This window comes from Musca domestica, unplaced genomic scaffold (assembly GCF_030504385.1).
Source record: "Musca domestica strain aabys unplaced genomic scaffold, Musca_domestica.polishedcontigs.V.1.1 62, whole genome shotgun sequence".
NCBI lineage: Eukaryota > Metazoa > Arthropoda > Insecta > Diptera > Muscidae > Musca > Musca domestica.
In genome coordinates this window covers 309,054-381,142 of record NW_026712369.1, presented here as the reverse complement: position 1 = coordinate 381,142, position 72,089 = coordinate 309,054, and the positions used below count along the sequence as shown (strand labels likewise).

The 72,089-nt window shown below is 30.6% G+C and overlaps 4 protein-coding genes across 10 annotated transcripts in view; 3 read left to right on the top strand and 1 right to left on the bottom strand.

Moving 5' to 3' along the window:
• Window positions 1–21,686, top strand: part of LOC101890736 (ethanolaminephosphotransferase 1) — a 21,759-nt gene extending 73 nt beyond the window's left edge. Inside the window, exons 1-6 of one of the 7 annotated variants that reach the window (XM_011297787.3) lie at window positions 1–40; window positions 963–1,353; window positions 7,403–7,471; window positions 14,326–14,936; window positions 15,005–15,185; window positions 20,991–21,686. The exon at window positions 1–40 is cut by the window's left edge and continues 73 nt beyond it. In XM_011297787.3, the coding sequence (XP_011296089.1) occupies window positions 1,279–1,353; window positions 7,403–7,471; window positions 14,326–14,936; window positions 15,005–15,185; window positions 20,991–21,395 (1,341 nt within the window). In that variant the 5' untranslated portion in view covers window positions 1–40; window positions 963–1,278 and the 3' untranslated portion in view covers window positions 21,396–21,686. Of the gene's footprint in view, window positions 413–962; window positions 1,354–7,402; window positions 7,472–14,325; window positions 14,937–15,004; window positions 15,186–20,990 lie in introns of all 7 variants that reach the window. The other 6 variants (XM_011297786.3, XM_005192077.4, XM_059129541.1 and 3 more) reach the window with 6 other exon arrangements.
• Window positions 21,687–39,554: 17,868 nt separating this feature from the next.
• LOC101891382 (uncharacterized) lies at window positions 39,555–40,418 on the bottom strand. Its single transcript, XM_020039794.2, has 2 exons — window positions 39,894–40,418; window positions 39,555–39,832 (listed from the first exon to the last, which is right to left on the bottom strand). The coding sequence occupies exons 1-2, from the start codon at window positions 40,366–40,368 to the stop codon at window positions 39,555–39,557; spliced, it is 753 nt and encodes a 250-aa protein (XP_019895353.2). The 5' UTR covers window positions 40,369–40,418.
• Window positions 40,419–45,039: 4,621 nt separating this feature from the next.
• Window positions 45,040–52,942, top strand: LOC101892468 (odorant receptor 1a-like). The gene is made up of 5 exons (XM_011297533.3): window positions 45,040–45,445; window positions 45,581–45,761; window positions 51,959–52,418; window positions 52,481–52,636; window positions 52,703–52,942. Exons 1-5 carry the CDS (start codon window positions 45,103–45,105, stop codon window positions 52,754–52,756), a joined length of 1,194 nt encoding a protein of 397 aa, XP_011295835.1. The 5' UTR covers window positions 45,040–45,102; the 3' UTR covers window positions 52,757–52,942.
• Window positions 52,943–70,386: 17,444 nt separating this feature from the next.
• On the top strand, window positions 70,387–71,459 carry LOC101895119 (uncharacterized; the record flags this gene model as incomplete). Its single annotated transcript, XM_059129534.1, is given in 1 exon segment — window positions 70,387–71,459. A coding segment is annotated over 1 exon segment (823 nt), but the record flags the coding sequence as incomplete, so codon positions are not given.
• Window positions 71,460–72,089: the final 630 nt, after the last annotated feature.

Here is a 72,089-nt window from a genome sequence, read left to right as displayed (position 1 = left end):
AATTTCAATTTGATTCGTTTCGGCAAGCATACACAACAAAGTAGTGAAGTGAAAGAAAAATTTAGAAATTTATAAATAAAACAATAGAAAATATGCTTATATAAATTATGAACAACAAAGAATGCTAATTAATTTGAACAAACAATTTCGACAGCCGAAAAAAATCTCAGCAAAAATAAACGAAATATCCTTGCTTGTTTGTTGGCTGCTCCTTTTGTGTCTGTAAACGGTAAAAATCAATAGTGGTTTGCTATTTTTGACAGCAGAAGAAAAGCAGGCAGTGATTTTGTTTTTAGAAAATTAAACTATTTTAACTTCCGCATTAGGAAATATAAAAATAAATCGGAAAGAAAAAATTCAAATGTGCTGTGAGAAGTGAGCAAAAAAAAAAAGCGAAAAGCAAAAATATTGTGTGCGTGCGTGAGTCTGTGTTTGCCAACATTGAAAATCTCGTGACGTCTTTTATTCTTCTTGCTTTGTCCTTCCCACCTGCACCAGCTGGCTGGCTAGCTGTCTGTCTGCGTGCCTGCCTGCCCCGACTCGAGAGCTATTTAATCCCGGTCTTTCGGTTTTCCCTTTTGCGTGGGCGTTTTATTAATTTGTTTTTGCGTGCGTGTGTGTGCCCACATGTTCTTGTGATTGGCTGGCTGGACGCGTTTTTTTTTTTTGCACACGTTTTTCCTCCCCCTACGATTTCACATTGGAATCTTGTTATCATTTTATCCTCATCGTTCACATCATGACAATTTAATACTACGTTAAAAATTGCTTTAATTCTTTTTAACACAAATCCCCCTTTTTATTTACAACTAGTGTGTGTGGTTGTTTGTGTGTTCTTTTTAATTAAATTCAATTAAAGTTAAAAAACAAAAACAAAACACGAAAGAAAACCCAAACCCATCAACATTTACCAGCCCGCCATCGAAGCCAACAACAATTTTTTTTCCTCATTTCAAAAACAGGCAGCAACAAAACATAACACAAATACATTTGCACAAAGAAAACAAAAAGAAAAGAGAAATTATACCGGGTGTCCCTGTGTGTGTGTGTGTGTGCGGCTGCTGGGCCGGCTTGATATGCCGCCGTTGACCATTGGGATTTATTACAATTAATTCCCCCCTTTCTACAACTACGCTACCGCTAACTCTCTGTCACTGTCATCTCTCTCTGCATTTTTCTGACTCTCATCATCTCCTCTCCATTGGGGATTGATTGGATCTCTCTCTCTAGTTCTCGCACTCATTCACAACAACTCCCCCATTACCGGCGCCACTCACAATGACGTTGCTGCAACAGCTGTTGAATTATAAATACCTAAGTAAAGAACATCTCAATGGATTCGATAATTACAAGGTAATTTGAAATTTATATTAAATTTAGAGTTTTTAATTAATTATCTATAATTTAAGGGTTAAATGGGATGCTATGGTATATTTGAATAGAAGTGCAGAGGAAGTAATTGACAAAGTAGTGATTTCAGAGCATTGTTTTGCAGGGGAAAAATTGCAACATATTTGGGGTTATTGGAAGAGGATTAAAACAACTTCAAGGTTCCTAGTGGGGGAAAAGAAACCCATCATATGAATAATTAACTCCATATTTAAGCTGTTTATTAGTTATCATTGGCTACGTCACACCGAGACATTGTATTCATCCTCCAAAGCCAGCCAATCAATGGAATAAAAAATAATTATAGTTCAATGTTGTTGGACGATTGGTTTGGAAATGGCAGCAGTCTGAAGTTGGTGGCAGCTTTTTCATCTCACCCTGTATTCCATTAGAGAGATATAGGAAAACAAATTTCATTTATTGGCCAAAAATAATTTCTTTAAAAATTTCTAGTCCATTTTGCCTTTGAGTACAATGCTGTTGGTTACACATCTTTAGGCTCATCTTATTAGTGGTAGCCTACTTAAAATGTCTTCCCTCTTTACACTTTACAAAAAATCTACTTTCAACTCTTCCCAAATTTCTTATATTGAAGTTAGACAAAGAGGGGTTCATATAAATGTACAAATCTTAAAAAAAATTCCATGACCACTTATCACAAAAAGGTTTCTCCACAATGTAGAAAATTAATCATGTGTTTTTGCAAAAGAAACCCTCAAAGAAAAATAAACCGGAATGTGCCTATGTACTTTTTTTCTTTCTTTTCTCTTATGCTCCCCCCATTCCGACTAAGTAAACATTCGTGGTCTGAGATTTTTTGTTCTTTATTCAATTTCAATTGTTGGCTTATACCACGAAATTTAGGCCAAACAATGGTGGCGTACCAACTAAATTCGCACGTGTTCTCTACAGTTGAATGAACCTACCCACAGAAGCACCATCCGACCAAGTGTTTGGTGTTTGGTTTTTTCTGTCAACACAAGTGTTCGCTACTTATGACCGGTAATTAAAGGCAAACATAAAATATTTATTTGGAAATATTTTATTTTCTTTGGGTGGAAGGTTTATAATAAAAAAAATAATTGAAATTGAAATCTTAATTTTTGTACCCTTTATCAAAAACCTTCCTCTTCACATCACCTCAAAGTTTTCGTCTGAAATCCACAAATTATATATACGAAAGTTAACTTGAAAGAAAAAAAAAACTCCAATTCGTGAGTATTTTTATACCCTCCACCATACATAATATGGAGGGTATATTAATTTCATCAATCCGTTTATAACTCATCGAAATAATAATTTTAGACATAACAGATTATAAATATTCTTGATCAGCGTAAAATTATAAGACGTTTAAGCCCTGTCCATCCGTCTGTTGTATTCAAGCTAGAGTCAAAAGGAGTAGGGATAGGAAGCTTAAATTAAGCAAAGATAAGTCTTTTATGTGCAGTCAGGCCAAGTTCGAAGATGAACTATATTGGGCCACGATAAAGTAGGCAGGTCAAGTTCGAAGATGGGCTATATTGTTGGACCACGATATCGTATAGCCCCCATATAAAGGTACCCACAATATTCGGTATTTTGATGATTCTAGCCAAATTTTTCAATGAAATTAACTGAAATTCTACACAAGAAGTTCTTCGTGACTACTTTACCACCTGAAAGAAAATTGTCTATATAGGTCTACGATATCGTACAGCCCCCATACAATGATACCCCCGATATTCGGTAATTTTTAGCCAAATTTTTCAATGAAATTGTCTGAAAATCCACAAAAAGAGTTCCTTCTCAGTACTTTACCCCCTGGAAGAGCATTATCTACATAGGTTCACAATATTGTATATCCCCCATATAACTGTACCTCCGATATTCGGTATTTTGATGATCACATTTTTTAATGAAATTTTTCTGAAAATCCACAAAAGGAGTTCCTTCTGATTACTTTACCCCCTGGAAGAGTATTGTCTACATAGGTTCACGATATTCGATATTTTGATGATTTGGCTAGAGAGAGGGTATATAGAGGGTATACCAAAACGTGCCTCATCGAAATAAAGGGTTTAGACCCTAGGTCTCTTTGGTCAAATCCGTTTCAGGATATTTGGAGTCGATCTAGGGATCGTCGTCCGACCGTGCGTCTGTCTGGCTGGCTGGTGTGCACGATAACTCTCGAAGGGAGTATCCGATTTGTTCGAAACTTGGTATATCGTAATATTATGGCCAAACTTAGATCGAGTTCGGAGATGGGCAATATCGGACCACTGCTTCTGGTACCTCGCCCACAAAAGGACAAAATTTTCAAAAAATGTATTTTATTGCAAGAGAAAGGTTCAACCGATTTTGCTCCAACTTTGCAAATCCAAATATTTGCGTCAGTGCTATGTCAGGTGCGAAAATGGACAAAATCGGTCCACTCCATCAAGTACCTCCCCCACAAATGGTCAAAATTTGGAATAATTATAACTCTATTAAAATGTGATGTAAGACTCCGATTGTCTTCAAATCACACAGATCATAATTCTTTTATTAACCCAAGGTCTGGTGTTAAGATGGAGTATACCGGACCACCCCTTCTGGTACCTCGCCCACAAAAGGTCGAAATTTTCAAAAAAAAATATATTCTGCACAGAAGGAGAAATGATAATCCGATTTTGCTCCAACTTTGCAAATCCTAATATTTGCCTCAGTTCTCAGTCAGATGCAAAAATGGATAATATCGGTCCACTCCATCGAGTACCTCCCCCCACAAAGCGTCAACATTTTAAATAAATACAACTCTTATAAAATGTGATGTAAGTATCCGATTGTCTTCAAATTACACACATCACAATATTTTTATTAACCCAAGGTCTGGTGTTAAGATGGACTATATCGGTCCACTCCTTCTGGTACCTGCCCACAAAAGGTCGAAATTATCAAAAAAATACTTTCTGCACAGAAAGAGAAACGATAATCCGATTACGCTCCAACTTTGCAAATCCCAATATTTGCCTCAGTTTTCAGTCAGGTGCGAAAATGGACAATATCGGTCCACTCCATCGAGTACCTTCCACACAAAGGGTAAAAATTTTGAATAATTATAAGTCCAATAAAATGCGATATAAGTGTCCGATTATCTTTAAATTTCACACATCCCAATATTTTTATAAACTCAATTTCTGGTGTTAAGATGGAATATATCGGTTCACTCCTTCTGGTACCTCTCCCACAAAGGATCGGAATTTTTAAATATGCATGAAGCTCAAAACAGGCGAAATTAACATCCGATTCCATTCAGACTTGGCACATCTCAATATTTCTATGAACACATGATCTGTTGTAAATATGGTAGAGATCGAACCATTCCTTCTGGTACCTCCCCCACAAAGGGTCAACGTTTTGAATAACCAAAACGATTATAAAATCCGAAATAAGCATCCGACTCTCTTCATATTTCATAAATACCATTTTTTCTGCTAAGACAAGATGTGCTGTGAAGATGGACTATATCGGTTGACTCCTTCTGGTACCTCCCCCACAATGGGTCAAAATTTTGAATATCCATGAAGCTCATAAAACGCAAAATTAACATCCGATTCCATTCAGACTTGGCACATCTGAATATTTCTATGAACACATGATCTGTTATAAAGATGGTAGAGATCGGACCATTCCTTTTGGTACCTCCCCCACAAAGCGTCAAAGTTTTGAATAACCAAAACGATCATAAAATCTGATATAAGCATGCTGTTCTCTACAAATTAAACACATCAAAATATTTTTATTAACCCAAGGTCTGGTGAGAAGATGGAATATATCGGTTCAATCCTTCTGATACCTCCCCCACAAAGGTTCGGAATTTTGAATATGCATGAAGCCTAAAACAGACGAAATTAACATCCGATTCCATTCAGACTTGGCACATCTCAATATTTCTATGAACACATGATCTGTTATAAATATGGTAGAAATCGGACCATTCCTTCTGGTACCTCCCACACAAAGGGTCAACGTTTTGAATAACCAAAACGATCATAAAATCCGAAATAAACATCCGGTTCTCTTCATATTTCATACATCCCAATGTTTCTACTAAGACAAGATGTGCTGTGAAGATGGAATATATCGGTTCACTCCTTCTGGTACCTCCCCCACAAAGTGTCGGAATTTTGAATATGCATCAAGCTAAAAAAACGCAAAATTAACATCCGATTCCATTCAGACTTGGCATATCTCAATATTTTCATCAACACAAGATCTGTTATAAAAACGGTAAAGATCGGACCATTCTTTCTGGTACCTCCCCCACTAAGGGTCAAAGTTTTGAATAACCAAAATCGATCATAAAATCTGAAATAAGCTTCCGGTTCTCTTCAAATTGCCCACATCACAATATTTCTATTAACACAAGGTATGGTGTGAAGATGGAATGTATCGGTTGACTCCTTCTGGTACCTCCTCCACAATGGGTCAAAGTTGCGAATAACCAAAACGATCATAAAATCCAAAATAAACATCCGGTTCTCTTCATATTTCACACATCCCATTGTTTCTAATAACACAAGATCTGCTGTGAAGATGGGATACATTTGTTCACTCCTTCTTGTACCTCCCCCACAAAGGGGTCAGAATTTTGAAAAACCAAAATCCTCATAAAATGCGTAATAATAATTCGATCGTTCCTAAACTTCACACATTTCAATATTTCGACTAACACAAGTTCCAGTGTGAAATTGATTGATATCGGTCAACCCCTGCTGGTACCTCCCCAACAAAGGATTCAAGATTTTGAAAAACTAAACGTTTAAATAAAACAACTCTTCAAACTCTTCAAATTTCACACATACAAACATTTTTGCTCACACAATATCTGCTGTGAAGATGATATACATATATCAGCGAACCCCTTCCGGTACCTCACCCACAAAGGGTCACAATTTTCAATACATTTATCTGTCATAACTTGCGAAATAAGACGGTGATTCTTTACAATTTGCTATATCTAAATATTTTTCTCAACCAGAAACCTGAGATGGATATGGAATTGATTGGAATTTATATTTTCGCATAAAAGTGGATATGAATTTTCGATTATCTTGTCATTTTGCCCATACCAATATTTTTATCTGTGAAGTATGAAAATGGAATACTTCGGTCGACCAATGGTTGATTATTTAAATTAATTTTGACTTCTGTTATGATTATTCGAATTGTTGACCCTCTAATGGAGTAAGTTCCGAAGGAATGGACCAATATTGTCCATTTCGTATAGGGACTAAATTAATATAATATAAATATTCCGACGTGCCAGGTTTTTACTAAATTGTTAACTTATTTTATATAAATTGAAGGAAGTAATATCCTCCAAACCTGGTACGTCCCAATATTTATATCATATTTATTTAGGTCCCAAACGAAATGGACAATATTGGGCCATTCCATCGAAACCTACTCCACAGAGGGCCAACAATTTGAATTATCATACCAAAAGTCAAAATATATTTAAATAATTGAACATTGGCAGAGGGTATACATCTATCGGCAAAACCGACTGATACTTTTTAATTTGTTTTCAATAACCAAATAATTCCCCCCTTATCCAATAAATATTTTTACTTTTCTGTCATTTTCCCTCCTCCATATTCACTTCCATCCTTCTTTTACATACTCAAAAGGATTTGTGATAGCTTATCCGACGATGATAATCCCTCAAATCCAACACATGAGTCAATTTTCTACAATTTCATAGAATTTTCTCCACAAATCCATCCCTTCCTTAGCCAAACAGGCGATTAGTGGAAAAGTGTTCTACGTCAAATTCCATTGGGTCATAGTTAGTTGCTTTGCTTACGCTTATCGACACACATGTATTCGTGTGCTGGGTGAAATCAAAACTTTACCTCCATAGTTTGCCCTTTGACACCCCCCCCACCCCTCCCTATTCCCATTATTAAAAGTTTCTTATATAAACCTGTAATTTATATTCATTCTTTACTAATGATTTCTTTGTATCTCTTTTTTTATTTCTTTACAGTATAGCGCACGCGATACCTCACCGCTGAGCGTTTATGTTATGCATCCCTTTTGGAATTGGATTGTCAAGGTAAATGCAACCACAAAAAAAACAAGCTACCTATCTGGCTGATGGGAAATAAACAAAAACCCCCCAGCTGGGGGACTGGCACAAAATAAAATAGAAAAAAAAAAAAACTATAAAACAATATGAACCTTAACAAGTCACACAAAATTATACATACGAATATGCTCTACACATTCACACGACATTTCGTTGGCATTGTTACAAAAAACAGCGAGGAGAGAAGGTTTGAAACGATGATTTCGGACTCCAAGTAAAAAAGCCTACAAGCCTGAATCCTGAATTTGTTATACCCTGAAACATATGGCTACAGATTATCATAATGCAGAGAGCCGCGTCCTTATTGCCAACCGGAGCTCTTTAGAGCAATTCCCAATCTACATTGTATACGCAGCTAAATTCCCAACCACTGACTTTTTCAGTCCAATTTCAGACAAGAGACATACAAGATTTTATATTCCTGGGCATACCAGTTATCGGAATATCTTTGTCTTGTGGAGGAGAAAGAATTAATTTTTCAAAGGCCTTTTTAGCGAGTCCATTGATTTCGGACTCTACACGCGACACGCCTGAATATTATATTGATTTTTATACCCTCAATCATATGAATACAGATTTTGATTGTCCAAATTTGCCATAGTGCAGATAAATACTTACTGACAACCGTAAAGTAGGACAACTCTTAAGAGTACTTCTCAATCTACATTGAAGGTAGATTAGCCACTGGATATTTTTGCCCAATTTCAGGCAGCCAGGAGTGCTGAAGGATGGCATTATTCACATTTCATCATTTCTGGACATTCACGTTCACATTCAATTTGTTATAACCTCAGCCATATTGCTACAGATTGCGTTTGTACAAATGAACCACAGTGTAGAGAACCACATCCTTACTGACAACCGGAGCTTTCAAAAGTATTCCCAAATTTACATTGTATATGCTGCCAAATTTCCAGCCACTGAATAATTTAGCTCTATTTTTCAAAGGATGAACCCCAGTCCCTTGATTCGAATCGGTTCATGAATCGGTTCACTCCTTCTGGTACCTCCCCGACAAAGTAACATTTTGAATATCCAAAAAGCTCATAAAGCGCAAAACTAACACCCGATACCAATTTAGACTTGGCACATCTCAATATTTCCATCAACACAAGGTCTGTTATAAAGACGGTGGAGGTCGGACCATTCCTTCTGGTACCACGCCCACCAAGGGCCAAAGTTTTGAAAAACCAAAACGATTATAAAATCCAAAAGAAGCACCGTGTTCTCTTCATATTTCTCGCATCACATTATAGCTACTAACACAAGATCTGATGTGAAGATGGGATATATAGGTGCACTCCTTTTGGTACCTCACCCACAAAGGGTCAAAATTTTGGATATCTATGAAGCTCATGAAACGCGAAACTAACATACTTTTCCATTCAATCTTCCTACATCTCAATATGTCTGTCAACACAAGATCTGTTATAAAGATGGCAGACATCGGACCATTCCTTTTGGTACCTCCCCCATAAAGGGTCAACATTTTTAATAACCAAAACGAGCATAAAATCCGACAAAAGCACCTGGTTCTCTTCACATTTCACACATCCCATCAACACAGAAACTGGAGTAAATATAGAATGTATCGTGCAGTCCTTCAGGTACCTCCCCCACAAAGTGTTCGAAATTTTGAATATCCATGAAGCTCATAATACGCCAAATTAACCTACAATTCCATTCAGACTTGGCACATCTCAATATTTTTGTCAACACAAGATCAGTTATAAAGATGGTAGAGATCGGACCATTTCTTCTGGTACCTGAAAGCGAAATAAGCATCCAAGTCTCTTCTAATTCCACACATGCAAACATATTTGCTAACGCAAGACCTGTGGTGAAGATGATATATATCTGCGAACCCAACCAGAAACTTGAGATGAATATGGAATTTATGATTTCGCATGAAATTGGATAAAAAATGTTCGATTTTCTTGTAATTTTGTCCACACCAATACTTTTATCTGTATTAGATGAAGTGTGAAAATGGAAGTCTTCGATCGACTATATCTGGTACCTCACACGCATACTTTAACATTTTCTAAAAATTATCACATATCTCATGTAAAGTAAACGAAGCAGTCGATATCACATTTATTTATGTCCGAAACGAAATCGACAATATTGGTCCATTCCTTCGGAACCTACTCCATAGAGGGTCAACAATTTGAATAATCATAATAGATATCAAAATATATTTAAATAATCGAACATTGGCTGAGTTTATGCATCTGTCGGCAAACCCGAAGTAGTCTACTTACTCCGTAGCAATATTTACATCATATTTATTTAGTTCCGATACAAAATATACAATATTGGCCAACTCCTACGGAAGCTACTCCATAGAGGATCAACTGTTTTTGGATAATCATAACATAAGTCAAAATATATTAAATAATCGAACATTGGCTGAGAGCATACCTCTGTCGGTGTAAAACCGACTGATACTTTTTAATTGGTCAGCGTAAAATTCACAGCCGATTTAGCGATGTCCGTCTGTATGTTTGTTGTAATCACGCTATCTTTCGAACGAAATATCGACATTTTCGAGAATTTAAAATAAGTCCATTTATCAAAAAAGGCTCCTCGAGGTCTCTGTCCCTCCTTCAAAATGAAATTCTTCTTTTCCTTTCATAAAAATACTTTGCTGACAAATAGACCACGCCGCTATCAACTTTCCGCCGGAGGTATTGTAAAAATAACATTTTGAAATTTACTCATTGATGGTGATGATTAATAAATCGTCTATTCACAGAGACGACACACCATGCGACAGCAACAACGACACAATATTTATTACGTATTTATAACGTGACACATGCGGGGCATTAGCATGTCGGTGGGGAAAACAGCAACGTGTGTGAAAACATCACAATCTATATTTATGATAGCATTTATTTGCGATAACATGCACGCACGCAAAAGGGGATTCCGTAGAACATTTTTTTTTTATAGATTTATAACAAACGATAATTGTTAAAAACACATTTTGAAATTTTAATTGAAATATTTTTTAGGTGGTTTTTAAATATTTTCATTGACCCTACACCATGTATAGGCATTATAGGGGAGTTTTCTATAAAGAGTACGTTTGGAAAATTTTATTTTGGAACGTGAAGGCAGGTGAATATTTAAATGGTTGTAATAATTCGGTCGAAATCGAAAAATTCTTGGAGAAATTAGGGTGGAAAAAAAAAGGACAAAGTTTATCAAAAAAAAAAAAAAAAAAAAAAAAAAAAAAAGTCAGGAGAAGCTGCTAAAATTATTAAAACATTTAAAAAAGTATCAGTCAGTTTAACCGAAAGATGTATACACTCAGCCAATGTTCGATTATTTAAATATATTTTGACTTCTGTTCTGATTTTTCAAATTGTTGACCCTCTATGGTGTAGGCTCCGAAGGAATGGACTAATATTGCCCATTTCGTATCGGACATAAATTAATATGATATAAATATATCGACTTGCCAGGTTTGGACTATATCGACTACTTCCTTCACTTTATATGAGATATGTGATAATTTTTTTTTGAAAATATTAAAATGTGCGTGAGGTAGCAGATATATTCGACCAAAGTATTTCTTTTTCACACTGCATCTAATACAGATAAAATTATTGGCGTGGACAAAATTACAAAAAAATCGAACATTCCTATCCAATTTTATGCGAAATCAATAACTCAATATTCATCTCAGGTTTCTGGTTGAGAGAAATATTTAGTTGTAAAGAATCGCTGACTTATGACAGATAAAAGTATTGAAAATTGTGACCCTTTGTGGGTGTAGGTACCAGAAGGGCTTCGCAGATATATATATATCATCTTCACAACAAATCTCGTGTCAAATTTGAAGAGAGTTGGATGATTATTTCGTTTTCTTTGAGCGTTTGTTTCTTTAAAATCTTGAACCCTATGTTGGGGAGGTACCAGCAGGAGTTGACCGATATCAATCAATTTCACGCTGGAACTAGAAATATTGAAATGTGTAAAGTTTAGAAACGATCGAATTATTATTTCGCATTTTATGAGCGTTTTGGTTTTTCAAAATTTTGATCCCTTTGTGGGGGAGGTACCAGAAGGAGTGGATCGATATTGCCCATCTTCACAGCAGATCTTGAGTTCATAGAAATAATGGGATGTGTGAAATTTTAAGGGAAACGGATGCTTATTTCGGATTTTATAAACATTTTTGTTATTCGAAACGTGAAATATGAAGAGAACCGGATGTTTATTTTGGTTTTTATGATCGTTTTGGTTATTCATAACTTTGACCCATTGTGGGGTGGGTACCAGAAGGAGTGGTCCGATCTCCACCATCTTTATAACAGATCTTGTGTTGATGGAAATATAGAGATGTGCCAAGTTTAAATGAAGTCGGATGTCAATTTTGCGTTTTACGAGCTTTACGGATATTCAAAATGTTGACCCTTTGTGGGGGAGGTACCAGAAGGAATGGTTTGATCTCTAGCATCTTTATAACAGATCTTGTGTTGATGGAAATATTGAGATGTACCAAGTCTGACTGGAATCCAATTTTCATTTCGCGTTTTATGAGCTTATGAATATTCAAAATGTTGACCCTTTGTGGAGGAAGTGCCTGAAGGAGATGCTTATTTCGGGTTTTATGGTCCTTTTGGTTATTCAAAATTTTGACCCTTTGTGGGGGAGGTACCAGAAGAAATGGTCCAATCTCTATCATCTTTATAACAGATCTTGCGTTGATGGAAATATTGAGATGTGCCAAGTCTGAATGGAGTCGGATGTTAATTTCTGGTTTTATAAGCTTCATAGATACTCAAAATTTTGACCCTTTGTGGGGGAGGTACCAGAAGGAGTGGACGGATATATCCTATCTTCACAGCAAATCTTGTGTTAATAGAATATGCGACCTGTATTTTTTTTTTACAAAAAATACATGGAAAGACGATCGGAACAGACAGACGGACATATATAAATCGACTTAGAATGTGATTCTATGCGGATCATGAAAAGGATCCACGGGTCTATCTCGTTTTCCTCTGCAAGTAACAAAAAATGCACAAAGACATAAAACCCTAATCACGGTGTGGTTTGGGGTTTAACAAGTAAGAGGCAGCTAAGTTCCGCCAGGCCAAACCTTTTATGCCCCCACCATTCGAAAGGGGCTTAAAAATTGAAAAAAAAAACATTTAAAAATACCGCTCAAATGAAAATCTTTATATGGGAGCTATACGAAGACGTAATTTTTTGTCATAGGCTGTTGTAACGATTCCGAACTTCAAATACGAAATTCGAAACAATTTCGGTGAATAATGTCGCTAAAATCATCGAATTTCAAATAAAGGGAAGTACCGTAGTATGGGGGTTATTCTAAGAAGTGGACCTGTATAGGCAATTTTTCGTCATAGGTTGTAGTACCCATTACGAACTTCAGATGCGAAATTTGACGAAATTCCGCCGAATAATGTCGCAAAAATCCTGGAAATACTGAATATTTCGGGGTAGTGTTATATGGGTGCTATACTAAAACGTAGACCTATATAGTCAATTCTCTTCCAGGGGGGTAAAGTACTCACAGAGAACTTCTTGTGCGGATTTTCAGACAGTGCCATTGAAAAATGTGGTTAAAATCATCAAAATACCGAATATCGGGAGATACAGTTATATAGGAGATATACGATATCGTGGACTTATATCGACAATTTTTTTCAGGGGGTAAAGTAATAACGAAGAACTCCTTGTGTAGAATTTCAGATAATTCCATTAACAAATGCGGCTAAACTCATTAAAATACCGAATATCGGGAGATACAATTATATTGGAGATATACGATATCGTGGACCTATATAGACAATTATTTTTCAGGAGGTAAAGTAGTCACGAAGAACTCCTTGTGTAAAATTTCAGACAATGCCATTGAAAAATGTGGTTAAAATCATCAAAATACCGAATATCGGGAGATACAGTTATATTGGAGATATACGATATCGTGGACCTATATCGCCAATTATTTTTCAGGGGGTAAAGTAGTCACGAAGAACTCTTTGTGTAAAATTTCAGACAATTCCATTAACAAATGTAGCTAAAATCATCAAAATGCCTAATATCGGGGGGTACCGTTATATGAGGGCCATACCCATCTTCGAACTTCACCTACCGGCAGACAAAAGACAGATTTTAGCTTCCTATCTTTATTGATTTTCACTCTAGCATGATTAAAACAGACGGATAGATGGACGGACGGACGGACAGGGCTAAATCGTCTTACAATTTTACGCTGATCAAGAAGTTCGAAGAGTTACAAACGGACATATAAGTGTGGAGGGTAAAAAACGGTAATTTTTTAAAAATAAAAATCCCAAAATCAGTTGCTTGACAGGTATTTAAAAAAAAAATAAAAATTTTTGGTTATTAAATTCGACCTTTATTTTAAATTATTTCAAATCTATAGCTCGTCGATATAAAACCCAACGTCTTTTGTCCTTAAAAAATATTTTTCCATAAATATTCTTCTCTCCATAGAGTAGGTCATCTATCCAAAAAACATTTAAATTTTAAAAACCTACCATTAAATTTTTAAACTACGAGTGGGCTAGCGGTGTATTCGAAGAGCCCCCCACCCCCCACCATACTCACATGGTAACCGAGTACAAAAATTAAAATCAATACAGTGTCCTTATTTTTTTCAACAACAAAAGTTACACAAAACAAAAAAAAAATGTAAACTGAAATAACTTTTGAAAACACGCACACATATATATACACACTAATACACGTTTATAAATTTTTACACACCCATTCTCACATGCATTTCAAAATTGTTTTCTTCTCCCCCTTTCCAGTTCTTTCCACGATGGCTGGCACCGAATGTTATGACCTTTTTGGGATTCCTTTGTACAGCTTTGAATTTCCTGCTACTCTCCTATTACGATTGGAATTTCTATGCCAGTTCCGGACTGGAGGGTACACAGCCCATTCCCTCATGGGTATGGCTATGCACAGCCATAAACATATTTCTCGCCTACACTCTGGATGGCATCGATGGCAAACAGGCACGACGCATTGGCCTATCCGGTCCGTTGGGTGAACTCTTTGATCATGGATTAGATTCGTACACAGCTGTATTGATACCGACGTGTTTGTATAGTATATTTGGTCGTTCGCCTGTGTACTCGGTGGCGCCCATACGCATGTACTATGTATGCTGGATGGTGTTCTTTAATTTCTATGTCTCCCATTGGGAGAAGTACAATACTGGTGTGCTATATCTGCCGTGGGGCTATGATCTCAGCATGTGGGGCTCTACAGCTATGTACCTGATCACATGGTGGTTTGGTTTTGAATTCTGGAAACGTGAACTGCCATTTGGCATACCGTTGGGTAATGCCATGGAATTTCTGCTGCACTTCAGTGCAATGGCCAATACCCCGATGGTGGTGGTGAATATTTACAAGTAAGAGATAATGGATTTTTTAATTTTCGATTTTTCTATAATTATTTATACCTCTCGTTCGCTTTCAGTTCTTATGTCCAGCGCACGGGTAAAATGAGATCATTCAAGGAAGCCATACGACCCCTGTGGCCGTTACTGGCCTTTATGGTCTTGCTGCTGGTGTGGCCTTTCATCTCACCCAATGATATTATGGAACGGGATCCCCGAGTCTTGTTTATGCTGAGCGGCACAATATTTTCAAACATAAGTGTAAGTTCCTAAAAATCCTTTGTTAATCCTTATTCTTAGGAATAATTAAATCTGTGGGTCCTTGAATTTTTTTTTTTAAAATTCCACATTCGATTGGTCCTTGAAAAAATATTTTTTTAAAAAATCCACGTTTGATTGGTGCTTGAAAAAATATTTTTTTTAAAAAATCCACTTTTGATTGGTTCTTGAAAAAATTATTTTTTAAAAAATCCACGTTTGATTGGTTCTTGAAAAAATATTTTTTAAAAAAATCCACGTTTGATTGGTTCTTGAAAAAATATTTTTTAAAAAAATCCACGTTTGATTGGTTCTTGAAAAAATATTTTTTAAAAAAATCCACGTTTGATTGGTTCTTGAAAAAATATTTTTTTAAAAAATCCACGTTTGATTGGTTCTTGAAAAAATATATTTTTAAAAAATCCACGTTTGATTGGTTCTTGAAAAAATATTTTTTTAAAAAATCCACGTTTGATTGGTTCTTGAAAAAATATATTTTTAAAAAATCCACGTTTGATTGGTCCTTGAAAAAATATATTTTTAAAAAATCCACGTTTGATTGGTTCTTGAAAAAATTTTTTTTTAAAAAATCCACGTTTGATTGGTTCTTGAAAAAATATTTTTTTAAAAAATCCACGTTTGATTGGTTCTTGAAAAAATATTTTTTTAAAAAATCCACGTTTGATTGGTTCTTGAAAAAATATATTTTTAAAAAATCCACGTTTGATTGGTTCTTGAAAAAATATTTTTTTAAAAAATCCACGTTTGATTGGTTCTTGAAAAAATATATTTTTAAAAAATCCACGTTTGATTGGTTCTTGAAAAAATGTATTTTTAAAAAATCCACGTTTGATTGGTTCTTGAAAAAAATGTTTTTTAAAAAATCCACGATTGATTGGTTCTTGAAAAAATATTTTTTAAAAAATCTACGTTTGATTGGTTCTTGAAAAAATATTTTTTAAAAAATCTACGTTTGATTGGCACTTGAAAAAATATTTTTTAAAAAAATCCACGTTTGATTGGTTCTTGAAAAAATATTTTTTTAAAAAATCCACGTTTGATTGGTTCTTAAAAAAATATTTTTTTTAAAAATCCACGTTTGATTGGTTCTTGAAAAAATATTTTTTTAAAAAATCCACGTTTGATTGGTTCTTGAAAAAATATTTTTTTAAAAAATCCACGTTTGATTGGTTCTTGAAAAAATATTTTTTTAAAAAATCCACGTTTGATTGGTTCTTGAAAAAATATTTTTTTAAAAAATCCACGTTTGATTGGTTCTTGAAAAAATATTTTTTTAATAAATCCACGTTTGATTGGTTCTTGAAAAAATATTTTTTTAAAAAATCCACGTTTGATTGGTTCTTGAAAAAATATTTTTTTAAAAAATCCACGTTTGATTGGTTCTTGAAAAAATATTTTTTTAAAAAATCCACGTTTGATTGGTTCTTGAAAAAATATTTTTTTAAAAAATCCACGTTTGATTGGTTCTTGAAAAAATGTTTTTTAAAAAATCCACGATTGATTGGTTCTTGAAATAATATTTTTTAAAAAATCCCCGTTTGATTGGTTCTTGAAAAAATATTTTTTAAAAAATCTACGTTTGATTGGCCGTTGAAAAAATATTTTTTAGAAAAATCCACGTTTGATTGGTACTTGAAAAAATATTTTTTAAAAAATCCACGTTTGATTGGTACTTGAAAAAATATTTTTTAAAAAATCCACGTTTGATTGGTACTTGAAAAAATATTTTTTAAAAAATCCACGTTTGATTGGTACTTGAAAAAATATTTTTTAAAAAATCCACGTTTGATTGGTTCTTGAAAAAATATTTTTTAAAAAATCCACGTTTGATTGGTTCTTGAAAAAATATTTTTTTTTAAAAAATCCACGTTCGATTGGTTTTTGAAAAATATTTTTTAAAAAATCCACGTTTGATAGGTCCTTGAAAAATGTATTTTTAAAAAATCCACGTTTGATTGGTCGTTGAAAAAATATTTTTTAAAAAATCCACGTTTGATTGGTCTTTGAAAAAATATTTTTAAAAAATTCACCTTTTATTGGTCCTTGAAAAAATATTTTTTTAAAAAATCATCGTTTGATTGGTCTTTGAAAAAATATTTTTTAAAAAATCAACGTTTGATAGGTCCTTAAAAAAATATTTTTTAAAAAATCCACGTTTGATAGGTCCTTAAAAAATTTTTTTTTAAAAAATCCACTTTTGATTGGACCTTAAAAAAAATATTTTTTTAAAAAATCCACGTTTCATTGGTCCTTGGAAAAATATTTTTTTTTTAAAAAATCCAGGTTTGATTGGTCCTTGATAAAATATTTTTTAAAAAAATCCACGTATGATTGGTCCTTGAAAAAATATTTTTTAAAAAATCCACGTTGGTCCTTAAAAAAATATTTTTTAAAAAATCCACGTTGGTCCTTAAAAAAATATTTTTAAAAAAATCCACGTTGGTCCTTAAAAAAATATTTTTAAAAAAATCCACGTTGGTCCTTAAAAATATTTTTTAAAAAATCCACGTTGGTCCTTAAAAAAATATTTTTAAAAAAATCCACGTTGGTCCTTAAAAATATTTTTTAAAAAATCCACGTTGGTCCTTAAAAAAATATTTTTAAAAAAATCCACGTTGGTCCTTAAAAATATTTTTAAAAAAATCCACGTTGGTCCTTAAAAAAATATTTTTTAAAAAATCCACGTTGGTCCTTAAAATAATATTTTTTAAAAAATCCACGTTGATCCTTAAAATAATATTTTTTAAAAAATCCACGTTGATCCTTAAAAAAATATTTTTTAAAAAATCCACGTTGGTCCTTAAAAAAATATTTTTTAAAAAATCAACGTTGGTCCTTGAAAAAATATTTTTTTAAAAAATCCTCGTTTGATTGGTTCTTGAAAAAATATTTTTTAAAAACTCCACGTTTGATTACTCCCATAAGTGTAAGTTCCTAAAAGCCCCTTTAGCCATAATTTTTCTAAGGAAAACTGACAAGGTTTTTATTTTCGCTGCTTATCGCTTTCGCGCTCCATTGATTTCCAATTTGTTTTGCTTACGCTTCGTTGTGACTCGTTCCCATTCAAGTACCTTTTTATTAACCATCCTAAATCAATAGTCCCACACTTGCGATAACAAAATGATTCACAGTTGTTGTCGTTGGCTTTACTTTGTTTTTCTATTACCACCAAAGGTGATTTCATTTAATGTCCATTGAAGTGCTTATTTGTGGCATAGCAATGCCAACGGAATTGGCGATAAGATTTATTTCCCAATAAAAAACGTGACGAATGGGTTGTTTGGTGGAATTTCTACAACAGCAAAGGGCCTTTGAAAAACTATTCCTGAAAAATAAATTTCGAATGAAAAAAAAAAAATTAAATAGTTTGAGCTTTAATATTCTCAATAAATTATTAAGAAATAAAAATATAATAAAAAATAAGCAAAGGCTATAGTCGTACGAGGCCGACTCTTTGATATCCTACAACACGACAATATATTGGGAAACCCCTTTTTAGGTCCAAACCCATTTTAGTCGAAGCTTTTATATCCTCAGCCATATGGCTGGAGATGGTATATATTATTTGATACGGCCAAAAGGTGCCTAGTCGAAATAAGGTTTTAGACCCTCTACCTTTTTGGACCAAATCCGTTTCAGGACATTTGGAGTCGATATAGCGATGTCCGTCCGTCCGCCTGTCTGGCTGATGCGCACGATAACTCTCGAAGGGAGTATCCGATTTCATCCAAACTTGGTACATCGTAATATTATTATCAAACTTAAATCGAGTTCGGAGATGGGCAATATCGTCCCACCCCTTGTGGTAGCTCCCCCACAAAAGATCAAAATTTTGTAAAAAAATGTACTGCACAGAAGGAGAAGACATAATCCGATTCCGCTCCAACTATGCTTATCTTCATATTTGTATCAGTGCTAGGTCAGGTGAGAAAATGGACTATATCGGTACACTCCATCAAGTATCTTCCTCACAAAGGCTCAAAATTTTTAATAATTATAACTCTTATAGAATGTGATATAAGTATCAGATTGTCTTCAAATTACACACATCACAATATTTTTAGCAGCCCAAGATCTGGTGTGAAGATGGAATATATCGGTTCACTCTTTCTGGAACCTCCCCCACAAAGGGTCAAAATTTTGATTATTTATGAAGCTCATAAAACAAATTTTTAGGAACAAATAAACCACGTTTATTTGTTCCTAACAATTTTTTTTTTAAATCCACGCTTTATTGGTTCTTGAAAAAATATTTTTTTTTAAAAATCCACGCCTGATTGGTCCCTAAAAAAATATTTTGTTAAAAAAAATATTTTTTAAAAAATCTACGTTTGATTGGTCTTTGAAAAAATATTTTTATAAAAATCCATGTTTGACTGTTAGTTAAAAAAATATTTTTTAAAAAATCTACGTTTGATTAGTCTTTGAAAAAATATTTTTATAAAAATCCATGTTTGACTGTTACTTAAAAAAATATTTTTTAAAAAATCAACGTTTGATTAGTCTTTGAAAAAATATTTTTATAAAAATCCATGTTTGACTGTTACTTAAAAAAATATTTTTTAACAAATCCATGTTTGACTGTTACTTAAAAAAATATTTTTTAACAAATCCACGTTTGATTGTTACTTAAAAAAATATTTTTTAAAAAATCCACTTTTGGTGGAAAATATTTTTTAAAAAAATCATGCTTGATTGTTACTTAAAAAAATATTTTTTAAAAAAATCATGCTTGATTGTTACTTAAAAAAATATTTTTTAAAAAATCCACGTTTGATTGTTACTTAAAAAATATTTTTTAAAAAATCCACGTTTGATTGTTACTTAAAAAAATATTTTTTAAAAAATCCACGTTTGATTGTTACTTAAAAAATATTTTTTAAAAAATCCACGTTTGATTGTTACTTAAAAAAATATTTTTTTAAAAATCCACTTTTAATTGTTACTTAAAAAAATATTTTTTTAAAAATCCACGCTTCTATGGGTCTTTGAAAAAATATTCTTTAAAAAATCCACGTTTGATTGATCCCTAAAAAAATATTTTGTTTTAAAATCCACGCTTCTATGGGTCTTTGACAAAATATTTTTTAAAAAATCTACGTTTAATTGATCCTTAAAAAAATATTTTTTAAAAAATCAACGTTTGAATGGTCTTTGAAAAATTTTTTTTTAAAAATTCTACGTTTAATTGATCCTTAAAAAAATATTTTTTAAAAAATCAACGTTTGAATGGTCTTTGAAAAATTTTTTTTTAAAAAATCTACGTTTAATTGATCCTTAAAAAAATATTTTTTAAAAAATCAACGTTTGAATGGTCTTTGAAAAAATATTTTTTTTTAAATCCACGCTTCTATGGTCCTTTGAAAAAATATTCTTTAAAAATCCACGCTTCTATGGGTCTTTGAAAAAATATTTTTTAAAAAATCTACGTTTAATTGATCCTTAAAAAAATATTTTTTAAAAAATCAACGTTTGAATGGTCTTTGAAAAAATATTTTTTTTAAATCCACGCTTCTATGGTCGTTTGAAAAAATATTCTTTAAAAATCCACGCTTTTATGGGTCTTTAAAAAAATATTCTTTAAATATCCACGTTTGATTGATGCTTGAAAGAATATTCTATAAAAAATCCACCATTGATTGGCCCTTAAAAAAATATTTTTTAAAAAATCCACGTTTGATTGTTCCTTGGAAAATAATTTTTTAAAAAATCCATGTTTAAATAAATTTTCCCTTTTATATTTTTATTTAAAAATTTGTAATAACCTCAATTTTTTTCTTCTTACAGTGCCGTCTAATTGTGGCCCAAATGTCCAATACCCGCTGTGAGAGTTTCCACTGGATGACACCAATCTATGTGATTTGCATAGCACTGGGCCTGTGGCTGCCATTCCTCGAACGTTTCATGTTGTATTTCCTCTTCATCATTACCACCCTTAGCCATTGGCATTATGGCGCTGCCGTGGTGAATCAAATGTGTGAACATTTCAATAGGATTTGTTTCAGTGTACATATGCGACAACCTGCCGGCGCTGCCAATAAAAAGGCCAAAATCAATGGCCAAAGCTCAATGGATTCAGCCACAACAACAGCACTGACAACAAGTACAACAAATGACACATTAGCATCATCATCCTCAGCAACAGCAAATTCTTCCAATTTAGAGACCTCATCTTCACAAAAATTAGAATAATATTTTTTTAATGTTTAAGAAGCTCGCTTTTGTAAAGAAAAATTATTTTAAAATTATTTTTTTTTTTATTTTAATTTTTAAAAATTTGTTTGCAAAGTATTTTTTTTGTTTTATTTAGTTTAATTTATTTTATTTATTATTTTGTAGTTTATAACTTAACGAACCAAGAAGATCATTTATGAGAAATTTCAGGGTATTATGTTCGTTTTATGTGTAATGAGGCTATTCTGAGATTCAATACCATTCTGCTTTACATATTTCATTTATATATAAATATGTCATTGTGATTTAGTTTGCTTGTAATTGTATAATTTTTCCTTATTAGAATATCGATGAAGAGATGTGTATTGTATTTTCTATTCTCAGTCCTAATGTAATTGTCAGTTTGCTATAACACATTTTTTTTAAAACTAGAACAGCATCATTTCTTTTGCCTAGAAGAAACAAACGCTTATTTTTTTTTAAATTTATTATTATTTTTTTTTAGTTTTTTCCTGTAATTTTTTTATTTTATTTATTTTTTCATTTTTCCTTCTCGAATCTTTGGTTCCTTTTCGTATTTTAAATTTCAGGATTGTCTTGGAAGTCACTTTAGGATTTTCTAGTTAACAAAGATTCTGTTTCTTTTGAGTCTCAAATATTTGAGTCTTCCAAAACAATCCTGTAAAATTTGTATAAAACAAATTGAGTACTCGTTTAATCAATTATGATGATTAATAAATCCAAAAAAAACTTAAAATGAAAATATATCCTCTCCTTATTCTCTATAAACCTCCTTGGCTGTATTCTTTCCTACCCATATATATTTAGAGTTACCTATTTGAAAAAAAATATTTTAACAGAAAATATTTATTTTTTCAATAATCCCGCACTTCAATAGTCCCAAGAAACCCGCAAAAATTAAATGAACCCTTTATCACCAAACATAACCTCAAAATCAAGCTCCCCATTTTTGTTAACAGGAACATAACCAAGGCATAATTGAAAATTATCTTGAAAAAAAGATTATTTTCAAGGTCTTCTATTTTTTTTTATAAAATTTCCTATTTTAAGGAGATGTGTGAATTTGAATTTTTAGACAACTTGTAAGATTTTCTATTTTAAGAAGATGTGTGAATTTGAATTTTAAGAAACCTGGTAAAAGGTCTTTTATTAGCCAAGACATGTCTTTGAAAATACATCCCCATCCTTCTACGCTATTCTCCTTCCTATCCAAGTATTTAGAGTAACCTATTTTAACAATTTTTTCCTATAATCCAAGACATTAATAGTCCAAAGAAAACCGCACAAATTAAATGACCTTTTTAACACCAAACATAACCTCAAAATAGACCCCCTATTTTTTGTTAACAAAAACTAAACCAAGACAAAATTAAAACTTATTTTTGAAAATAAATTATTTTTAAGGTCTTCTATTTTTTTTTTTTTTTTTTTTTTTTTTTTTTTTTTTTTTTTTGTAAGATTTTCTATTTTAAGAAGATGTGTGAATTTGAATTTTTAGACACCTGGTAAAAGATCTTGTTTTGAGCGTAGACAAGTCTTTGAAAATACATCCATTTCTTAATCTCTATAAACCTCCTATGCTGCTCTCCCTTCTATCCATGTATTTAGGGTAACCTATTTTAACAAAAACAGTTAATTTTCCTATAGTCCAAGACGTCAAAAGTCCAAAGAAAACCGCACCAATGAAATGAACATTTTAACACCAAACATAACCTCAAAATCAACCGCAATTTTTGTTAACAGAAACAAAACCAAGGCAAAATTGAAAAATATCTTTGAAAATAGATTATTTTTAAGCTCTTCTATTTTTTTTGTAAAATTTTATATTTTAAGAAGATGTGGAAATTTGAATTTCTAAACACCTCATAAAAGGTCTTGTATGTGCCTAGGCAAGTCTGTGAAAATACATCCCCTTCTTATTCTCTAAAAACCTCCTTTTCTGTTCTCCTTCCTATCCATGTATTTAGAGTTCCCTATTTGAAAAAAAATTTTAAATTGTTTTTTCCCATTATCCAAGACGTCAATAGACCCTAGAAAATCGCACAAAATAAATGAACCCTTTAACACCAAACATAACCTCAAAATCAACCCCCATTTTTTGTCAACAAAAAACCAAGCCAAGGCAAAATTGAAATTTATCTTTGAAAATAGATTATTTTAAAGGGACTTCAATTTTTTGTAAGATTTTCTATTTTAAGAAGATGTATGAATTTGAATTTATAGACACCTGGTAAAAGGTCTTCTATTGAGCCTAGACAAGTCTTTGAAAATACATCACCTTCTTATTCTCTATAAACCTCCTATGCTGTTCTCCTTCCTATCCATGTATTTAGGGTAACCTATTTTAACAAAAATATTTATTTTTTCAATAATCCCAGACTTCAATAATACCAAGAAAACCGCACAAATTAAATGAACCCTTTTAACACCAAACATAACCTCAAAATCATCATCCCCTTTTAGTTAACAAAAACTAAAAAACCAGGGCAAAATTGAAAATTTATCTTTGAAAATAGATTATTTTTAAGGTCTTCTATTTTTTTGTAAGATTTGAATTTCTAGATACCTCGTGAAAGTTCTTCTATTGAGCCTGGACAAGTCTTTCTTGGACGGAATCATATCGCTCATTTACCTAAAGATTGAGACATCTCGAAAAATTAGGCCATATGTGTTGGAAGGAGTTAACCAGTGTCTGGATTCTTGTTCGAGAAAATATGAAATGCAATCTTTTTTTTTTTTTGAGTAAAGAAATGTAAATTGAAAAATTTTCTTAAGAAAATATTTTTACCCTGCTCCACAAGCTGCTCAGGATATTATGTCATTGCGCATTTGTTTGTAACAGGCAAAAGGAATCGAGATAGACCCACCATATTTCCTTTTAATGATCTGCATAGAATCACATTCTGAGTCGATTTATGCATGTCCGTTCATCCGTCTGTCTGCCCATGCATTTTTGTGAACAAAGTACAGGTCGCATTTATTGCCCGATCCAAATGAAATTTTGCACAAGTCATTTGTTTGACCCAAGAACGAACCCAATTAAAATTGGAGATAATCGGTCAAAATTTCGATATAGCTCCCATACATAACTTCGTCCGATTTGCCAAACGTGTAATATCAGCATATGCATATACGACAAAATTAAGCCTGGAAACGAGTATGTCAAATTTGGTGAAAATCGGCTCAGGTATATAATTAATTTTGCCCTCCGCAGCCGTAATATGCACTTCGTATCAACGATTTTGGGGAAATATATCAAATACAGCTCAGAAATACGTCTGCTCCCATATTTATCTTCGTCCGCTTTTTATTGTGCAAACAAATGTGTAATATTAGCCCAAATGGGATGGAATTTGGCACTAATGACTAAATTGAGCCTAGAAACAATTATGTCAAATTTGTTTCGGAGATCGAGTTCGGAAATGGGCAATATCGGTCCACTCCTTGTACCTCCCACACAAAATGTCAACATTTTTTAAAGAAAATTAAACTCTTATAAAATGTGATGTGAGAGTCCGATTGTGATGTAAGAGTCAAATTACGCACATCACAATATTAGTATTAATGTGAATATGGAAAATATCGGTTGATTCCTTGTGGTACCTCCCCCACAAAGGGGGGATCATAAAATCCAAAATAAGCATTTGGTTCTCTTCAAATTACACACATCACAATATTTTTATTAGCCCAAGGTCTTATGTAAAGATCGAATATATCGGTCCAGTCCTTCTAGTACCTCCCCCACAAAAGGTCACAATTTTGAATATTCATGAAGCTCATAAAACACGATATTTTCATCCAATTCCATTCATACTTGGTACAGATGGTAGAGATCGGACCATTCCTTCTGGTACCCCCCCAAAAAAGGGTAAATTTTTAAATAACAAAAACGAAAATCCAAAAGAAGGATCTGGTTATATTCATATTTCGCACATCCCATTATTTCCACTAAAACAAGATCTGCTGTGAAGATGGGATATATTGCTCCACTCCATCTGGTACCTTCCCCACAAAGGCTCGATATAAAATCTAAATCTTATAAATTTTAATATTTTTATCAGACTTAGATCAGATACAAAATTGAAATTGGCCCACTTCTTCTGAGCCTCTCCTATGAAGGATCAACGCAAGTAAAAAAATATTTTAATACCAGAACATTGGCTGAGGGTATGCATCTGTTGGCAATACTGACTGACTTCATTTAACTTGTTAAATATTTTTGATATTGTACTGTACTTTTTGATACTGTACTGTAAGTTACCTGCCTGTCTCAATTGTCCCATTGGCTTGAATAGACATAAAGTTGTATTGCTATGTTCGCCATATGTTCCTTTGCATTTGATGCTATCTGAAGAATTTCGCATTTGACTATCATTGACTCCATGAATGTTTTTGTTGTTAATAACACGCTTTTCTCTTTCTTTCAATATTTTTCAGCTATTTTAACCTCCTACTATCAAGTCTAAAATAATGGAATATCAATTCGACATGGAGTAGCCAATCGTAATACGATTTTCGGAAAAAGAATGTATGTTCCAAAAACAATAAATCTCTACAATACTAATACCTATCGGATAGTCCAACCCCGAATATTACAGCCAGAGCCGAATACGGCTTTAGAGTGGCTTGATCTGTCACCCTGGGGAAGTAGCCGAATTTTTAAATTTGAAGACGGAGCAGTATCGGATTAGTGAAAATTAGAATGATTAAGATTCGGAATTTTCGGAAACTCAAAGGCCAGCTAGACTGGCAACAAGACTGGGGGCTTATCACTAAAATATTTTGAAATACAGTTTCAATCTCGATCCTGCTTTCTTGCAATAGAAAATAGGTTAGGATTTTTGGTTTTTTGTTGATTTTTCCATTCGGTTTTTTTGTGATTGATAGTCGAAACACTCTGTGCTTTGAATAATTTTGGTCCATTTTGTTCTTCTTAATAATTAAGAAAGGACAGGAAGGAAGGAAGGCAGGCGGTTGGTTTTCTAGGGACTTGGCAAAGAACTCCAGTCCTCGGCATTTAATTCATTCATGATTCAACCAAGACTACCGAATGAATATTTATGCAACAGATTTCGATAAGTACCCAAAAAGGACCAACAAGGAAGTGTAAGACTACGTCTACAGGAGACCGAAATAAGCGCCCGATTCTCTTAATATTTCAAACATCACTATATTTTTATTAACTCAAGGTCTGGTGTGAAATGGAGATATATCGGTCCACTCCTTCTGGTACCTTCCCACAGAGTATCGAAGACTGTTGCAAATGGCCTAAAAAAGTACTCCGGCAAATCTACGAAAGAGAAATATTAATAAATACTCAAGCAGGATTTACCATGATATCCAAGTATTCTGAAACTACTACGGTTTCTAAGGATGCAGAGATTCAAGAATTCAGTACTTAGCGGTCCAGATAAGTACTCTAAGAAGGGATATCCAAGGTTAATTTTTAATTAGTCACCATCGATTGATTTAATGTTCCCTGCTACAAGGTTCACTTTTCCAAAGATCTGTTCTTTCGTAGAATTTTCTAAAATCCTTATTTTGGGTGTAATTTTTTTAAAGCGTTATTCCTTCATAGAATTTTCTTCGATCCTTAGTTCTTCTCATGGTACAACAAAAAAGTAGGGTATAGCTAACCGCTGTTTACATTTTTTTTCTAAGTGTGTCCGATTTCTGCCAAGTCTGTGTATGTATTTATTGTTTTGAAAAATGAAAACAAAATATTTTCAAAATTAATGATTGGAAGAATCGTACATTGCGGGGCGCGTATTAAAGCAATTCGCCAGTTTTGCCATGGATTTGAAAGATCAAACTGTTTAGATCATATTTTTGAAAGAAAATCCAGACATTTAATTAATTTTCGCGTTACTTTAACTCATTTTTAAGATGAGAAAAAATGCCGAATGAATGTAAAAACTTGTTGCATACAAATTTGACAGGAAGCGGGCATGGTCTCAGGGGTGTATTTCTGTAGTTTTGCAAAGCTGTTCTACCCATGGTACAATGATATCAAGGTAGGGCTATGATACCATATGATTTCAATTTTTTTATTTTCTTGGCTTAATATGTCATCTTTATTTGTTTATGTATGTATTTTCTTTTCAATAACAAAAAAAATGTTCAGAAAACATTCAAATTCGGATGTTTTCAAAATGTTTATTTTATCGTATGCATCGACAAAATCTAGAGTTTTTGTAGCGAAATAATCCTTTAGAGATATATAGAACCTGGTTTTGAAAAGAAGTGTTGACCTTTCATTCAGTTTTCACGGTTTTCAATTATTTATTCAAAATAAATGCAACAAGTTGTTTGATTTTGTTATTGTTTTGATACTATTTCTGACATTACAAGCCAAACAGGTAGACCTCTATACCTGCAATTTTTTCAAAGTTGACCTACCTTCTCTTCATTGTACCATGGTTCTACCTCCTTATTGTACCATGGTTCTTCTTGCTTTTTTGTTAAAAAGTGACCGACTTTAAGTTTAAATGCCTTTTAAGCAGTTGGAAAACACCTGTGCAACCTCTTCGTCCCCACTTCTTCCATTTGACACTCATCTATGTTCCATCTCCTTTTCACGCCATTTTTTCTTCATAAAGAGATGTACACACAATTTTAACCCAAGAAAATGTTTAATTATTTTTAAATATAAACAACATAATCTAAAAAATAAACAATAGATTTAATTTAATGCAACTACAACACAAATTGTTACCAAATATTTATGTATTAATTAAATAACAAATAAGCCGCGTTTTAATATTTTTGCTACTCTAGACAAGTCATTGCTTCTTTTGTGATAGTTTCGCTTTCTCTCCCTGCCTTTTTCTCTGTCTCTCTCTCAATTTATAAAGTGTTTACATACAAAACCTACTCGGCTTAGCGGTAATAATTGACAAATCATAATAAATGTAACGTTTGCTTGACATCATGGTAGAAGAAGACGGGTAGATGCAATAATGCTTGGAAACATTGAAAATGTTAAATATTTTAAAAGGTTTTTTGTTTTTTTAAATATAAATAGATTTTTATATGTTTTCTTATGCGTCGCATCAGTCGGAGGTTATTAAAATTTGTGTTTTTCTATTTTTTTTTGTGGGAACATTGATATGTTAAATATTTTAAAGTGTTTTTTCAAATATAAATGGATTTTCATATGTTTTCTTATACGATGTCACTTGGAGGTTATTATAATGTGCATTTTTCGGCAATTTTTACAAATTTAATTAACTTTTAATTAAATTATTTCAATTATAAAATTGCTGTGACATTTCATTGTCCCAGCAACTGTGTCCATGTGTCTACCTGTATTCTTCTATCATGCTTGACATGGTACAATTTATTTTCTGTTATTATTGGTCTATTATCAGGATTAACCAGGATAAAGATTTGTATGTAACCATCCCTTTAACCTCAAACAATATTCCAAAAAAATATAATTACCATTTTGTTTTTTGTTTTTTTTCTTCTTTGTAGAAAAAAGAGGTCAATTTATGTAAAAGCCTAAACACAACAATAACAGCAAATCAATCTTAGACCGAAAAAAAACTGAAAATAACTCTTTAGATCTATAGAAAATAAAATTAAAAAAAAAAAAAAAAAAAAAAAAAAACAAAACAATAAACCATAACTATCTATTTTTTTATAATACTAAAAATAAAATAATAATAATAATAATGGTGATATACATATATTTATATAAAATTACACTAATGACAACTACAACAAGAGATTATCAAACACAGATCCAGGATAAAAGACATCATAATAAGACAGGAGCGCAGATAACCTATACTTTATAAATATTGTATAAAAAAAATAAAACAAAATGAAAAAAAAAAAAAATACTCAAAATAGCCACTAGCTTTTTTTTTTTTGAAACTCAATTCAAAGATAAGTTGGAGTTGAAGTTTCAAGAAAAAATATTTATAAATAATTATAAATTAAAGAGATTTTGAAAAAAAAACTATTTAAATTACAATAACCATAATTCTAAATAATTAAACGAATAAACAATGCAAATTATGATTATTTTATTTCAAAAAAAAAAAAAAATATATATATTTAAAGAGAAAAAAAATAAAAATGAATTGCTCTGTTCCAGAATCTGGAAGAATCGACTATTTTTGCAAATTTCCCGCTACACCATCAGGGGAAAATCGGTTATCCTAGTAAAAAATTGTACATTCTTGCAGTTCTGAAACAGACGAAATGTGTTTTATTTTCGGGGTTGGTGTTGAAAATAAAATTTGGACATCCAAATATGGGTTTTCCTTTTTTAGGACATAAAACCATGGCCTATATAAGGTCGGCCAATAAGTAGGAATCGATACCATAAATTCTTGCAGTTCTGAAACAGACCAAATGTGTTTTATTTTCAGGGATGGAGTTGAAAATAAAATTTGGACATCCAAATGTGGGTTTTCCTTTTTTAATGATATGAAACCATGACCCATATAAGATAGGCCAGTAAGTCCATCTGACCACTAGTTTAGGTTATTGACAAACGCTAAATTTATTGTCAAAAAAGTAGTCTTCTTGGCCGACCTTATGCAGGCCTTGTATGAAACAATGTGGAATAAATTTTGCCTCTTTTTTTAGCATCAGCAGTTCCCATTTTAAATCCCTGATTCTGGTAGCCTTTACCTTACCTGGAATTTTTGTGATCCACCCATGTATGGAAATTTGCAGAACAAACTCATTATTACAGGTAAGTCAATTATTACGTTATGACAGATAAAATTATTGAAAATTGTCATCCTTTGTAGGTGAGGTACCAGAAGCGGTTCGCAGATATATATCATCTTCACGACAAATCTTGTGTTTGTGTGTGTGAAATTTGAAGGGAGTTGGATGCTTACAGGGTGAGATAAAAAAAAACTGCAACCAACTTCAGACTGCTGTCATTTCTAAGCCACTCGTCCGACAGCTGTTAAAATTATTCCAGTGACAGCTTATTAATTGTTTACAAGCGTACAAAAACATTTTGCTGAGAATTTTCCAGAAAAAAATTATTCGCGATGGAATTCAAGCGCGATAGTGCGATTTCTTTATATTTGTCGGGAAAACCTCAAGTGGCTAACGTTAGAGCACTCCAGCATTTAAATGTGAAAAGAATCTTTTGTGTCTCCGACCATCGCTCGTTACCGTGATACTGGTACCGTAGCCCGACGTCAAGGAAGTGGACGGAAGAAAACAGAAACATCAGCAGAAATGGTTCGAAAAATAAAGAAGCGACTTGATCGAGACCCGCGTCACAGTGACCGAAAAATGGCTCGTGAGCTGAACATATCGCAATATTCCATTCCCATTCGGCAAATATTGAAAAATGAGCTTGGGGTAGAGCCATTGAAAAGCTATTGAAATTCGGAAAGAAAATAGACTCAAAAGAGCTAAAGAGTTGCTTCGCTTGGCCGAAAGTGGTGAACTGCCGAATTTGGTTTTCTCTCTCTCACTCTCCGATGAGAAAACATTCGTTGTCCAGCCGAACAATGTAAACAAATAAAATGATCGATCGTGTTTACTTGCCAAAGAGGTCAGCTGAAAATGTGCACCTTCGGTTGGCCACCAGGACAGAACTCAAGTGCCGGCTATGATGATGGTGTGGGCCGCCATAACAGCCGATGTTCGCTCTTCGCTCGTATTAATCGACGGTGGCATCAGAATAAATGCAGAATATTATCGCGAAAGAATTCTGGAGGGTGTATTAAAGCCTTGGGCACGCAAACAAATTTGACCGCAGACCTTGGACATTCCAACAGGACTCAGCAGCACCATCGCACTTAACACTCACCACCCAAGAATGGTTACAAAATGAGGTTCCTCGCTTCATTTCCGGCGCACAATGGCCACCAAAATCTCCGGATACCAATCCGTTGGACTATTGTGTCTGGAGTATTTTTTGGAAAGCAAGATTGGCACTAACAAATTCCAAAGCATCGATCACCTCAAGCAAGCGCTTCGCCGGGAATGGGCCAAAATACCGCAGAGCAACATTCGGGCAGCGTTTGACGGCTTTATTGGCCGTTTGAAGGTCATAATTCGTGTCAAAATCTAAAATTATTCTGAATTTGATGCTATTTCCGACATTTTTTGCTTTCATTCAATGAAATTTCAAAAAAAAAAAAAAAATGTAAAAATTATGTCGTTTTGACTTTGTTACAGTTTTTATACCCTCTACCATACTATGGAGGGTATATTAATTTTTTCATTCCGTTTGTAACTCCTCGAAATACTCATGTCAGACCCAACAAAGTATATATATTCTTGATCAGCGTAAAATTCTAAGACGATTTAGCCATGTCTGTCTGTCTGTCTGTGTGTTTGTCTGTCTGTCTGTGTGTCTGTCTGTCTGTCCGTCTGTCTGTCCGTCTGTCTGTTGTAATCACGCTATCTTTCGAACAAATTGAGATTTGAAGTTCGTAATGGATACTACAGCCTAAGACAGAAAATAATCTGTGTAGGTCCACGTCTTCGTATAGCCCCTATATAACGGTACCCCCCATATTCCGTATTTTGATGATTTTAGCGACATTATTTAACGGAATCGTTTCAAAGTTGGCATTTGAAGTTCGTAATAGATGCTGCAGCATAAAACAGAAAATGGGCCATGTAGGTCCACGTCTTCGTATAGCCCCAATATACCATACCCCCCGATATTCGGTATTTTGATGATTTTAGCGACATTATTTACCGGAATCGTTTCAAAGTTGGCATTTAAAGTTCGTAATAGATACTACAGCCTATGACGGAAATTTGTCTGTGCAGGTCCAGGTCTTCGTATAGCCCTTATATACCGTACCCCCCGATATTCGGTATTTTGACGATTTTAGCAACATTATTTACCGGGATTGTTTCAAATTTCGCATGTGAAGTTCGTAATGGATACTTCAGCCCATGCCAAAAAATTGTCTGTGCAGGTCCACGTCTTCGTATAGCCCCCATATAACGGTACCCCCTATATTCGGTGATTTTAGCTATATTATAAACAGATTTTTCTTCAAGTTTCGCATTAAAATATTATAATAACTTATGACAAAAGTTGCCTATGCAGGTCAACGTCGTCGTATAGGCATTCGGTATTTTTAAGATTTTAATAGAATTTTTAACGGATTTTATTTATTTATTTTTTTGGAAATTGTCAAATTTGTACCAAATGGTGGAGGGTATTAAAAGTTCGGCCCGGCCGAACTTACAGCTTTTTTACTTGTTTTTATCTCACCCCTATAACGGTACCTCCCGATATTCGGCAGATTCGTTTAAAATTTGATATTTTTAATTCGTAATGGGTCCTATCTTCGGTGGCGAAACATTGAATATTTTTTATTTTTTTTATTTGCTTTTGTATAAAATTTTTATTTTGTCAGATTTGCAATCAATTTTTTTTTCAGAATGTCCATACGTTTTTATACCCTCCTCACAGTGAAGCGTCCTACCTTGCGCTGTAATAGAAATTAAAAAAAAGTAACAAAAAAATAAAATTAAATTAAAAATTAAAATTAAATTAAAAATTAAAAAAAAGAACTAAGATCATTTCAAAATATCCAATTTTTACCTCCGATGCCAGTGCTGAACCGGACAATAGTCCCAACAATAGAAGTGTTGTTAGAAAGCCTTTCATTGTTTCGCTAAGTGAATTTTTCCGGAGGAGTTTCAATGAACAACTGAATCTGTTCAGATTTCGGAAAGCATTAAATACACGGAATCGAGTTATATATCTAATTAATTCCGAGACATTCTTCTACTTAAAAAAAAAATAAAGAAAAAAAATTCATTAAATATTCAATAGGGGAATTGGTAGTTGTAACTCAGCTAAATCTGCTAATTTCAGTCAGGAATTAAATGGGATGATAGAATTTGAAAAATTAAACAATGAGGTGAGGTAGGGTTCAATCTTGACCTAGCCCTAATAAATAGGTTACAACTTAGACTCTGAATCCAACAGCTCAAAAAAAAAAAAAAACTATTTAAAAAGCGGTAAGTTCGTCCGGGCCGAACTTTGAATACCCTCCACCATTTGGAACAAATTTTGCAATTTTCAAAAAATAAAAAAAAAATAAATAAATAAATAAAATCCGCTAAAAATTCTGTTATTAGGGTCTATGCGACGACGTGGACCTGCATTATCAAAATACCGAATATAGGGGGGTACTATCAAAATGTGGACCTGCACAGACAAATTTCTGTCACCGGCTGTAGTATCCATTACGAACTTCAAATACCAAATTTGAAACAATTCCGGTAAAAAATGTCACTAAAATCATCAAAGTACCGAATATCGGGAGGTACCCCTGTATGGGGCTATAATAAGACGTGCACCCGAACAGACAATTTTCTGTCATAGACTGTAGTATCCGCTACGAACTTGAAATGCCAAATATGAAACAATTCCGGTAAATAATGTCGCTAAAATCATCAACGTACTGAATATCGGGAGGTACCCCTGTATGGAGGATAAAAAAAAACGTGCACCTGCCCTGACAATCTTTTGTCATAGGCTCTAGTATCCATTACGAACTTCAAATACCAAATTTGAAACAATTTCGGTAAATAATGTCGCTAAAATCATCAAAGTACCCAATATCAAGAGGTACCGCTGTGTTGGGGGCTATACCAAAACGTGAAACTGAACAGTCAATTTTCTGTCATAGGCTGTAGTATCCATTACGAACCTCAAATACCAAATTTGAAACAATTCCGGTAAATAATGTCACTAAAATCATCAAAGTACCGAATATCGGGAGGTACCCCTGTATTGGGCTATAAGAAGACGTGCACCTGCCGTGACAATCTTTTGTTATAGACTGTAGTATCTATTACGAACTTCAAATACCAAATTTGAAACAATTCCGGTAAATAATGTCGCTAAAATCATCAAAATGCCGAATATCGGGAGGTACCGCTGTATGGGGGCTATACCAAAACGTGAACCTGTACAGTTAATTTTCTGTCTTAGGCTGTTGTATCCATTACGAACCTCAAATACTAAATTTGAAACAATTCCGGTAAATAATGTCGCTAAAATCATCAAAGTACCGAATATCGGAAGGTACCGCTGTATGGGGGCTGTACGAAGGCGTGGACATGCACAGATAAATTTTGGTTTAAGGCTGTAGTATCCATTACGAACTTCAAATACCAAATTTGAAACAATTTCGGTAAATAATGTCGCTAAAATCATCAAAGTACCGAATATCAGGAGGTTATCAGGGCTATATGGGGGCTATACCAAAACCTGGACCTACATGGCCAATTTTCAATAACAAAAGTCCTACAGCCTTAATATACATTTGAGTAAAATGTTATCAACCTACTTCATTTTGTTCGAAAACTAGAGTGATTTCCACCGACGGATAGACGGACGGACATTGCTAAATCGACATAGAATTTTATGCTGATCAAGAAAATATATACTTTGTGGGGTCTAAAATGTATATTTTGAGGTGTTGAAAACGGAATGACAAACCTAATATACCATCCATAACATGATGGAGGGTATACAAAAAATCTCCTAGATATCTCAAAATTCAAAACAAAGGCCTTAAAGAGAGAGAGCTGCTAAGAAACGTTGAGGCGGTTCAAACTCCACTCAGCCTTCCGCGAAGACTCTTAATCCAGTAGTAAGAGAAAAAAAATCGTCATAAAAATTCCAAACACGCCGAAGGTCGCTAAATTGGTAGATGATGCGAGATAAAGCAAAAACATTGAATCTTAAGTCAGAAAAAGAGAATGCTCTTAAGGAGTCTCTTAAATACACCCCATCTTATTGGAAGAGATGTAGATGATCATCATATGTGCAAGAGAACACAAATCTACATAGACATTTTCTCAGAGAAGATCAATACCAGAATGTCAGCAATGACTGGGATTGCCAGTAATGACTCTAAACGGATGACAGAGAGGTACAAACTCATGCAAAAGAAGAGTAAAAAAAAAGAAGAGATGATCTGAGAGGCATTAAAGTTTCCCATGAACTTAAAGAGATTGAATAACTTATGGATAACTTAATGGCATTCATAATCTTTGAAAATGGGAAAGACGATTAGCATACTGATACAGAGAACGAGGAATGTTGAAGTCCTCCAAAACGAAACGATGGACGTAAAGAGATGGCATATCTATATCTATAAAAGAGGAAAATGTTTGTACGTTTGTTTGTTTGTTTGTTTGTTTGTTTGTTTGTTTGTAAATTATGGACTCGAAAACTGCTGAAGAGATTTTTCTGAAAATTTCCATATATACTGCAACATCGCCTGAAAGTAACATAGGCTATATAAATTTTTGAATTTCCACTTGGAACTGGAGATATAGCATCAGAATCGGAGGTACCTCCCAAAAATTTAGATTTTATATGCACATATCTATTGATCGGTTAAAGATACAGTCTCCAAATTTGGAATGTGTAACGGAATTTGGAACAAAAATAAGTTTGCTAAATTATATTGTAATCGGTTCAGATTTGGATATAGCTCCCATATATATTTTCGACCGATTTCGTTCATTTGATGCCTCAAACACAATATGAATGTTCGATTCCAATGAAATTTGGAATATGTGACGGGATTTGATCCGAAAATAAATTTGTCAAATTATATTGAAATCGGTTCAGATTTGGATATAGCTCCCATATATATTTTCGGCCGATTTCAAGCATTTGATGCACCAAACACGCTATGTATCCCCAATTTCAATGAAATTTGAAACGTGTGATAGATTTTATCTAAAAAATTTATTTCCCAAATTATATTGAAATCGGTTCAGATTTGGATATAGCTCCCATATACATTTTCGGCCGATTTCATGTGATTGGTGGACCAAACAAGATATGTATGTCCAAATTTAATGAAATTTAAAATAAGTAACGGAATCGGGAGCAAAAATGAATTTTTCAAATTATATTGAATTCGGTTCAGATTTGGATATAGCTCCCATATATATTTTCGACCGATTTCATGTATTTGATGCACCAAACACGCTATGTATCTCTAATTTCAATGAAATTTGAAATGTGTAGCGGAAATTAAAACAAATATACATTTGTCAAATTATATTAAAATCGGTTCAGATTTGGATATAGCTCTCATATATATTTTCGACCGATTTCAAGTATTTTATGCATCATACACGATATGTATGTTCGATTTCCAAGAATTTTGGAATATGTAACGGGATTTTGATTAGAAAATAAATTAGTCAAATTATATTAAAATCGGTTCAGATTTGGATATAGCTCCCATATATATTATCCGCCGATTTCACATATTTGATGCACATTTGACAAATTATATTCAAATACGCTCAGATGTGATTATAGCTCCATATATATACTCAGCCGATTTCACATATTTGATGCACCCAAAGCGAGAGAGACAAAATCTGGCACCAGCAAAAATTGCACAATTATATTGAAATAAGTTGAGGTTTGGATATAGCTAACATATATATTTCGGCCGATTTCATACATATTATGCACCAAACACGATATATATGACCGATTCCAATGAAATTCAGAATGTGTGGCGGAATTTTGTTATAATAATAAATGTGATAAATTAATTGGAAATTAGTTAAGATTTGGATATAGCTCCCATATATATATTCTCGGCCGATTTCACATATTTGACGCACCAATTTCAATTAAATATGAAAGGTGTAGCGGAGTTTGGTGTAAAAGTAATTTTTTTTAAATTATATTTAAATCGGATCAGATTGGGATATGATTTTAATAAGAACCATTGACCCACAACGCCTTAGGCTAACACTCAAAAACAACACAACAATTTATTTGAAATACGCTTATTACGGCGAAGTATGTTGCTATCTCAAATTCACTACTTGCAATAGAAATGCCACTCTACTTAAAAAAATTGCAGTTTCCTGCACGCTTGGTATTTGCAATGAAATAAATAAATCTAAAGGACAAACCCTTCGTGTATGCATGTCATGTTACTGCTTTTGTAATGATTTTGTTTATTAACGCATTAAATTAGTGCAATATTTTTTTTAATTTTTAAATTTGTTTTTCTTTATCCAACATATATTCGTAAATAAAATTTTGAATGCATATAAAATCAAAAGGGGTAGCGAAGCGCACCGGGTTCAGCTAGTATATATATATATATATATATATATATATATATATATATATATATATATATATATATATATATATATATATATATATTAAAACATATTATCGAATTAGTACTCCCATTAATGCTGGAGCTCTAGTAGGGGCATTGAATTTAGCTGGTGTCAAGGTCCATATGAGAGATTTTTTTTTTTCAAAAAATTATACCCTGGATGCAATGGAATATAATATTCAAAATGAGTTTCAAAAAACGTGGTCTAGAATAAATTAAAAAGAGTTAGTGGGATTTCAAATCTTTAAAAAGAAATAATAATGTGTTGTTAGTATTCAATATTATTTCTAGGAAACGATTGCGATGCGGACTTTTTTGGAAGTATTTTTAATATTCGGAATTTTGTCGAGCTCAGTTCTGGCAGCTGATGTAAGTAGAGAGAGAGATATTAAAAGAATTTGCACTACCTTTTTTTAAAATTAAGAAATTTTTTGTTCCACCCTATTACAGGCCTTAAACAGGATTTAAAAATTTGAGAACGAAATATGGAAATGAATAAAGGAATTAAAGTATGAACATAAATTAGGGGTTTTTTAATGGTTTTTTAAAAATGTGTTTTCTAAGGGTACCATCATATATATATTTATGAAGAAATCCACGTTAGTGGATTTTATAAACAAATAATTTGTAAAAAATTGACGTTAGTGGATTTTATAAACAAATAATTTGTAAAAAATTAACGTTAGTGGATTTTATAAAAAAAATAATTTGTAAAAAATTGACGTTAGTGGATTTTATAAAAAAATAATTTAGCGGATTTTATGAAAAAATAATTTTTTCATTAAATCCACAAACGTGGAATTTAAAAAATTATTTTTTTCCACAAACATGAATTTTATTTTTTTTAATAAAATCCCCAAACTTGGAATATAATTTTTTTTTTTAAATTCAAAAATAATTGAATTTTATATATTTCTAATAAAATCCACAAACGAGGAATTTTATTTTTTTAATAAATACCACAAACGTGGATTTCTTAAAAATAATTTTTTTAATGAAATCCACAAACGTGGATTTTTTTAATGAAATCCACAAACGTGGATTTTTTTAATGAAATCCACAAACGTAGATTTTTTAAAAATTATTTTTTTAATGAAATCCACAAACGTAGATTTTTTAAAAATTATTTTTTTAATGAAATCCACAAACGTGGATTTTTTAAAAATTATTTTTTTAATGAAATCCACAGCCGTGGATTTTTAAAAAAATATTTTTTTAATTAAATCCACAAACGTGGATTTTTTAAAAATTATTTTTTAATGAAATCCACAAACGTGGATTTTTTAAAAACTATTTTTTTAATGAAATCCACAAACGTGGATTTTTTAAAATTTTTTTTTTAATGAAATCCACAAACGTGGATTTTTTTAAATTTTTTTTTTAATGAAATCCACAAACGTGGATTTTTTAAAAATTATTTTTTTAATGAAATCCACAAACGTGGATTTTTTAAAAATTATTTTTTTAATGAAATCCACAAACGTGGATTTTTTAAAAATTATTTTTTTAATGAAATCCACAAACGTGGATTTTTTAAAAATTGTTTTTTTAATGAAATCCACTAACGTGGATTTTTTAAAAACTATTTTTTTAATGAAATCCACAAACGTGGATTTTTTAAAAATTATTTTTTTAATGAAATCCACAAACGTGGATTTTTTAAAAACTATTTTTTTAATGAAATCCACAAACGTGGATTTTTAAAAAAATATTTTTTTAATGAAATCCACAAACGTGGATTTTTAAAAAAATATTTTTTTAATGAAATCCACAAACGTGGATTTTTAAAAAAATATTTTTTTAATGAAATCCACAAACGTGGATTTTTAAAAAAATATTTTTTTAATGAAATCCACAAACGTGGATTTTTAAAAAAAATATTTTTTAAGAAATGGACTTTTAAATATCTGTTTTTTAAATATATATCCGGGGGAATATTATATTTTTATTTCTATAAAATATTTTTTATCAGTCTTTAATTGTTTCAAAATTTTAATTTTAGTCAAAAAATCTCTTAATTTCTATGACCCCTCTTTAGAAGCCCCAAAAGATGTGACACAAACGACCTGGTCTTGCTGGTGCTGGGTTTACGAGGCAACTCCTCTCCGCCATCCTCATTTGTACGGGCCTCCCCATATTTTTGGCCACCGTAAGATGGAATTTCCACCACCAATGAAGGCACATCTTGCTCTCCGATTTGTAGAGGTCTTTGTGAATTGGGATAGCTTTCCAATTCCAAGGACGATTCTTTACGTTTTTTGGTCTTTTCCGGTTTGGAAAGTATTTCTTCACCTGGAAATTTGAGATTTTTTTTAGGATTTTTATAAAATTTCAAAAAATTTTCACCACCTACCAAAACTTTCCAAAATATCATCTGTTAGTAGCAGCAGCGATGAGCTCTCCTCTTGCGGAATGCCAATAAAGAAACCATCCAATTTGACGCGATAATTTTCTGAACCCTTTTGCCTCTGGTCATAGTGTAGATCATAGTTATCCTGTGGAGACAACAGGGCAGTCAGGGCCATAATTTGATTGAAATTCAAATTGGAATCCTCATTGTAATCTTGTTTCAGCACCGGTTTGGACCAAACCAAATTTACGCAGCAACCGAATGCCAGCAATGAAAACACAAATAAACGATTGTGGAATTTGCACATTTTTCGTTTTTTTAACTCAGTCCGCTCAGGATTGTTGTCTTTGAACCTTCCTGTTGGGCCAGCAGTTATGTAATAAGTTCTGGTTAGTTCGGCACCCAACCATGAAGCCATATTTGAGACTTGTTCTTCTTTGACTTTGCAGCAAGACCTGTTCCCTGTGGATGACTTCATGGATCTGGCTTACATTGGTTCTTCTTTCATTCTAACGACAGTGGAACCCTCTTCAATTTTTTTTAAATCTACGTTTAAAAAAACAATTTTTAAAAAATCCACGTTTGTGGATTTCATTAAAAAAATAATTTTAAAAAATCCACGTTTGTGGATTTCATTAAAAAAATAATTTTTAAAAAATCCACGTTTGTGGATTTCATTAAAAAAATAATTTTTAAAAAATCCACGTTTGTGGATTTCATTAAAAAAATAATTTTTAAAAAATCCACGTGTGTGGATTTCATTAAAAAAATAATTTTTAAAAAATCCACATTTGTGGATTTCATTAAAAAAATAATTTTTAAAAAATCCACGTTTGTGGATTTCATTAAAAAAATAATTTTTAAAAAATCCACGTTTGTGGATTTCATTAAAAAAATAATTTTTAAAAAATCCACGTTTGTGGATTTCATTAAAAAAATAATTTTTAAAAAATCCACGTTTGTGGATTTCATTAAAAAAATAATTTTTAAAAAATCCGCGTTTGTGGATTTCATTAAAAAAATAATTTTGAAAAAATCCACGTTTGTGGAAAATAATTTTGAAAAAATCCCCGTTTGTGAAAAAAAATTTTTTTTTCAATTTTTTTTAAGTGCTTCCTTCATAGCCTCGTCATCCTGTCTTATGTGTGTATGTCTGTGTGTTCTTCCCAACGATTATGTAACACCCAAAGGCAGACTGGTTTCTTAGATTAATGTTTGGTTCTTCCTGGTCATTTGAATCGGGAGAAGTGGGCGGGAAATTATCTGTTTTGTTCTTGTGATTGCTTGACACTGGTTGTGCATCATGGCATTCAGCAGAGATTCTGACTTTCTTCCCTTCGGCAAACTTGTCCTCTTGGTTTGGTGGTCAGTTCAGTTTGGTAGCAGATGTGAAGCTTTGGATTTTTTTGTGTGGCAGAATTTACAAAAGACTTCCGCATTTTTGTGTAATCTTCAAATCAATACTTTGGCAGCCAAAGAAGTAGAAAATAATTGGAGATGCGAATATTTCTAAAAAACTGAAGGAGATTTTTTAAGTCAATGAAAAAATATTTTTAAAAAATCCACGTTTATATATGGGCCTCTGGAAAAATATTTTTAAAAAATCCACGTTTAAAAAGGGCCTCTGTAAAAATACTTTTAAAAAATCCTCGTTCATGTATGGGCCTCTGGAAAAATATTTTTAAAAAATCTACGTGTATATATGGGTCTCTGGAAAAATATTTTTAAAAAATCTACGTGTATATATGGGTCTCTGGAAAAATATTTTTAAAAAATCTACGTGTATATACGGGTCTCTGGAAAAATATTTTTAAAAAATCTACGTGTATATATGGGCCTCTGGAAAAATATTTTTAAAAAATCCACGTTTATATTTGGGCCTCTGGAAAAATATTTTTAAAAAATCCACATTTATATTTGGGCCTCTGGAAAAATATTTTTAAAAAATCCACCTTTATATTTGGGCCTCTGGAAAAATATTTTTAAAAAATCCAAGTTTATATTTGGGCCTCTGGAAAAATATTTTTAAAAAATCCACGTTTATATTTGGGCCTCTGGAAAAATATTTTTAAAAAATCCACGTTTATATTTGGGCCTCTGGAAAAATATTTTTAAAAAATCCACCTTTATATTTGGGCCTCTGGAAAAATATTTTGAAAAAATCCACGTTGAAAAAATATTTTTAAAAAATCCACGTTTATATTTGGGCCTCTGGAAAAATATTTTGAAAAAATCCACGTTGAAAAAATATTTTTAAAAAATCCACGTTTATATTTGGGCCTTTGGAAAAATATTTTTAAAAAATTCACGTTAATATATGGGCCTCTGGTAAAATATTTTGAAAAAATCCACGTTGAAAAAATATTTTTAAAAAATCCACGTTTATATTTGGGCCTCTGGAAAAATATTTTTAAAAAATCCACGTTGAAAAAATATTTTTAAAAAATCCACGTTTATATTTAGCCTTTGGAAAAATATTTTTAAAAAATTCACGTTAATATATGGGCCTCTGGAAAAATATTTTGAAAAAATCCACGTTGAGAAAATATTTTTTGAAAAATCCACGTTTATATTTGGGCCACTGGAAAAATATTTTTTAAAAAATCCACGTTTATATTTGGGCTCTGGAAAAATATTTTTAAAAAATTCACTTTAATATATGGGCCTCTGAAAAAATATTTTTAAAAAAACCACGTTTATATTTGGGCCTCTGAAAAAATATTTTTAAAAAATCCACGTTTATATTTGGGCCTTTGGAAAAATATTTTTAAAAAATTCACATTAATATATGGGCCTCTGGAAATATATTTTGAAAAAATCCACGTTGAAAAAATATTTTTAAAAAATCCACGTTTATATTTGGGCCACTGGAAAAATATTTTTTAAAAAATCCACGTTTATATTTGGGCTCTGGAAAAATATTTTTAAAAAATCCACGTTTATATTTGGGCTCTGGAAAAATATTTTTAAAAAATCCACGTTTATACTTGGGCCTCTGGAAAAATATTTTTAAAAAATCCACGTTTATATTTGGGCCTCTGGAAAAATATTTTTAAAAAATCCACGTTTATATTTGGGCCTCTGGAAAAATATTTTTAAAAAATCCACGTTTATATTTGGGCCTCTGGAAAAATATTTTTAAAAAATCCACGTTTATATTTGGGCCTCTGGAAAAATATTTTTAAAAAATCCACGTTTATATTTGGGCCACTGGAAAAATATTTTTTAAAAAATCCACGTTTATATTTGGGCTCTGGAAAAATATTTTTAAAAAATTCACTTTAATATATGGGCCTCTGAAAAAATATTTTTAAAAAAACCACGTTTATATTTGGGCCTCTGAAAAAATATTTTTAAAAAATCCACGTTTATATTTGGGCCTCTGGAAAAATATTTTAAAAATTCCACGTTTATATTTGGGCCTCTGGAAAAATATTTTTAAAAAATCCACGGTTATATTTGGGCCTCTGGAAAAATATTTTTAAAAAATCCACGGTTATATTTGGGCCTCTGGAAAAATATTTTAAAAATTCCACGTTTATATTTGGGCCTCTGGAAAAATATTTTAAAAAATCCACGTTTATATATGGGCCCCTGGAAAAATATTTTTAAAAAATCCACGCTTATATTTGGGACTCTGAAAAACATTTTTAAAAAATCCACGTTTATATTTGGGCCTCTGGAAAAATATTTTTAAAAAAGCTACGTTTATAATGGGCCCCTGGAAAAATATTTTTAAAAAATCCACGTTTATAAATGGGCCTCTGGAAAAATATTTTTAAAAAAGCTACGTTTATATATGGGCCCCTGGAAAAATATTTTTAAAAAATCCAAGTTTATATTTGGGCCCCTGGAAAAATATTTTTAAAAAATCCACGCTTATATTTGGGCCTCTGGAAAAATATTTTTAAAAAATCCACGTTTATAAATGGGCCTCTGGAAAAATATTTTTAAAAAAGCTACGTTTATATATGGGCCCCTGGAAAAATATTTTTAAAAAATCCACGTTTATATTTGGGCCTCTGGAAAAATATTTTTAAAAAAACCACGTTTATGTGTAGGCCTCTGGAAAAATATTTTTAAAAAATCCACGTTTATATTTGGGCCTCTGGAAAAATATTTTTAAAAAATCCACGTTTATATTTGGGCCTCTGGAAAAATATTTTTAAAAAATCCACGTTTATATTTGGGCCTCTGGAAAAATATTTTTAAAAAATCCACGTTTATATTTGGGCCTCTGGAAAAATATTTTTAAAAAATCCACGTTTATATTTGGGCCTCTGGAAAAATATTTTTAAAAAATCCACGTTTATATTTAGGGTTCTAGAAAAATATTTTTAAAAAATCCACGTTTATATTTGGGCCTCTGGAAAAATATTTTTAAAAAATCCACGTTTATATTTGGGCCTCTGGAAAATATTAAAAAAAAACACGTTTATATTTGGGCCTCGGGAAAAATATTTTAAAAAATCCACGTTTATATTTGGGCCTCTGAAAAAATATTTTTAAAAAATCCACGTTTATATTTGGGGCTTGAAAAAATATTTTTATAAAATCCACGTTATATGTAGGTCTCTAGAAAAATATTTTTTAAAAATCTAAGTATATATTTGGGCCTCTGGAAAAATATTTTTAAAAATAACCAACCAAAAAATCCAAAGCATTTAGAAATAATTAGAGCCCATGAAGTTTTCTGTGAAAGGATGAGACCTAGAGGAGGTGAATTTGGGCTCTGTTAAGCATTCAAAATAAATATTTTTAATATTTTGTTTTGAAATAAGTTTTGTTGTTTTGTTTTTGTTTTTCGATTGGCCAGACAAAACAACTTCACAGACGAACAACAAACATGTCTGAGGTCACTTCAGTCCACATGAAGCCACGTGAAGGTGTTCTGCCAGTTTGAATTTTTTTCTTGTAAAATGGAAATTGAAAATTTATTTTCCTCTTTTGAATTCGGAAAAAATATCCATCAACCATTTGTCACCTTTCGAATTGCATAACCCGCAATTAAAAATATTTTCTGCAAAAAAAAAAAAAAAATAAATAAAACGCCCACAAAATTAAAATCCTGGCAAATTATAGGGTGTCCTGTGACACCTAACACCTTTGGAGATGATATAAGGACCCCCCAACATCATGCGATTTGGTAACATTGAAATCACATCCACTCATCGCTTCATTCGGAACGGCAGTTAAACTCTCCAGTCCCGCCATGTACAACAACGTCGACGGTAAGACTCGCCAGGATTTGGAATTTTTGGATGTCCAATATCGGGCACTCATACGCGTTGGCCTGGACATTGGTGCAATTCGGGGCAAGGATTTTCTCAACGATCGTGGAAAATTCCTTATCTATGGCATCATCACCACCTATCTGCAATATGGCCTGATTCTATTTGCGGTCCACATCTTCGGTGTGCAGATAGACAAGGCCAGTGCCGCCCTTTCGATGTTCAATCAGGGTTCGCTGCTAATGTTGAAGGTTTCGATTTTAATTTTCAAATCGAATCGGTTGTTGAAATTAATTTGGGATATGAATCTGCTGGCAACAATGGGTGAGTGTTCTAGGGGGGGGGGAAATATTTCCAAGGGTGTGTATTTTAAAAATTCCCTTTTTCGAATTTTAATATTTTTCCAACAATTCGTTTTCAATATTCTTTCAACATTTCCTTTTCTTTTTTAATTTCCAGCCAATGAGCCGGAAAGGGAAACCTGGCTGTCGGAAAATCGTTTTTCGAAGGTCATTGGAAATATTTACTCCACGGCCTGTATTGCCTCGGTGATACTCTCCATATCCATACCGATAATTTTCATGAGCTATGAACACTTCAAGGGTCTGGAGGTGTCGCTGAAACTACCCTTTGATGGAGAGTGAGTAGAGAAGAGTCTTAAAAAATTATATTTAAGAGATTTTTTCAAGGGGTGGAATTTTAAACGTTTTTTTTTTCAAGGCGTGGATTTTTATAAAAATAAATTTTCAAGGCGTGGATTTTTATAAAAATAATTTTTCAAGGCGTGGATTTTTATAAAAATAATTTTTCAAGGCGTGGATTTTTATAAAAATAATTTTTCAAGGCGTGGATTTTTATAAAAATAATTTTTCAAGGCGTGGATTTTTATAAAAATAATTTTTCAAGGCGTGGATTTTTATAAAAATAATTTTTCAAGGCGTGGATTTTTATAAAAATAATTTCTCAAGGCGTGGATTTTTATAAAAATAATTTTTCAAGGCGTGGATTTTTATAAAAATAATTTTTCAAGGCGTGGATTTTTATAAAAATAATTTGTCAAGGCGTGGATTTTTATAAAAATAATTTTTCAAGGCGTGGATTTTTATAAAAATAATTTTTCAAGGCGTGGATTTTTATAAAAATAATTTTTCAAGGCGTGGATTTTTATAAAAATAATTTGTCAAGGCGTGGATTTTTATAAAAATAATTTTTCAAGGCGTGGATTTTTATAAAAATAATTTTTCAAGGCGTGGATTTTTATAAAAATAATTTTTCAAGGCGTGGATTTTTATAAAAATAATTTTTCAAGGCGTGGATTTTTAAAAATATATTTTTTCAAGGCAAGGATTTTTAAAAAAAGAATTTCTCAAGGTGTCGATTTTTATAAAAATAATTTCTCAAGGCGTGGATTTTTATAAAAAGAATTTCTCAAGGCGTCGATTTTTATAAAAATAATTTCTCAAGGCGTGGATTTTTATAAAAATAATTTTTCAAGGCGTGGATTTTTATAAAAAGAATTTCTCAAGGCGTGAATTTTTATAAAAATAATTTCTCAAGGCGTGGATTTTTATAAAAATAATTTTTCAAGGCGTGGATTTTTATAAAAATAATTTCTCAAGGCGTGGATTTTTATAAAAATAATTTCTCAAGGCGTGGATTTTTATAAAAATAATTTCTCAAGGCGTGGATTTTTATAAAAATAATTTTTCAAGGCGTGGATTTTTATAAAAATAATTTTTCAAGGCGTGGACTTTTATAAAACAAAAAATTCAAGGCGTGAATTTTTATAAAAATAATTTTTCAAGGCGTGGATTTTTATAAAAATAATTTTTCAAGGCGTGGACTTTTATAAAACAAAAAATTCAAGGCGTGAATTTTTATAAAAATAATTTTTCAAGGCGTGGATTTTTATAAAAATAATTTTTCAAGGCGTGGATTTTTATAAAAATAATTTTTCAAGGCGTGGATTTTTATAAAAATAATTTTTCAAGGCGTGGATTTTTATAAAAATAATTTTTCAAGGCGTGGATTTTTATGAAAATAATTTTTAAAGGCGTGGATTTTTATAAAAATATTTTTTCAAGGCGAGGAATTTTATAAAAATATTTTTCAAGGCGAGGAATTTTATAAAAATATTTTTTCAAGGCGTGGATTTTTATAAAAATATTTTTTCAAGGCGTGGATTTTTATAAAAATATTTTTTCAAGGCGTGGATATAAAAATAATTTTTCAAGGCGTGGATATAAAAATAATTTTTCAAGGCGTGGATTTTTATAAAAATATTTTTTCAAGGCGTGGATATAAAAATATTTTTTCAAGGCGTGGATATAAAAATAATTTTTCAAGGCGTGGATATAAAAATAATTTTTCAAGGCGTGGATTTTTTATAAAAATAATTTTTCAAGGCGTGGATATAAAATATTTTTTCAAGGCGTGGATATAAAAATAATTTTTCAAGGCGTGGATTTTTTATAAAAATAATTTTTCAAGGCGTGGATTTTTTATAAAAATAATTTTTCAAGTCGTGGATTTTTTATAAAAATAATTTTTCAAGGCGTGGATTTTTTATAAAAATAATTTTTCAAGGCGTGGATTTTTTATAAAAATAATTTTTCAAGGCGTGGATTTTTTATAAAAATAATTTTTCAAGGCGTGGATTTTTTATAAAATAATTTTTCAAGGCGTGGATTTTTTATAAAAATAATTTTTCAAGGCGTGGATTTTTTATAAAAATAATTTTTCAAGGCGTGGATTTTTTATAAAAATAATTTTTCAAGGCGTGGATTTTTTATAAAAATAATTTTTCAAGGCGTGGATTTTTTATAAAAATAATTTTTCAAGGCGTGGATTTTTTATAAAAATAATTTTTCAAGGCGTGGATTTTTTATAAAAATAATTTTTCAAGGCGTGGATTTTTATAAAAATAATTTTTCAAGGCGTGGATTTTTATAAAAATAATTTTTCAAGGCGTGGATTTTTATAAAAATAATTTTTCAAGGCGTGGATTTTTATAAAAATAATTTTTCAAGGCGTGGATTTTTATAAAAATAATTTTTCAAGGCGTGGATTTTTATAAAAATAATTTTTCAAGGCGTGGATTTTTATAAAAATAATTTTTCAAGGCGTGGATTTTTATAAAAATAATTTTTCAAGGCGTGGATTTTTATAAAAATAATTTTTCAAGGCGTGGATTTTTATAAAAATAATTTTTCAAGGCGTGGATTTTTATAAAAATAATTTTTCAAGGCGTGGATTTTTATAAAAATAATTTTTCAAGGCGTGGATTTTTATAAAAATAATTTTTCAAGGCGTGGATTTTTATAAAAATAATTTTTCAAGGCGTGGATTTTTATAAAAATAATTTTTCAAGGCGTGGATTTTTATAAAAATAATTTTTCAAGGCGTGGATTTTTATAAAAATAATTTTTCAAGGCGTGGATTTTTATAAAAATAATTTTTCAAGGCGTGGCGTTTATAAAAATAATTTTTCAAGGCGTGGATTTTTATAAAAATAATTTTTCAAGGCGTGGATTTTTATAAAAATAATTTTTCAAGGCGTGGATTTTTATAAAAATAATTTTTCAAGGCGTGGATTTTTATAAAAATAATTTTTCAAGGCGTGGATTTTTATAAAAATAATTTTTCAAGGCGTGGATTTTTATAAAAATAATTTTCAAGGCGTGGATTTTTATAAAAATAATTTTTCAAGGCGTGGACTTTTATAAAACAAAAAATTCAAGGCGTGGATTTTTATAAAAATAATTTTTCAAGGCGTGGACTTTTATAAAACAAAAAATTCAAGGCGTGGATTTTTATAAAAATAATTTTTCAAGGCGTGGACTTTTATAAAACAAAAAATTCAAGGCGTGGATTTTTATAAAAATAATTTTTCAAGGCGTGGATTTTTATAAAAATAATTTTTCAACACGTGGATTTTTATAAAAATAATTTTTCAAGCCGTGGATTTTTATAAAAATAATTTTTCAAGCCGTGGATTTTTATAAAAATAATTTTTCAAGGCGTGGATTTTTATAAAAATAATTTTTCAAGGCGTGGTCTTTTATAAAACAAAAAATTCAAGGCGTGAATTTTTATAAAAATAATTTTTCAAGGCGTGGATTTTTATAAAAATAATTTTTCAAGGCGTGGACTTTTATAAAACAAAAAATTCAAGGCGTGAATTTTTATAAAAATAATTTTTCAAGGCGTGGATTTTTATAAAAATAATTTTTCAAGGCGTGGATTTTTATAAAAATAATTTTTCAAGGCGTGGATTTTTATAAAAATAATTTTTCAAGGCGTGGATTTTTATAAAAATAATTCTTCAAGGTGTGGATTTTTATGAAAATAATTTTTAAAGGCGTGGATTTTTATAAAATATTTTTTCAAGGCGAGGAATTTTATAAAAATATTTTTTCAAGGCGAGGAATTTTATAAAAATATTTTTTCAAGGCGTGGATTTTTATAAAAATATTTTTTCAAGGCGTGGATTTTTATAAAAATATTTTTTCAAGGCGTGGATATAAAAATAATTTTTCAAGGCGTGGATTTTTATAAAAATATTTTTTCAAGGCGTGGATATAAAAATAATTTTTCAAGGCGTGGATATAAAAATAATTTTTCAAGGCGTGGATTTTTTATAAAAATAATTTTTCAAGGCGTGGGTTTTTTATAAAAATAATTTTTCAAGGCGTGGATTTTTTATAAAAATAATTTTTCAAGGCGTGGATTTTTTATAAAAATAATTTTTCAAGGCGTGGATTTTTTATAAAAATAATTTTTCAAGGCGTGGATTTTTTATAAAAATAATTTTTCAAGGCGTGGATTTTTTATAAAAATAATTTTTCAAGGCGTGGATTTTTTATAAAAATAATTTTTCAAGGCGTGGATTTTTTATAAAAATAATTTTTCAAGGCGTGGATTTTTTATAAAAATAATTTTTCAAGGCGTGGATTTTTTATAAAAATAATTTTTCAAGGCGTGGATTTTTTATAAAAATAATTTTTCAAGGCGTGGATTTTTTATAAAATAATTTTTCAAGGCGTGGATTTTTTATAAAAATAATTTTTCAAGGCGTGGATTTTTTATAAAAATAATTTTTCAAGGCGTGGATTTTTTATAAAAATAATTTTTCAAGGCGTGGATTTTTTATAAAAATAATTTTTCAAGGCGTGGATTTTTTATAAAAATAATTTTCAAGGCGTGGATTTTTTATAAAAATAATTTTTCAAGGCGTGGATTTTTTATAAAAATAATTTTTCAAGGCGTGGATTTTTTATAAAAATAATTTTTCAAGGCGTGGATTTTTTATAAAAATAATTTTTCAAGGCGTGGATTTTTTATAAAAATAATTTTTCAAGGCGTGGATTTTTTATAAAAATAATTTTTCAAGGCGTGGATTTTTTATAAAAATAATTTTTCAAGGCGTGGATTTTTTATAAAAATAATTTTTCAAGGCGTGGATTTTTTATAAAAATAATTTTTCAAGGCGTGGATTTTTATAAAAATAATTTTTCAAGGCGTGGATTTTTTATAAAAATAATTTTTCAAGGCGTGGATTTTTTATAAAAATAATTTTTCAAGGCGTGGATTTTTTATAAAAATAATTTTTCAAGGCGTGGATTTTTTATAAAAATAATTTTTCAAGGCGTGGATTTTTTATAAAAATAATTTTTCAAGGCGTGGATTTTTTATAAAAATAATTTTTCAAGGCGTGGATTTTTTATAAAAATAATTTTTCAAGGCGTGGATTTTTTATAAAAATAATTTTTCAAGGCGTGGAATTTTTTATAAAAATAATTTTTCAAGGCGTGATTGTTTATAAAAATAATTTTTCAAGGCGTGGATTTTTTATAAAAATAATTTTTCAAGGCGTGGATTTTTTATAAAATAATTTTTCAAGGCGTGGATTTTTATAAAAATAATTTTTCAAGGCGTGGATTTTTATAAAAATAATTTTTCAAGGCGTGGATTTTTATAAAATAATTTTTCAAGGCGTGGATTTTTATAAAAATAATTTTTCAAGGCGTGGATTTTTATAAAAATAATTTTTCAAGGCGTGGATTTTTATAAAAATAATTTTTCAAGGCGTGGATTTTTATAAAAATAATTTTTCAAGGCGTGGATTTTTATAAAAATAATTTTTCAAGGCGTGGATTTTTATAAAAATAATTTTTCAAGGCGTGGATTTTTATAAAAATAATTTTTCAAGGCGTGGATTTTTATAAAAATAATTTTTCAAGGCGTGGATTTTTATAAAAATAATTTTTCAAGGCGTGGATTTTTATAAAAATAATTTTTCAAGGCGTGGATTTTTATAAAAATAATTTTTCAAGGCGTGGATTTTTATAAAAATAATTTTTCAAGGCGTGGATTTTTATAAAAATAATTTTTCAAGGCGTGGATTTTTATAAAAATAATTTTTCAAGGCGTGGATTTTTATAAAATAATTTTTCAAGGCGTGGATTTTTATAAAAATAATTTTTCAAGGCGTGGATTTTTATAAAAATAATTTTTCAAGGCGTGGATTTTTATAAAAATAATTTTTCAAGGCGTGGATTTTTATAAAAATAATTTTTCAAGGCGTGGATTTTTATAAAAATAATTTTTCAAGGCGTGGATTTTTATAAAAATAATTTTTCAAGGCGTGGATTTTTATAAAAATAATTTTTCAAGGCGTGGATTTTTTATAAAAATAATTTTTCAAGGCGTGGATTTTTTATAAAAATAATTTTTCAAGGCGTGGATTTTTTATAAAAATAATTTTTCAAGGCGTGGATTTTTTATAAAAATAATTTTTCAAGGCGTGGATTTTTTATAAAAATAATTTTTTTCCAGATTTCCCTATGAACACCTGGGCATACCGATATTCATTCTCAACTACATCCTCTCCGTCATCTATGTGTATACCCTGCTCTGTTGGACGATTGGCATTGATACGCTTTTCGGTTGGCTAATTCATGCTGTATCGGGACATTTTCGTATTCTCCGCCTCAAAGTGGAAATGGCTGCCAAGAAAATCGATGAACATGGAAATCATCTCGATTTCGTCCAGGATATTGGAGCCATTGTGAGATATCACATTAAAACCCTTGGCTTTGTCGATGCCTTGAATGAAATTTTTGGTCAGATATTTTGGGCCGAGGTTGCCTTCAGCTGTCTGCAGATGTGTTTTCTGATTTTCACCCTAAACAATGGATCGGACAAGCGGATGATACCATTCAATGCCATGGTCTTCACTGCGATCAGTATTCAAATGATGATCTACTGTTTTGGCGGGGAGAAAATTAAATCGGAGGTGGGTGAAGGAGCGGAATTTGTATTTTTGTCTTTAATTTTTGTTTTTTTTTTCATTTCTAGAATGAAATGTTTTGTTTCGATATTTATTCGAAATTTCCCTGGGAGAAAATGTATCCATCGGAGAAGAGAATGATGCTATTGCCACTGCAGCGATCCCAGCAGGATGCTGCCTTGAGGGGATTATTTTTTGAGTTGGATCGCAATTTGTTGGTCTATGTGAGTCATTTGAAAGTTCTGGCTTAAAATTGATTCTATTTTGAATTCAATATTTGTTTTTTACAGATTTATCGCACAGCTTTCTCCTACAACACCCTGTTGGGCGCCATGAAAGAATAATTTAGAATGGGAGCGAAAATTTTGTCAAATCTTTGGAACTTTGAAGTTCACACTTTCACCTGAAGTTCACATTTGTTTGCTAATAGAACTTAATTCAAATAGTAATTTGCACCAATTAGTTCAATTAGTTTGTAGAAGTGCAGTAGTCTTTTGATTTTTTTTAGAATAAAAAAGGTAAAAAAATATGATTTAGGTTGGAGTTCATTTATTCAAAAATATTTTTAAAAAATCCACATTTATATTTAGGCCTCTAGAAAAATATTTTTAAAAAATCCACGTTTATATTTAGGCCTCTGGAAAAATATTCTTAAAAAATCCACGTTTATATTTAGGCCTCTGGAAAAATATTTTTAAAAAATCCAGGTTTATATTTAGGCCTCTGGAAAAATATTCTTAAAAAATCCACGTTTATATTTAGGCCTCTAGAAAAATATTTTTAAAAAATCTACGTTTATATTTAGGCCTCTGGAAAAATATTTTTAAAAAATCCACGTTTATATTTAGGCCTCTGGAAAAATATTTTTAAAAAATCCACGTTTATATTTAGGTCCTGGAAAAATATTTTTAAAAAATCCACGTTTATATTTAGGCCTCTGGAAAATATTTTTAAAAAATCCACGTTTATATTTAGGCCTCTGGAAAAATATTTTTAAAAAATCCACGTTTATATTTAGGCCTCTGGAAAAATATTTTTAAAAAATCCACGTTTATATTTAGGCCTCTGGAAAAATATTTTTAAAAAATCCACGTTTATATTTAGGCCTCTGGAAAATATTTTTAAAAAATCCACGTTTATATTTAGGCCTCTGGAAAAATATTTTTAAAAAATCCACGTTTATATTTAGGCCTCTGGAAAAATATTTTTAAAAAATCCACGTTTATATTTAGGCCTCTGGAAAAATATTTTTAAAAAATCCACGTTTATATTTAGGCCTCTGGAAAATATTTTTAAAAAATCCACGTTTATATTTAGGCCTCTGGAAAAATATTTTTAAAAAATCCAAGTTTATATTTAGGCCTCTGGAAAAATATTTTTAAAAAATCCACGTTTATATTTAGGCCTTTAGAAAAATATTTTTAAAAAATCCACGTTTATATTTAGGCCTTTAGAAAAATATTTTTAAAAAATCCACGTTTATATTTAGGCCTTTAGAAAAATATTTTTAAAAAATCCACGTTTATATTTAGGCCTTTAGAAAAATATTTTTAAAAAATCCACGTTTATATTTAGGCCTTTAGAAAAATATTTTTAAAAAATCCACGTTTATATTTAGGCCTTTAGAAAAATATTTTTAAAAAATCCACGTTTATATTTAGGCCTTTAGAAAAATATTTTTAAAAAATCCACGTTTATATTTAGGCCTTTCGAAAAATATTTTTAAAAAATCCACGTTTATATTTAGGCCTTTAGAAAAATATTTTTAAAAATCTTCTGTTATATTTTGGTCTGCCGAAAAATATTTTTAAAAAATCCACGTTTATATTTAGGCCTCTAGAAAAATATTTTTAAAAAATCCACGTTTATATTTAGGCCTCTAGAAAAATATTTTTAAAAAATCCACGTTTATATTTAGGCCTCTGGAAAAATATTTTTAAAAAATCCACGTTTATATTTAGGCCTCTAGAAAAATATTTTTAAAAAATCCACGATAATATTTAGGCTTCTGGAGAAATATTTTTAAAAAATCCACGTTTATATTTTGGCCTCTAGAAAAATATTTTTAAAAAATCCACGTTTATATTTAGGGCTCTAGAAAAATATTTTTAAAAAATCCACGTTTATATTTAGGGCTCTAGAAAAATATTTTTAAAAAATCCACGTTTATATTTAGGGCTCTAGAAAAATATTTTTAAAAATTCCACGTTTATATTTAGGCCTCTAGAAAAATATTTTTAAAAAATCCACGTTAATATTTAGGTGTCTGGAAAAATATTTTTAAAAAATCCACGTTTATATTTAGGTGTCTGGAAAAATATTTTTAAAAAATCCACGTTTATATTTAGGTGTCTGGAAAAATATTTTTAAAAAATCCACGTTTATATTTAGGCCTCTAGAAAAATATTTTTAAAAAATCCACGATAATATTTAGGCTTCTGGAGAAATATTTTTAAAAAATCCACGTTTATATTTTGGCCTCTAGAAAAATATTTTTAAAAAATCCACGTTTATATTTAGGGCTCTAGAAAAATATTTTTAAAAAATCCACGTTTATATTTAGGCCTCTAGAAAAATATTTTTAAAAAATCCACGTTTATATTTAGGGCTCTAGAAAAATATATTTAAAAAATCCACGTTTATATTTAGGCCTCTAGAAAAATATATTTAAAAAATCCACGTTTATATTTAGGTGTCTGGAAAAATATTTTTAAAAAATCCACGTTTATATTTAGGTGTCTGGAAAAATATTTTTAAAAAATCCACGTTTATATTTAGGTGTCTGGAAAAATATTTTTAAAAAATCCACGTTTATATTTAGGTGTCTGGAAAAATATTTTTAAAAAATCCACGTTTATATTTAGGTGTCTGGAAAAATATTTTTAAAAAATCCACGTTTATATTTAGGTGTCTGGAAAAATATTTTAAAAAATCCACGTTTATATATGGGCCTCTGGAAAAATATTTTTAAAAAATCCACGTTTATATTTAGATGTCTGGAAAAATATTTTTAAAAAATTCACGTTTATATTTAGGTGTCTGGAAAAATATTGTTAAAAAATCCACGTTTATATTTAGGTGTCTGGAAAAATATTTTTAAAAAATCCACGTTTATATTTAGGTGTCTGGAAAAATATTTTTAAAAAATCCACGTTTATATTTAGGCCTCTGGAAAAATATTTTTAAAAAATCCACGTTTATATTTAGGCCTCTGGAAAATATTTTTAAAAAATCCACGTTTATACTTGGGCCTCTGGAAAATATTTTTAAAAAATCCACGTTTATATTTAGGCCTCTGGAAAAATATTTTTAAAAAATCCACGTTTATGTTTAGGCCTCTAGAAAAATATTTTTAAAAAAACCACGTTTATATTTAGGCCTCTAGAAAAATATTTTTAAAAAATCCACGTTTATATTTAGGCCTCTAGAAAATATTTTTAAAAAATCCACGTTTATATTTAGGCCTCTAGAAAAATAATTTTAAAAAATCCACGTTTATAATTAGGTCTCTAGAAAAATATTTTTAAAAAATCCACGTTTATATGTGGGCCTCTGGAAAATATTTTTAAAAAATCCCCGTTTACATTTGAGTCTTGAAAATAATATTTTTAAAAAATCCGAAATTACCCATGAATTGTCCCACTTTCTGAGAGCAATAACCCCGACATACATACATGGCATGTATGTTTAACTCCGAAACCATTCACAAATCAAATAACTTGCATTCACCGAAATTCTGCCACAAGAAGTGGTATTTGTTGCTTCATTAACGCAACATCGAACTCTTCTTAGTTCGGTATTTGTTTTTCTGAATTTTTGTTAATAGCCATAACCAATTAACACTTCATTTTCATAGGCCGGCTTACAATTAGAGCCAAGTTACACGCCGGACTCGGAAGATCGTCGTGAATGTCACATCGCATGGCCAGTTGGCGTTAATGCCATAAGAAGATGAGACGAGCTACAAATAGTAACCGCTAACAAAATTTTAATAAGCGGGAACTCCCCTCTGTCTCCCCCACCCCAATCAACTTGCTATCCACCCAGCTAGCCGAAACAATTTCCGTTTACGGTTCAGGGCAACAAATGTTTACATTGATCGCCAGATTTGTTGTTAGTTGCGAGCAATGAAACAACAACAACAACGAAAACGAAGCAAAATAAATTTAATGTTTATTTTAACAATAATTTTGTTTTTATTTAGAATCTCTAGCGGCGACAACGGCAGTCAGCGGTGTTTAAATGACAATGACAACCAGAACTCCCAAGCGTGGAGATGAGCTGATGATGTTCTGGCAGCAAAAAAATAATAACGATTAACATTGAAATGGTAACTGAAAGTTCATACATTCATAATTCAAACATGCTCCACAGCACTGGCTGGAGGTACGGAGGGAGGTAGGTGGAAGCCAGGCAAACCTGCGACGTATTTGTATTTCGACTTAAGAATTATTATTATTTTTTCTCTAAATTTCGTAGATACACAAATTTACTTTCTAAAATCCAAAAATACAGTTAGCTATGGTAATGAGTGTTTGTATTTTCAAAATAAATTAGAGACAATTAAAATTAATCAAATCCAGGTAAACAGGAAGTAATATGGGATTTTATGGAAAAATTCGAATATTTATTAAGGGGGGATATTAATTCATAAATGTGGATTTTTTGAAAATATTTTTCGGAAGACCCAAATATAACAGAGGATTTTTAAAAATATTTTTCCAGAGGTCTAAATATAAACGTGGATTTTTTGAAAATATTTTTTAATTTATTAAAAAAATTTTCTAGAGGCCTAACAATTAACGAAGATTTTTTAAAAATATTTTTCTAGAGCCCTAAATATAAATGTGAATTTTTTACAAAATATTTTTCTAGAGGCCTAAATATAAACGTGGATTTTTTAAAAATATTTTTCTAGAGGCCCAAAAATATAAACGTGGATTTTTTAAAAACATTTTTCCAGAGGCCCAAATATAAACGTGGATTTCTTAAAAATATATTTCTAAAGCCCAAATATAAACGGGGATTTTTTAAAAATATTTTTCTAGAGGCCTAAATATAAACGTGGATTTTTTAAAAATATTTTTTTAGAGGCCCAAATATAAACGTGGATTTTTTAAAAATATTTTCCGAGAGGCCTAAATATAAACGTGGATCTTTTAAAAATATTTTTCTAGAGGCCTAAATGTAAACGTGGATTTTTTAAAAATATTTTTCTAGAGGCCTAAATATAAACCTAGATTTTTTAAAAATATTTTTCATGAGGCCTAGCCATAAACGTGGAATTTTTAAAAATATTTCTCTAGAGGCCTAAATATAAACGTGGATTTTTTAAAAATATTTTTCTAGAGCCCTAAATATAAACGTGGATTTTTTAAAAAATATTTGTCTTGAGGCCTAAATATAAACGTGGATTATTTAAAAATGTTTTTCTAGAGGCCTAAATATAAAGGAGGATTTTTTATAATTATTTTTCTAGAGCCCTAAATATAAACGTGGATTTTCTAAAAATATTTTTCTAGAGTCCTAAATATAATTGTGGATTTTTTAAAAATATTTTTCTAGAGGCCTAAATATAAACGTGGATTTTTTAAAAATATTTTTCTAGAGGCCTAAATATAAACGTGGATTTTTTAAAAATATTTTTCTAGAGGCCTAAATATAAACGTGAATTTTTTAAAAAATATTTTTTTTAAAGTCTTCGATAAACGTGGATTTTTTAAAAAAATATTTTTTTAAAGTCTTCGATAAACGTGGATTTTTTAAAAAATATCTTTCTATAACTCAAATATAAACGTGGATTTTTTAAAAATATTTTTCTAGAGGCCCAAATATAAACGTGGATTTTTTAAAAATATTTTTCCAGAGGCCTAAATATAAACGTGGATTTTTTAAAAAATATTTTTCTATAACTCAAATATAAACGTGGATTTTTTAAAAATATTTTTCAGGAGACCAAAATATAACAGAGGATTCTTAAAAATATTTTTCCAGAGGCCTAAATATTAACGTGGATTTTTTAATAATATTTTTCCAGAGGCCTAAATGTTAACGTGGATTTTTTAAAAATATTTTTCAAGAGGCCTAACAATAAACGTGGATTTTTTAAAAATATTTTTCTAGAGCCCTAAATATAAACGTGGATTTTTTAAAAATATTTTTCTAGAGGCTTAAATATAATCGTGGATTTTTTCAAAAATATTTTTCTAGAAGCCTAAATATAAACGAGGATTTTCTAAAAATATTTTTCTGGAGTCGTCCTGAAACGTGGATTTTTTAAAAATATTTTTCTAGAGTCGTCCTGAAACGTGGATTTTATAAAAATATTTTTCTAGAGTCGTCCTGAAACGTGGATTTTTTAAAAATATTTTTCCAGGGGCCTAAATATAAACGTGGATTTTTTAAAAATATTTTTCTAGAGGCCCATATATAAACGTGGATTTTTTAAAAATATTTTTCTAGAGTCCAAAATATAAACGTGGATTTTTAAAACTATTTTTCTAGAAGTCTAAAGATAAACGTGGATTCTTAAAAATATTTTTAGAGGCCTAAATATAAACGTGGATTTTTTAAAAATATTTTTCTAGAGCCCTAAATAAAAACGTGGATTTTTTAAAAATATTTTTCTGGAGCCCTAAATATAAACGTGGATTTTTTAAAAATATTTTTCTAGAGCCCTAAATATAGACGTGGATTTTTTAAAAATATTTTTCTGAGGCCTAAATATAAACGTGGATTTTTAAAAAATATTTTTCTGGAGGCCTAAATATAAACGTGGATTTTTTAAAAATATTTTTCTAGAGGCCTAAATATAAACGTGGATTTTTTAAAAATATTTTTCTAGAGGCCTAAATATAAACGTGGATTTTTTTAAAATATTTTTTTAGAGGCCTAAATATAAGCGTGGATTTTTTAAAAATATTTTTCTAGAACCCTAAATATAAGCGTGGATTTTTTAAAAATATTTTTCTAGAACCCTAAATATAAACGTGGATTTTTTAAAAATATTTTTCCAGAGGCCTATATATAAACGTGGATTTTTTAAAAATATTTTTCTAGAGCCCTAAATATAAACGTGGATTTTTTAAAAAATATATAAAAGTGAATTTTTTAAAAAATATTTTTCTTGAGGCCTAAATATAAACGTGGATTTTTTAAAAAATATATAAAAGTAAATTTTTTAAAATTATTTTTCTTGAGGCCTAAATATAAACGTGGATTTTTTTAAAAATATATAAAAGTGAATTTTTTAAAAATATTTTTCTTGAGGCCTAAATATAAACGTGGATTTTTTAAAAATATTTTTCTAGAGGCCTAAATATAAACGTGGAATTTTTAAAAATATTTTTCTAGAGCCCTAAATATAAACGTGGATTTTTTAAAAATATTTTTCTATAACTCAAATATAAACGTGGATTTTTTAAAAATATTTTTCTATAACTCAAATATAAACGTGGATTTTTTAAAAATATTTTTCTATAACTCAAATATAAACGTGGATTTTTTAAAAATATTTTTCTATAACTCAAATATAAACGTGGATTTTTTAAAAATATTTTTCTATAACTCAAATATAAACGTGGATTTTTTAAAAATATTTTTCTAGAGGCCTAAATATAAACGTGGATTTTTTAAAAATATTTTCTAGAGGCCTAAATATAAACGTGGATTTTTTAAAAATATTTTTCTAGAGGCCTAAATATAACGTGGATTTTTTAAAAATATTTTCTAGAGGCCTAAATATAAACGTGGATTTTTTAAAAATATTTTTCTAGAGGCCTAACATATAAACGTGGATTTTTTAAAAATATTTTTCTAGAGGCCTAAATATAAACGTGGATTTTTTAAAAATATTTTTCTAGAGGCCTAAATATAAACGTGGATTTTTTAAAAATATTTTTCTAGAGGCCTAAATATAAACGTGGATTTTTTAAAAATATTTTTCTAGAGGCCTAAATATAAACGTGGATTTTTTAAAAATATTTTTCTAGAGGCCTAAATATAACGTGGATTTTTTAAAAATATTTTTCTAGAGGCCTAATATAAACGTGGATTTTTTAAAAATATTTTTCTAGAGGCCTAAATATAAACGTGGATTTTTAAAAATATTTTTCTAGAGGCCTAAATATAACGTGGATTTTTTAAAAATATTTTTCTAGAGGCCTAAATATAAACGTGGATTTTTTAAAAATATTTTTCTAGAGGCCTAAATATAAACGTGGATTTTTTAAAAATATTTTTCTAGAGGCCTAAATATAAACGTGGATTTTTTAAAAATATTTTTCTAGAGGCCTAAATATAAACGTGGATTTTTTAAAAATATTTTTCTAGAGGCCTAAATATAAACGTGGATTTTTTAAAAATATTTTTCTAGAGGCCTAAATATAACGTGGATTTTTTAAAAATATTTTTCTAGAGGCCTAAATATAAACGTGGATTTTTTAAAATATTTTTCTAGAGGCCTAAATATAAACGTGGATTTTTTAAAAATATTTTTCTAGAGGCCTAAATATAAACGTGGATTTTTTAAAAATATTTTTCTAGAGGCCTAAATATAAACGTGGATTTTTTAAAAATATTTTTCTAGAGGCCTAAATATAAACGTGGATTTTTTAAAAATATTTTTCTAGAGGCCTAAATATAAACGTGGATTTTTAAAATATTTTTCTAGAGGCCTAAATATAAACGTGGATTTTTTAAAAATATTTTTCTAGAGGCCTAAATATAAACGTGGATTTTTTAAAAATATTTTTCTAGAGGCCTAAATATAAACGTGGATTTTTTAAAAATATTTTTCTAGAGGCCTAAATATAAACGTGGATTTTTTAAAAATATTTTTCTAGAGGCCTAAATATAAACGTGGATTTTTTAAAAATATTTTTCTAGAGGCCTAAATATAAACGTGGATTTTTTAAAAATATTTTTTCTAGAGGCCTAAATATAAACGTGGATTTTTTAAAAATATTTTTCTAGAGGCCTAAATATAAACGTGGATTTTTTAAAATATTTTTCTAGAGGCCTAAATATAAACGTGGATTTTTTAAAAATATTTTTCTAGAGGCCTAAATATAAACGTGGATTTTTTAAAAATATTTTTCTAGAGGCCTAAATATAAACGTGGATTTTTTAAAAATATTTTTCTAGAGGCCTAAATATAAACGTGGATTTTTTAAAAATATTTTTCTAGAGGCCTAAATATAAACGTGGATTTTTTAAAAATATTTTTCTAGAGGCCTAAATATAAACGTGGATTTTTTAAAAATATTTTTCTAGAGGCCTAAATATAAACGTGGATTTTTTAAAAATATTTTTCTAGAGGCCTAAATATAAACGTGGATTTTTTAAAAATATTTTTCTAGAGGCCTAAATATAAACGTGGATTTTTTAAAAATATTTTTCTAGAGGCCTAAATATAAACGTGGATTTTTTAAAAATATTTTTCTAGAGGCCTAAATATAAACGTGGATTTTTTAAAAATATTTTTCTAGAGGCCTAAATATAAACGTGGATTTTTTAAAAATATTTTTCTAGAGGCCTAAATATAAACGTGGATTTTTAAAAATATTTTTCTAGAGGCCTAAATATAAACGTGGATTTTTTAAAAATATTTTTCTAGAGGCCTAAATATAAACGTGGATTTTTTAAAAATATTTTTCTAGAGGCCTAAATATAAACGTGGATTTTTTAAAAATATTTTTCTAGAGGCCTAAATATAAACGTGGATTTTTTAAAAATATTTTTCTAGAGGCCTAAATATAAACGTGGATTTTTTAAAATATTTTTCTAGAGGCCTAAATATAAACGTGGATTTTTTAAAAATATTTTTCTAGAGCCCTAAATATAAACGTGGATTTTTTTAAAAATATTTTTCTAGAGCCCTAAATATAAACGTGGATTTTTTAAAAATATTTTTCTAGAGCCCTAAATATAAACGTGGATTTTTTTAAAAATATTTTTCTAGAGCCCTAAATATAAACGTGGGTTTTTTTAAAAATATTTTCTAGAGCCCTAAATATAAACGTGGATTTTTTAAAAATATTTTTCTGGAGCCCTAAATATAAACGTGGATTTTTTTAAAAATATTTTTCTAGAGCCCTAAATATAAACGTGGATTTTTTAAAAATATTTTTCTAGAGCCCTAAATATAAACGTGGATTTTTTAAAAATATTTTTCTAGAGCCCTAAATATAAACGTGGATTTTTTAAAAATATTTTTCTAGAGCCCTAAATATAAACGTGGATTTTTTAAAAATATTTTTCTAGAGCCCTAAATATAAACGTGGATTTTTTAAAAATATTTTTCTACAGCCCTAAATATAAACGTGGATTTTTTAAAAATATTTTTCTACAGCCCTAAATATAAACGTGGATTTTTTAAAAATATTTTTTCAAGCCCTAAATATAAACGTGGATTTTTTAAAAATATTTTTTCAAGCCTCAAATGTAAACGTGGATTTTTTAAAAATATTTTTTCAAGCCTCAAATGTAAACGTGGATTTTTTAAAAATATTTTTTCAAGCCCTAAATATAAACGTGGATTTTTTAAAAATATTTTTTCAAGCCTCAAATGTAAACGTGGATTTTTTAAAAATATTTTTCTAGAGGCCTAAATATAAACGTGGATTTTTTAAAAATATTTTTCTAGAGGCCTAAATATAAACGTGGATTTTTTAAAAATATTTTTTCAAGCCTCAAATATAAACGTGGATTTTTTAAAAATATTTTTCTAGAGGCCTAAATATAAACGTGGATTTTTTAAAAATATTTTTCTAGAGGCCTAAATATAAACGTGGATTTTTTAAAAATATTTTTCTAGAGGCCTAAATATAAACGTGGATTTTTTAAAAATATTTTTCTAGAGGCCTAAATATAAACGTGGATTTTTTAAAAATATTTTTCTAGAGCCATAAATATAAACGTGGATTTTTAAAAATATTTTTCTAGAGCCATAAATATAAACGTGGATTTTTTAAAAATATTTTTCTAGGGGCCTAAACATAAACGTGGATTTTTTAAAAATATTTTTCTAAAGCCCTAAATATAAACGTGGATTTTTTAAAAATATTTTTCTAGAGCCCTAAATATAAACGTGGATTTTTTAAAAATATTTTTCTAGAGCCCTAAATATAAACGTGGATTTTTTCAAAATATTTTTCTAGAGCCCTTAATATAAAGTGGATTTTTTAAAAATATTTTTCTAGAGCCCTAAATATAAACGTGGATTTTTTAAAAATATTTTTTCAAACCTCAAATGTAAACGTGGATTTTTTTAAAAATATTTTTCTGGAGGCCTAAATATAAACGTGGATTTTTTAAAAATATTTTTCTGGAGCCCTAAATATAAACGTGGATTTTTTTAAAAATATTTTTCTAGAGCCCTAAATATAAACGTGGATTTTTTAAAAATATTTTTCTAGAGCCCTAAATATAAACGTGGATTTTTTAAAAATATTTTTCTAGAGCCCTTAATATAAACGTGGATTTTTTAAAAATATTTGTCTTGAGGCCTAAATATAAACGTGGATTTTTTAAAAATATTTTTCTAGAGGCCTAAATATAAACGTGGATTTTTTAAAAATATTTTTCTAGAGGCGTCCTGAAACCTGCATTTTTTAAAAATATTTTTCTAGAGTCGTCCTAAAACCTGGATTTTTAAAAATATTTTTCTAGAGTCGTCCTGAAACCTGGATTTTTTAAAAATATTTTTCTAGATTCGTCCTGAAACCTGGATTTTTTAAAAATATTTTCCTAGAGGCGTCCTGAAACCTGCATTTTTTAAAAATATTTTTCTAGAGTCGTCCTGAAACCTGGATTTTTTAAAAATATTTTTCTAGAGTCGTCCTGAAACCTGGATTTTTTAAAAATATTTTTCTAGATTCGTCCTGAAACCTTGATTTTTTAAAAATATTTTTCTAGAGTCGTCCTGAAACGTGAATTTTTTTAAAAATATTTTTCTAGAGCCCTAAATATAAACGAGGATTTTTTAAAAATATTTTTCTAGAGTCGTCCTGAAATGTAGATTTTTTAAAAATATTTTTCTAGAGACCTTAATATAAACGTGTATGTTTTAAAATTTTTTTTTTTTTTTTGAAATTTCTTCAAATAATTTTCTCGGATACCCCAAGTCCTCCGTTGATGAAAATCAAGTTTTTCCCAAACAATTTAGATTCTAACGATATTTATTTCTTAGATAAAAAACCTTCTTTAAAAAACCTGTTGCAACTGCATTCCTTTCTCCTTGGCCAAGGAAAACAAAAAAATCTGAAAAAAAAAATTCCAGATTTTCTTCCTTTCACATCGATTAGCGCTGAAGTCATTGAACTGCTGGTTAGTTGCTACAGCATCAGCTAAGAATTAGAATTGCAACAATTTTCTTAGATCGAAGGAGAAAAATGAATGGCCGATGTTGAAGATGGCGATGTTGAATGGTTAGGCCTTCACTCAAGCGTTTTTATCAAAGAAACGATTTGTTGCCGATGATTTTTGTTCTAATGAGCGCAGAGCAGGTTCTTTTAACGATGCCAGCGAATGTTTTTGTTGTCGTTGTTGCTATTACGAAATTATGCTGATGATAATTGATAAAATACATAATATTCAATTAGATGCGGCATTTTTGCGATCAGATGATGAAAAAAAAATAATTTTAATAAAAGAGCTAAGTGATCGATTAGGTGCAGTGGAAAAAATTAGGAGGAATTGTTATTCCAAAAAAAAAAAAGATGCCCACAATTTTCTAAAAAATTCCCCGTTTGAAAGTCTCAGAAAATTCTTTAAAAAAATCCACGTTAGAAAGTCGACCAAAATTCTTTAAAAAATCCACGTTGGACAAAGTCGACCAAAATTCTTTAAAAAATCCACGTTGGACAAAGTCGACCAAAATTCTTTAAAAAATCAACATTTGAAAATCGCCCAAAATTCTTTAAAAAAAACCATGTTTGAAAGTCCACCAAAATTCTTTAAAAAATCCAAGTTTGAAAGTCACCCAAAATTCTTTAAAAAATCCACGTTTGAAAGTCGACCAAAATTCTTTAAAAAAATCCATGTTTGAAAGTCGACCAAAATTCTTTATAAAATCCACGTTTGAAAGTCACCCAAAATTCTTTAAAAAATTCACGTTTGAAAGTCGACCAAAATTCTTTAAAAAAATCCATGTTTGAAAGTCGACCAAAATTCTTTAAAAAATCCACGTTTGAAAGTCGACCAAAATTCTTTAAAAAAAAACACATTTGAAAGTCGCTCAAAATTCTTTAAAAAATTCACGTTTGAAAGTCGACCAAATTTTTTTTTAAAAATCCCGATTTAAAAGTCGACCAAAAAAATCCAAGTTTGAAGTCGACCAAAATTCTTTAAAAAAATCCAAGTTTGAAAGTCGACCAAAATTCTCTAAAAAATCCACGATTGAAAGTCGACCAAAATTCTTTAAAAATATCCACGTTTGAAAGTTGACCAAAATTCTTTAAAAAGTCCACATTCAAAAGTCACCCAAAATTCTTTAAAAATCCACGTTTGAAAGTCACCCAAAATTCTTTAAAAATCCACGTTTGAAAGTCACCCAAAATTCTTTAAAAAATCCACGTTTGAAAGTCACCTAAAATTCTTTAAAAAATCCACGTTTGAAAGTCACCCAAAATTCTTTAAAAAATCCACGTTTGAAAGTCACCCAAAATTCTTTAAAAAATCCACGTTTGAAAGTCACCCAAAATTCTTTAAAAAATCCACGTTTGAAAGTCACCCAAAATTCTTTAAAAAATCCACGTTTGAAAGTCACCCAAAATTCTTTAAAAAATCCACGTTGGAGAAAGTCGACCAAAATTCTTTAAAAAAATCCTCGTTTGGAAGTCGACCAAAATTCTTTAAAAAAATCCTCGTTTGGAAGTCGACCAAAATTCTTTAAAAAAATCTAACCAAAAAATAATCGACCAAAATTCTTTAAAAAATCCACGTTTGAAAGTCACCCAAAATTCTTTAAAAAATCCACGTTTGAAAGTCATCCAAAATTCTTTAAAAAATCCACGTTTGAAAGTCGACCAAAATTCTTTAAAAAAATCCACGTTGGAAAAAATCGACCAAAATTCGTTAAAAATCCACGTTGGAAAAAGTCGACCAAAATTCTTTAAAAAAATCCGACCAAAAAATAGCCGACCAAAATTCTTTAAAAAATCCACGTTGGAAAAAGTCGATCAAAAAGTTCCGACCAAAAAATAATCGACCAAAATTCTTTAAAAAAAATCCACGTTGGAAAGAATCGACCAAAATTCTTTAAAAAAATCCACGTTTAAAAATCTACCAAAATTCTTTAAAAAATTCGACCAAAAAATAACCGACCAAAATTCTTTAAAAAATCACGTTTAAAAACCTACCAAAATTCTTAAAAAAATCCGCGTTTGAAAGTCGCCCAATTTTTTATTTCAAATAGGTAGCCAAGAGTCTCCCCTTTCATTGCAACTGAACCATAAAACAATCTGTGCCAATAAACGCTACATTGACGTCACTCATATTCCAGAGAGAATTTTGCAATCAAATACCCCATATCAATGTCCAGAGTCTGCTGCACATGAAAAGAAAGCCAGTACATAGCTTGCAAATAGCTCCGATGCTAGCTTTGATCAGCATATTAGCAGCGCTTGAGATTCCCATGAGACTTCGATGTAATTCGAGCTCATTGCTGGGCAGGCATTCTTTGTTGTCGCGTGACTGAATTCGAATTGTCAACAATTCGGCCAAAACGTTGACTTGGCGAAAGTCAACAACGTTCCGAAACGCCAGCAACAATGTTAGGCGCAGAGAAGGGGATAATATTGTTTTGATTGCTCCGAGAGCAGATATGAGGCATTCCAGAAGGGAAAGGTTAAAAAAATTGGAATTTAAAAAAAAAATTTTGGGGGGACTTTCAAACGTGGATTTTTTAAAGAATTTTGGGAGACTTTCAAAAGTGGATTTTTTCCAGAATTTTGGTCGACTTTCAAATGTGGATTTTTTAAAGAATTTTGGTCGACTTTCAAACGTGGATTTTTTAAAGAATTTTGGGCGAATTTGAAACGTGGATTTTTAAACCAATGTTGGTCGATTTTCAACCTTGGATTTTTTTAAAGAATTTTGGTCCACTTTAAAACCTAATTTTTTTTAAAAAAAATTGGTCGACTTTGAAACGTGGATTTTTTAAAGAATTTTTGGTCGACTTTTAAACTTAGATTTTTTAAAAGAATTTTGGTCGTCTTTCCATCTTGGATTTTTTAAAGAATTTTGATCGACTTTCAAACGTGGATTTGTTAAAAAAATTGTGGTCGACTTTCAAACTTGGATTTTTTAAAGAATTTTGGTCGACTTTCAAACGTGGATTTTTTATAGAATTTTGGTCAACTCTTTCAAATGTGGATTTTTTAAAGAATTTTGGTCGACTTTCAAACCTGGATTTTTTTTAAGAATTTTGGTCGACTTTCAAACATGGATTTTTTGTAAAGAATTTTGGTCGCCTTTCAAAAGTGGATTTTTTAAAGAATTTTGGGCGACTTTCTAATTTTGATTTTTTAAAGAATTTTGGTCGTCCTTCAAACGTGATTTTTTTTAAAGAATTTTGGTCGACTTTCAAACGTGGATTTTTTAAAGAATTTTGGTGGGCTTTTTTTGGTCGGATTTTTTAAAGAATTTTGGTTGACTTTGAAACGTGGATTTTTTTTAAAAATTTTGGTCGACTTTCAAACGTGGATTTTTTTAAAGAATTTTGGTCGACTTTCAAACGTGGATTTTTTTAAAGAATTTTGGTCGACTTTCAAACTTGGACTTTTTTAAAAGAATTTTGGTCGTCCTTCAAACGTGATTTTTTTTAAAGAATTTTGGTCGTCCTTCAAACGTGATTTTTTTTAAAAGAATTTTGGTCGACTTTCAAACGTGGATTTTTTAAAGAATTTTGGGCGACTTTCAAACGTTGATTTTTTAAAGAATTTTGGTCGACTTTCCATCTTGGATTTTTTAAAGAATTTTGATCGACTTTCAAACGTGGATTTGTTAAAAAAATTGTGGTCGACTTTCAAACTTGGATTTTTTAAAGAATTTTGGTCGACTTTCAAACGTGGATTTTTTAAAGAATTTTGGTCGACTTTCCATCTTGGATTTTTTAAAGAATTTTGGTCAACCCTTTCAAACGTGGATTTTTTAAAGAATTTTGGTCGACTTTCAAACCTGGTTTTTTTTAAGAATTTTGGTCGACTTTCAATCATGGATTTTTTGTAAAGAATTTTGGTCGCCTTTCAAAAGTGGATTTTTTAAAGAATTTTGGTCGATTTTCAAACGTGGATTTTTTAAAGAATTTTGGTCGATTTTCAAACGTGGATTTTTTAAAGAATTTTGGTCGACTTTCAAATTTGGATTTTTTAAAAAAAATTTGGTCGACTTTGAAACCTGGATGTTTTAAAAAATGTTGGTCGACTTTCAAACGGAGATTTTTTAAAGAATTTTTTTCGACTTTCAAACGTGGATTTTTTAAAGATTTTTTAAGAATTTTGGTCGACTTTCAAACCTGGTTTTTTTTTTTAAAATTTTGGTCGACTTTCAAACGTGGATTTTTTTTAAGAATTTTGGCCGACTTCCAAACGTTCATTTTTTTAGAATTTTGGTCGACTTTCAAAAGTGGATTTTTTAAAGAATTTTCGGTCGCCTTTCAAACTTGGATTTTTTAGAGAATTGTGGTTGACTTTTAAACGTGGATTTTTTTTAAAAAATTTTGGTCGACTTTTAAACTTGGATTTTTTTTAAAGAATTTTGGTCGACTTTCAAACGTGGATTTTTTAAAAGAGTTTTGGTCGACTTTCAAACGTGGATTTTTTAAAAGAATTTTGGTCGACTTTCAAACGTGGATTTTTTAAAAGAGTTTTGGTCGACTTTCAAACGTGGATTTTTTAAAAGAATTTTGGTCGACTTTAAAACATGAGTTTTGGGCGTCTTTCAAACGTAGATTTTTGAAAGAATTTTGGTCGACTTTAAAACATGAGTTTTGGGCGTCTTTCAAACGTAGATTTTTGAAAGAATTTTGGTCGCCTTTCAAACGTGGATTTTTTAAAAGAATTTTGGTCGATTTTCAAACTTGGATTTTTTAAAAGAATTTTGGTCGACTTTCAAACGTGGATTTTTTTAAAGAATTTTGGTCGACTTTCAAACTTGGATTTTTTTAAAGAATTTTGGTCGACTTTAAAACATGAGTTTTGGGCGTCTTTCAAACGTAGATTTTTGAAAGAATTTTGGTCGCCTTTCAAACGTGGATTTTTTAAAAGAATTTTGGTCGATTTTCAAACTTGGATTTTTTAAAAGAATTTTGGTCGACTTTCAAACGTGGATTTTTTTAAAGAATTTTGGTCGACTTTCAAACTTGGATTTTTTTAAAGAATTTTGGTCGACTTTAAAACATGAGTTTTGGGCGTCTTTCAGACGTAGATTTTTGAAAGAATTTTGGTCGCCTTTCAAACGTGGATTTTTTAAAAGAATTTTGGTCGATTTTCAAACTTGGATTTTTTAAAGAACTTTGGTCGACTTTCAATCGTGGATTTTTCAAAGGGTTTTGGATCGACTTTCAAAAGTGGATTTTTACGGAATTTTGGTCAACTTTCAGAAGTGGATTTTTTAAAAGTATTTTGGTCGATTTTCAAACGTGGATTTTTTTTAAAGAATTTTGGTCGACTTTCAAACGTGGATTTTTTAAAAGAATTTTGGTCGACTATCAAATGTGGATTTTTTTTAAAGAATTTTGGTCGACTTTCAAACGTGGATTTTTTGAAGAATTTTTGGGCCGCCTATCAAGCCTGGATTGCCTCATACCTCACCTGTCCGCTAAAATGCCTAACATTTGGTCAATTATTTGGCGTAACTCACGCAAGCGCTGCCGCCTCGCTATCTCTCTCTCCTTTGGAGAGAGAGAGCTGAGCAGCAGCAGCGGCGTTGCTGCTTGGCTGAGTAGAACCCACAAAAAGCGAGCTGTTAACTTGGCCAACAGCAGAGTCAGGCGAACAGTTAAGCGCGGATTGAGCAACGGTCAAGAACATTTACGGATTCGAAAATTTTGTTGTTGTTCTACTTGTTGTTGTGTTGTTTTTACCCACCAAGTGAAAGGAAAGAAAGTTTTTTTTTTGGGTTTTGGAATAATTTTTACTCCGCCTGGCGAATTCTGCTGAAAGAGAAATTTTTCGAGAAGAAAACAAAATTGAAAAATAAGGCAATTAAAAATTCATTTTGAAATGAATTATATAATAATTTGGATGGCCTGCATGGGCCTGGCCTCAGCTGCCATTGGGAGATCATATGGGGGAGATGGTTTGCCCCTGGAAACCACGACCTCTAATTTGCATGAGAAATTATCGGGGGGCCTTGGCAAAGATGATTCCTCTTCCTCGTCATCCTCTTCGTCATCGACCTCCACCACCACCGAGTCCATGAAGGACCCCGGATTGGTTCAAGAAATTGTCTCCGAATTGCCCGTTACCCTGCCCGGAATACTTCAAGAGCTGGAGGCACCCAAACGTCGCGTCATCACCTATGACCAAAGGCAGGAGGGCCAGTATAACATTCGAGCCGATTTGGACAATTTTATGTTCCTCCTGATACCGGCAGCTGCCACTGATAACTTCAGTATTCTCGATATTTTGGGTAAATCAGGAACAGGATTAGGATCACGACGCACTGCCCACTCCTCTCTGAAATCGTCGAATAAAAAGAAATATTCCCCCAGCAATTCAGGACTTAAGCCGGATGGTGGCTCCCTAAAATATCGACAGGCCATGAAGAATGCCGATTATTTACCAAGGCCAGGAGATCATATGTCACCGGCCGGTAGGGTGGGCGAGTTCATTGAGGGACGTACACCCTATCATGTGGATATTTCCGCTCTGCATGATGGTGAGGGTGATGTCCAGTCAAGGTTGAATCCGGATAGACAAGTTGATGTTTTGCCACCCTCTTATCCTTTGGCCTATCAGCATCTGATGAAACCCTTTTTGGAGGCAGATTCTACCATTATCCAAGCCCTGCCACCGGCCGAGATGGGAAGTCGACCAAATTCAGGTAAGGGAAAAAGTAGCTCAAAATTAAAAAAAAAACGAAATTTAAAGTCGCCCAAAATTCTTTAAAAAATCCACGTTTGAAAGTCTCCCAAAATTCTTTAAAAAATCCACGTTAGAAAATCGCCCAAAATTCTTTAAAAAATCCACGTTAGAAAATCGCCCAAAATTCTTTAAAAAATCCACGTTTGAAAATCGCCCAAAATTCACGTTTGAAAGTCTCCCAAAATTCTTTAAAAATCCACGTTTGAAAGTCTCCCAAAATTCTTTAAAAAATCCACGTTTGAAAGTCTCCCAAAATTCTTTAAAAATCCACGTTTGAAAGTCTCCCAAAATTCTTTAAAAAATCCACGTTTGAAAGTCTCCCAAAATTCTTTAAAAAATCCACGTTTGAAAGTCTCCCAAAATTCTTAAAAAAATCCAGGTTTGAAAGACGCCCAAATTTCATTAAAAAATCCACGTTTGATAGTCGCCCAAAATTCTTTAAAAATCCACGTTTGAAAGTCTCCCAAAATTCTTTAAAAAATCCACGTTTGAAAGTCTCCCAAAATTCTTTAAAAAATCCACGTTTGAAAGTCTCCCAAAATTCTTTAAAAAATCCATGTCTGAAAGTTGCCTAAAATTCTTTAAAAAA

Coding starts and splice junctions, on each gene's coding strand:
- LOC101891382 (XM_020039794.2), bottom strand. CDS start 40,368: ATGAAGTCATCCACAGGGAACAGGTCTTGCTGCAAAGTCAAAGAAGAA. Junction 39,833..39,893: donor TGATATTTTGGAAAGTTTTG/GTAGGTGGTGAA, acceptor TCAAATTTCCAG/GTGAAGAAATACTTTCCAAA.
- LOC101892468 (XM_011297533.3), top strand. CDS start 45,103: ATGTACAACAACGTCGACGGTAAGACTCGCCAGGATTTGGAATTTTTG. Junction 45,446..45,580: donor GAATCTGCTGGCAACAATGG/GTGAGTGTTCTA, acceptor TTTAATTTCCAG/CCAATGAGCCGGAAAGGGAA. Junction 45,762..51,958: donor AAACTACCCTTTGATGGAGA/GTGAGTAGAGAA, acceptor ATTTTTTTCCAG/ATTTCCCTATGAACACCTGG.